This window comes from Oncorhynchus nerka, linkage group LG7 (genome assembly GCF_034236695.1).
Source record: "Oncorhynchus nerka isolate Pitt River linkage group LG7, Oner_Uvic_2.0, whole genome shotgun sequence".
NCBI lineage: Eukaryota > Metazoa > Chordata > Actinopteri > Salmoniformes > Salmonidae > Oncorhynchus > Oncorhynchus nerka.
In genome coordinates, this window is record NC_088402.1 from 66,793,063 (window position 1) to 66,865,151 (window position 72,089).

The 72,089-nt window shown below is 43.0% G+C and overlaps 1 protein-coding gene across 1 annotated transcript; it reads left to right on the top strand.

The window, feature by feature from the left end:
• The first annotated feature begins 9,363 nt into the window (after window positions 1–9,363).
• LOC115132238 (ephrin type-A receptor 2-like) lies at window positions 9,364–53,535 on the top strand. The gene is made up of 17 exons (XM_029664670.2): window positions 9,364–9,517; window positions 10,813–10,892; window positions 12,972–13,623; window positions 38,284–38,439; window positions 38,688–39,047; window positions 40,242–40,369; window positions 40,657–40,825; window positions 41,045–41,138; window positions 42,616–42,671; window positions 42,759–42,884; window positions 44,439–44,624; window positions 44,787–44,848; window positions 44,971–45,180; window positions 45,372–45,521; window positions 46,552–46,745; window positions 47,207–47,362; window positions 48,766–53,535. Exons 1-17 carry the CDS (start codon window positions 9,436–9,438, stop codon window positions 48,872–48,874), a joined length of 2,970 nt encoding a protein of 989 aa, XP_029520530.1. The 5' UTR covers window positions 9,364–9,435; the 3' UTR covers window positions 48,875–53,535.
• Window positions 53,536–72,089: the final 18,554 nt, after the last annotated feature.

Sequence of the window (72,089 nt, forward strand, 5' to 3'; positions counted from 1 at the left end):
GTTTCTTACAACCTCATGCTAATCACATTAGCCTATGTTAGCTCAACCGTCCAGCTGGGGGACACTGATCCTGTAGAGGTTTTAATGTTGTTGTGAGTTCCTGATAAGCTTCTGGTATTTACCAATCTTGGGAATATTTACCAATCTTGGTGGTATTCACCAATCTTGGTTCTATTTTCTCCTTTTATTATTTGCAATAATCAGTTAATGAATGATATTTACGGCTATTGCATTTCATTAGTAATGGGCAATGAATGCAAAATGTTATGGAGAGTAACATAGACTGGAGCCTTTCTGTAAACTCCTTAATCTAAGAGCCTTGATATGAACACAGACAATTTGGAGAGAGACAGATGACAGGCTGCTTGTAGTAGCAGAATAATAGTAGAAGCAGGAAGTACAAGGGAGCAAAGGTCATGTGTATAGATATACACACAGTTTATGCAGTAATGCAAAACATCACACAGCCTAATACCACTAATACTGCATTTGGTCTCTGACTCATTCTTTCAACATCTGGCTTTTGGCCCATTGTTCTCAGTACAACATGGCTATGCCTCCATACACTCCTATATGTAAAGTTTAATACCTCCCAGTCCTCTTTTGTCCCTATTACCTGGTCATAAGAGAAAGGTGTCAACCCACGGTACATACTGCATGTATGACACATCCAACACGCTTTCCTTTAAGTGAGTTCACATCTGGAGGCCTTTTTGTCGAAAATGTCAATATTATCATCTAAACATGATAGGACCAGAGAAAGGAATAGGATGAGGTGATAGTTCCTGTAACGCCTGGGGTGTAGTGGGGAAGAAGTCAGGCGCAGGAAGCAGAGAGTTCAGGGTAGCGCTAACTTTTAATGCACCACAACGGTGAACAGACGCCAACCAAACCAAATGCCCCAAACACGGGGGACTTAAATAGTCCAGCAAAAATCCAAACACACGGACATCCGTGACAAACAGACGTGTACACATGTACATCAAAATAATCCCGCACAACCAGCAGGCGGGCCGGCTGGTAAATAAAGCCCAACCAATCAGCCTAAACTAAACACAGGTGAAACCAATAACCAAGAAAAGGGGAAAAAAGGGATCCGTGGCAGCTAGTAGGCCGGTGACGACGACCGCCGAGCGCCACCCGAACAGGAAGGGGAGCCACCTACGGTAGGAGTCGTGACAGTTCCACTTTCTCCAGTCAATACCCCAATACAATGCCACAGGAGGGATTGCGAACTCTAAAGGGTTATGGTACATGTTGTAGAATAGACTCTTAGGTTGGGACAGGAAGGGAGCGCTCCAGGTATTGGTCTTTACCAGGTGACTCAGAGTAAACATAAATACATAAAAACTTGTTATCATCTGGTTTCATCAACTCCTTTCCTCCCAGGCTGAAATCTGGGGCCATATGTATCAAGCATCTCAGAGTAGAATAGATAATTTATTGTTCTTTGGTTAGGCATCTTTACTTTATAAAAATTGGGTACTTTTTCCACAACCGACTACAACAACTATCAACACTACAACTTTGTGTCATTCTTACTTTCTGTAACGGTCTTACGTGTACACACACACACACACACACACACACACACACACACACACACACACACACACACACACACACACACACACGCGCGCACACATACATTTACATTTACATTTAAGTCATTTAGCAGACGCTCTTATCCAGAGCGACTTACAAATTGGTGCATTCACCTTATGACCTCCAGTGGAACAGTAGTGCATCTAAATCTTTTCAGGGGGAGATTTAGATGCACTACTGCGCACACACGGACACAGAGGGACACAGGGTCAGACGCAGTGCAGCGCCCCTGGATGGAGAGCTATTGGAGGGGAGTAGGAGTCCATGTAATCTTATTCATTGTGATCTAAAAGGCTGAACTGATCCTAGATCAGCATTCCTATTCTGAGACACTTTGTGAATAAGGCCCCTGAAACACAAGTAACAAGCAGATATGTATTACATGATTTCTCATCACCTCTCTTAAGTTATTTTTTTCTTCTACTGTTACGTCACAGTCGGTTTTGGATGGTAATGAAATTAAATGTGGCTTTGGAGGAACTTGTGGAAGTGATGTCGATTGTGCTCGTTTCACTTTCAGGGTTTAAATAAAATAGTGTTTTTGTGGTTTTTCAATTCTGTGGATACAGTACAGCCCCCTTCTATTTTGGCTATATCCGTTCCAGAGTTGAAATCCAATATGCCAGTGACAATGAATGAGTGGTGAGAGATTGTATCTGATGGTGACGCAGGATTAAAGTCACCTCAGGTTATTTTTCATTTTGTAATTCCTTAAGGGGTTTTGTGCAGGGCTCATCAGAAAAAGGGTGGGGTGGGATGGTAGTTAAGGGGTTAGGAAGGGTCACCAACATTTACTGGATCGTTGCACCCATGTATTTGTTTATTGCTGGTTGAAAAGTTCCCTTTTTTCTTTCTGCGTCATCAATTTGTGGTGACCACTGTGGTATCAAGCACAATTGCAAGTTTAATTGTCTTCTCATATCGCAAGACAGCCAAAGTGTGATTTGATATCACCGTCGCAAGATGCTAGGAATTTACTGTAGAAAGTCAGGTGTTTAGTGAATTGACATCGGGGAGGATACAAAAAAACTTGATGTTATTTCATAAAATCAACTCCTCTCAAACTGCTTCCATTCTGATTTACAGTACACTACAGATTTACAGTACATTTACAGTACACTGTGGATTAACCGTGGTTTAGGCAGTTATCATGGACTGGTTTATTGTCTGTTTTTTACATAAAAATGTGATTTACGGCACAATCGTTACAGACTCACTGGGACACAGTGTTCCGACTAAGATCTTTGGACTCCATAACAGCTTAATCCAACATCCACAACACCACTGGACATGTCTCCTGGGAGGCAACTTGTCTGGTCTTGACACAGCAATACCAAAATATCCATTTGAAATTATGTGTTACTTAACTGTGACTCTTCTTGTGGGTTTCACTGAATCACTGCCGTCTCAAACCCATACACTTCACATGCCAACCTTTTCACAGAATTTCATCATTCTGTCTTGTCTTTGAGAAAAGACATACAGGTTTCTCTGCGGTTTGGAACTGGGAGCTGTTGAAAGAGAGCAGACAAGCAGGAACAAGCTTTCTGAGACGTGCTAGAGGAGTGACCAGCTTTGATATGAGCTGCCATTCCAAAGACAGCTGTCATACACACTACTTTCTTCCCCCAGCACTGTCTAACTACCTAAGTCCCAGTGAGGCTTAATTAGCTTAGCACCCACATGGCTAGCACCCACGACACCTGTTTGTATGTTCACGCCCCTTTCGCCTCAATGGAAGTTACAGCTGTATTTGTTCACCTAATAGTTGAAATGTACTCTCTGTTTTCACTTGCAGAGCAGCATGAAAAATTGAGTGTGTGTGTGTGTGTGAATTGATACCTCCTCATCTGCAGGTTCTAGCCACACACACTTACCATGTCCTCCTTTGTAACCCTAGCCTTATTTGGCACTATGTTATATACAATACAGTACACAAGCCGTGTTATGATGAGAAGATGACATGGTTGAAAGACATACAGTATAAACACATCACTTAGCTCAAACAAAAAGGCTCTGAAATATTTTCCCTCTGAGCATTGTCTCATGTTTAATAATAGTCTTACCAAGTAATGATGTAAGCTAAAATGTTCACCAACCCTGTTTCTCCTCGTCTACATAAGCTCTGCACATAAGACAAATTGCTGGAGAGCAAAAGTACCACTCTACAACACTACAACCAGTGGTGTAAAGTACTTAAGTAAAAATACTTAGTAGTTATTTTGGGCATCTGTACTTTACTTTATTATTAATATTTTTGGCAACTTTTACTTTTACTCCACTACATTCCCTAAGAAAATAATGTACTTTTTACTCCTTATATTTTCCCTGACATCCATAAGTACTCATTACATTTTGAATGCTTGATAGGAAAATTGTCTAATTCACACACTTATCAAGAGAGCATCCCTAGTCATCCCTACTGCCTCTGATATGGCAGACTCACTAAACACAAATGCTTAGTTTGTAAATTATGTCTGAGTATTGAACTGTGCCCTTGGCTATCCGTAAATTTAAAAAACAAGAAAATTGTGTCGTCTTATTTGCTTAATTTAAGACATTTTAATTGATTTATACTTTTACTTTTGATACTTAAGTACATTTAAAAACCAAATACTTTTAGACTTTTACTCAAGTAGTATTTTACTAGGTGACTTTTACTTTTACTGGAGTCCTTTTCTTTTATGGCATCTTTACTTTATGAAAATTGGGTACTTTTTCCACAACTGACTACAACAACTATCAACACTACAACTTTGTGTCATTCTTACTTTCAGTAACAGTCTTACGTGTATGCACACACACACGCACACGCACACATAGCCATCTGAACACATTATTGACACAACACCCCTTCTTTGCCAGGAAGTGGGGGCCGGTAGCATATGGAGAAGGATCAGACGTGCCTCACATGCCTACTTCAGCAAACTGCAGACCACTCACTATAGGCCTACAGGGGCAACTACAAGGACAGGTGTTGACTACCATCATGACATCACTGCTCAGCATCATCAACCATTCAGCCTAGAAACAACCCTAAAGAACCTGGCACTGTAAAAACTAATACATCTTTCTTTTTTTCCATTTTATTTTAGTTCATTCTTTATGTCTCTCTCTCTTTTGGTCTTTCTCTTCTTCTTTCCCTGTCTCGCTCTCTCTCTGTCTCACTCTCTTTCTCTCACCCAGACACACAAACAAATGCGCACGCACACTCGCACCCACGCACACGCACACGCACACGCACACGCACACACACACAAAAAAAGGTAATATGGAAAGGAATCCACAGGTTGCTATCAATGAACACCATTCACCCTAAGCCCTCCGGAGTCCATCTCACACATTCTGGATGTGCTTTCTCAAGGGCACTCCCTTCAAGGCATTGTCAAGAATGTCCTCTGACCCCAGTAGTGTCATCCAAAATGTGCTGTTTTATAGCTAATCTCATGCTATTCTACACATTTTGCATTGAGGCTGAGAGAATTTAGCATTTTTAAGATCATTTCCTGCTATTCAATTATTATTTTTTCCACATTAAATTACTAGAGGGGCTATGTCATAAACCCTCAAAGTTCCCAAATGTGGTGAAAATGGCAGACATATTGTTCAAGGTGAAATCCAAAACAGTCTATTTGGAATGAATGGCAATAATCATAATCCTGATTTTACTTATGCAGAAAAATAAAACAAAGGCATGTGATATATCAGAAATTGTGTAATAGAATTATTGTCAACCTATTATATGATAGAACATCAGTACTTGTTGCATTTACAACTGGTCTACGTCCCGTCGCTTATGCGTCCAGAGCCTTGACAGGTGCAGAGAGAAGGTATGCACAAATAGAGAAAGAACTACTGGCGAGCACATACGCGTGCGAATGGTTTCATCAACAGGTCTAAGGACAAGACTTTGAAGTCCACAAAAACGACCACCAACCATTGGTGTCAATCATGTCTAAGCCACTGAATAATTGTCCAATGAGAATCCAGAGAATGTTTATCAGACTGCAAAAGTATGATGTGAAGATGATCTATACCCGAGAAAGTTAATGTTCGCCGCTGACACTCTTTCTCGAGCAGTCGACAAAAAAGAGAGCTTCGACACACAGAAAAACACTGAGATTCAGTGTTCCTATCCATCCTATCCCAGGCCAACACCGGGATAGGATGGCCCGCACAGAAAAACAACTGTCCAAGGAGAATACAGGATTACTGGATGTGCAGAGCAGAGCTCACCATTGTGGATGACGTTGTGTTCAAAGGCAACAAGATTGTCATTCCCATGACACTTTGCAAAGAAATGCTACAGAAAATACATGAGGGCCACTTTGGTGAGGAAAAATGCACAAAAAGTAATGTACTGGCCAAAAATGAACCAGGAAATCAGCCAGAACACTGCTTCATGTGAACTGTGTTTGACCTACAGGCCAAAGCAGCAAGCAGAGCTGCTAATGCCTCATCCAGTACCCAACAGACCCTACTACAAAGTTGGAGTTGATCTTTTTGACTGCAAGGGCAAAGGTCACGTTGTTACCGGCTACTACTCAAACTACCCTGAAGTAGCAACACTGCCAACTACCTCCAGCAAAGCTGTAATCACCTACCTGAAATCAGTCTTTGCAAGACACGGGGTTGCGTCTGAAGTGTACTCGGACAATGGCTCGCAGTTCTCAAGTTCCAAATTCCGAACGTCCGCTAACGACTGGGGATTCTGACACAACACCTCCAGCCCCAACTACCCAAGGTCCAACGGCTTATCAGAGAGTTCTGTCAAAATTGTCAAAGGTCTGCACCTCTGCAGAACGGACTATCACTTGCACAAATGTTGATGGGACGTCCCATCAGAATGAATCTACCCATCCATGGGAACTTGCTAACACCCAGAGGTGCTCACAAAGTCAAACTCGTGAAGGAAAAACAGAAACAAAGACAAAAACAGCGACACGACAAAAGTGCATATACTTTCTAGCTGAAGTATATGTTCATTAAAAGTAGTTAAACCTACACACCGGTTTGTCATTATACAAGGAACAAACATAACATTTCCCAACTCTGGTCCTCGAGTACCCCCAATAGTACACAGTTTAATTGTAGCCATTGACAAACACACCTCATTCAACTCATTGAGGGCTTGATGATTAGTTGACAAGTTGAATCAGGTGTGCTTGTCCAGGGTTACAATAAAAATGTGTACTGTTGGTGGTACTGGAGGACCAGGGTTTGGAAACACTGTAGAATAGTATATCACTGAGAGGATATTGTTCAATCTTACTCACCCTATCAGCCTTTAGATACCCCACAGACAGTTAGCTCAACATTTTTACTTTGGTCTCATTGTATTAAAATAATACTTGTCTACTTAGGAACTGAATAGCTGTAAGTCTGACAGGCAATGGGGAACAATGTCAGATACAGAGCCAAAAACAGGTATCGCATAGCCCCGTTATTCTAAAATGTATTAAATTGTACGTTTTTAGACCCCTTTACTTTTTGCACATTTTGTTACGTTACAGCCTTATTCTAAAACTAATTAAATTGCTTTTCCCCCTCATCAATCTACACACAATATCCTAAATGACAAAGCTAAAACTGAGGGTTCCCAGTGTTGAGGATCAGTGTAGCAGATGTGTTGTTGCCTACTCTTGCCACCGGGGGCGGTCCATCAGGAAGTCCAGGATCCAGTTGCAGAGGGAGGTGTTTAGTCCCAGGGTCCTTAGCTTAGTGACTGGGCACTATGGTGTTGAACGCTGAGCTATAGTCAATGAACAGCATTCTCACATAGGTGTTCCTTTTTTCCAGGTGGGAAAGGGCAGTGTGGAGTGCGATTGAGATTGCGTCATCTGTGGATCTGCTGGGGTGGTATGCGAATTAGAATTGGTCTACGGTATCCGGGAGGATTCTGTTGATGTGAGCCATGACCAGCCTTTCAAAGCACTTCATGGCTAACAACGTGACGCTACGGGGTGGTAATAATTTAGGCAGGTTACCTTCGCTTTCTTGGGCACAGGGACTATGGTCGTCTGCTTGAAACATATTGGTATTACAGTCAGAGAGAGGTTGAAAATGTCAGTGAAGACTCTTGCCTGTTGGTCCGCGCATGCTTTGAGTACACGTCCTGGTAATCCATCTGGCCCAGAGGCTTTGTGAATGTTGACCTGTTTAAAGGTCTTGCTCACATTGGCTACCGAGAGCATTATCACACAGTCGTCCAGAACCTCTGGTGCTCTCATGCATGCTTCAGTGTTGCTTGCCTCGAAGCCAGGAAGTGGGGGCCGGTAGCCTGGTAGGCTCGTGTCACTGGGCAGCTCGCGACTGGGTTTTCCTTTGTAGTCTGTAATAGTTTTAAAGCCCTGCCACATCCGACGAGCGTCAGAGCCGCTGTAGTAGGATTCAATCTTAATCCTGTATTGACACTTTGCTGTACATTAGAAGTTTTGGAAATGTATGTGAGGATTTGATCATTACTGTTCTGCTATAGATACGTTTCAATACAGATCCAAAAGTTGCTTGTACGCGACTGAGAAAAACTGTAATGGAGAAATGCAATCGTCTAAGAGGGATACACTGTGACTCTCACTCGCCCCTCTCCCCCTCTCCTCCCTTCATCTCTCTCTACCCCTTGCTTACTCCCTCCCCCTCTCTTCTCTCTCTCTCTCTCTCTCTCTCTCTCTCTCTCTCTCTTTCTCTCTGTCTTAAATATATATCTAAAGAGAGAGAGAGCGGAGTGATTTTAGGTTCAAAGCTCACTAATGTGGCATTTCATAAGGCTCAATTCATTCTCCCTGGTGTGAGGGGCTTTGTGAAACCAGAGCCTCAGGGTACGGGGAGGCGGCATGGGGAGTGTGGATTCACACATGGCTGGGAGAGAGGGAGAAGCCCAATCTTTTCCCGCAGAGTTGGACCCACAGGTGTCTAGGAACATAAAGTCAATAAAATGTTCCTAGACAGGTGTGACTCTTGCAAAATCAATGACACACTGTATTGTAATCATCTATTGCGAAGACAGCATTGAAAGGTACATATCTACCCAGAAAATCTAACAGGTTGACAAAGTATACAGGAGTTTTTTAGTGAAACCATGGTTTAAAAAACTACAAGATACTGGTAAAAAGAAATCCATATTAAATGCATAGTATTCTCACACATATCACACACATAATCATAGTTACACTGTACAATAAATAATGAAAGTAGACAGAGCTTGACTCTCAAATTCCTTTGCAAAGGAGTTGCTAGGTGATGGATTCTTTAATCCTCTATATTCATACATACCAGCACACCCTCCCACACCCCATAATCCATACTCCAACCTCTCTATCTCTCCCCCTGAGAATACAGATTATGTTCTACTTCACTAATATTGATCAAGGGGATGGTATTTCAAATTCTAAAGACCATATGTAAAATTATTTGCCATTTCTCTTGACTTTGTGGAGTAATTGTGTTTGTGTCACATTGCTTCAGATTCTAGAATATGAATAGGAAAACAATCTTGTTTATTTACTTTTGTCATGAGTTTCACGCAGTATTCTTCTTATTTTGTACACAGAGAAAGAAACATTAAAAAGTAAATAGGCCACATTTTTTATATATCTGCTTTGCTTGTGGCTCAGGCAAATTATTGAGGCCATCAAACCGTAATGCCAATGCCACTTCCCTGTTTGCCACACCCCCTCCCTATAAGGAATTGATGACATTCCAACAGGCGGGGGTTGATGACCTCCTCATTTGCGAATGACGCTTCCGCGAGCCCAGCGTTCAGTTGAGCAACTAATGTGAGTGTTGAAGTATCCCAACCTAGCCTAGAAATAAAGAAGAACACTTTCCCAAATGGATCCCCGTGGAATTAAGCTCTTGTTGTTTTCCTATGTATTTATTAGCTTTATATTTATTACACTGCAAACTAAAGAAGGTAAGCGAAGTACTACTTTTACAAATATAATTTCTCCTCTTGCAACAAGTCTATCCTCCTATGCCCAGGTTGTGGGACCACGAGGAAGTTGAACATATAAAGCGCAGCGCAAAAGAACACACTGATACAATAACGCAACTTGTAGACATTTTTGGTTTTTGTTGTTGCATTTTGACCACAAGGTTTAAAAAAATATATATACATTCGATTATCAGCTGTCTATCCCTGATCACTTTATCAACATGAGGTTGGAATTTTGAATTTACAGATTGTCTCTAGATCAATAAGGTTGCAGTATGACATTGTATGAACATATTAAATATAGCACAGACTCTTAGACACAAAAAAAACGATGCTACTTTGCCATAGTTGTCCTACACTGAAATAAAAATTATCAGATACTTTTTCTAAAAAAAAATATTAAGTGGAGATTTCTTTCGATATTTTTTCAAAGGGAATTTAAAAACAATTTCACACTTGTCAGTGCAAGGTAGCCTAACAACTACATATGGGAGACATGGATAATTATCTGCATGGCTGGGCTGAACATTCATGTCTGTTACTACTTAGTGCACGTTGAATGATAGAATATACTAACTTTATCATCTATTTCATCAAGTTAATGATTACACCCTAAGCTTCCTTTTTATTTTTAAGTCACTGAGATAGGCCTATGTTTAAGTCTCAATTTAGGAAGTGTAAGGGAATACAAAGTTAAATGGAGCAAATATTAAGAGTGGCAATTATAATACTAAGAAGCAAATAAACTTCAAAGTGTACTTGTCCCTGCTCTCTCTGTTACAGCAATCACATTAAGACAAGATTACATCAAGAATAGTCTGATGGGTGACAATATTAGTTTATCGCTTGTGAATTATATATTATCACTTGTGTATGATGTCCAGCATAAGAAACAATGCCCTTTGCGACTTTTTCGAATCATAGTCGCACACCTCATGTAGCCTAGCCCATATGTTTTAATAAGCTTTGTATCACCGTTAAAGTGGCCAAATACCATCTTAAAATGAAGCACATCAATCTGCTTTACATGGGGTGTAGAGCCTAACTGGCATATATTAGCAGCGCACGAGTTTCAAGTTTGGGGAAGATACCATAAAAATGCACCCTTTTATAATAATAGTATTTATTACATTGCATTTGCGGTCACTTTTGATAATGGTGTTTTCTGCTAATGGAACATTTGCGCTTATAGCCTACTACCATGTGCGCATTGCTGCGCTTCACTAAGTAAAGTGGTTGAATTAGACTTAATTTGGACTTTTTCCCTTGTGCAGAGGTGCTGTTGGATATGAGGGCATCAGGGAGTGAGCTAGGCTGGCTGACCGGGCCATATGAACAAGGAGACAAGCAAGGGGTAAGTATCCATCCACTCTTTCCTATGCCCTGTTCCTGTACTCTTCTCTTTGGGGAAGTAGGGCTGGAGTAGCACATAAAATGCCATGTCTGAATGTCTCACCTTCACACTACTTTCACAACTCTTATTAGCCAGTATCTGCCTTTACAACTTGGTGCTCAAGTACAAATGTTAGTCATTGTAATGTCAAGTTAAATATGTGAAAGGGTCATATTATTCTAATGGGGGTTGGGTTTTAGTGCGTATCATGTCTGGACTCTCCAAGGGAGAGACAGACTGGAGAGAATGGCAGTTATAGCAAGCGTGGTAGAGAATACTTGTGGTTTTAAGTCCCTCGTTTCAGAATTGTATGTAAGGGTGCAATTAACTTAAGTTTGGAGCATATGGTACCTTTTGGGGGAAATTTGATGTAGCGAGTTATCTGTCGTTTCCCATAAGTAGAAAATGGGTTGTCTTTCATCACAGTAAAACTGATTGTTGTTTTTTTTCTTATCGTTTGCTTTTGTGTCATGCGTGCTTGGACCCAATTTTGTGTCATTAACATTTGAGTGGTCATTCAGTTGCATGCAAATAATTACAAGTTGGTCTATTTGATGGGTTGATGACTCAAAGGCACATTTGGGCATGCTGAACATACATAATCCTATCTTAAAATTCCTCAAAATAGTGTCTTCAATTGTGTACTAACAGTTATGTTGAATTTCACCTGGCACAATCTTGCTGAAGTTCAACTACTGTATAGACCAGGAAGATAAAGTTAATTGAAAGCCTGAATAGTTGTTATTTTACAATATTTTATGTTTTTATAGCACTTAATTGTAGACCAAATTGACACGTATCAAGATAATTATGATATCATGTATTATAATTCAAAATGTTTCTACCACGTTTGAATCACCCAAAACATTTTGCAATAGTTTTATGGAGCTGCTTGCTCTCGTGTTGCATGCCTCCGTTTATATGTGATGCCACATAGTCAGCCAACAAAGCACATTCTTTTAATAAATAGCATAGTGGTAACATGCAGAGAACAAACCACAGGCTCAGCCACCCGTGGGGCCAAATGTATTTGAGCATCCACTATTACGCTGAAGCATGTTAGAAGTAGGGCTGTTGCGGTGACCGTATTACCGCCACACCGGCGGTCACGAGTCATGAAGGCAGTCAAATTCCACATGACCATTTAGTCATGGTAATTAGGCTTCTCTAAATTAAGCATATAGGAGTACCTATTTCTTTGTTAACCGCTCAACACAGAATAGCCGCATGTGCGCACTCCCTCAAATCGCTTGGAGAAAATTTTTTTTTTATACAGGATTATAAACAAATCTTGTCTGCTAAATGAAGTAGTCTAGCCCACAGCCATTTGGCATAACCACATCAGGACCTAACATAAGGACAACTCGGAGTATGCTATTCTTTTCTTCTGAAATGAACTACATTTCTTCATATCATGCTTCTTTATACCGGTCTAAAATAAATAAAGGATTTATTGTGAAGGTGTAGGCTAGATTACATGGATTTATTCAACTTTTTTGTGTGGAAGCCAGGAGATGCTAAATGTGTTTGTTAATTAACGGTCAATTACCGTGAGACCGACAGGTATTTGTTTGACAATCCCCGGCTGATGAAATTTCGTGACCACCACAGCCCTAGTTGGAAGACTTCTCACTAAAATGTCTAACTGCTGTGGCAGCAAGAGTTGGATACATGGATCAACATCTTGCTTAAGATGCCTCATTGTTGACAGGCCTCAGGGGTATTTCAATAGTATTGTAAAAATCAGTGGGCTTCATTCCTTCGCTAAGACCTCTGGACTTTTCTCGCCACTTATGTCTTGATATTTTCCTTCGGGGTCTCGCTCCCTCACTCACTTTCCCTTTGCCTCCAGGGTTAAAATTACAGGGGTGCTAGTCACTCCTATAACAAATCAAGGCACCCCCATTAGGATTTAAGATGCCAACATGGGCAGTAGGGAACCCCCAATAAGCATTGAACATTTGAACATTGCTCAAAATGTATCCCCCAGAGTAAGTGTTTGACTGAATCCCTGATAGTCTGTCTGTGTGGTTGTTTCAGTGGGAGGTGGTCCAGAGGAGTCTCAACGGCTCACAGTTCTATACCTACTCAGTGTGTAATGTTGGCGAGCGTGAGCAGGACAACTGGCTGCGCACCACCTTCATCCAGCGCCGCCCGTCAGCCTCTAGAGTCTTCGTGGAGCTGCAGTTCATCGTGCGTGACTGCAACTCGTTCGACGGCTCATCGCTTACCTGCAAGGAGACCTTCAACCTGTTCTCCTCTGAGTCGGACGCTGATATCGGCACCAACTTCCGCAAGGGCCAGTTCAAGAAGGTGGCAACCATCGCACCCGACGAGATCACCAGCCGCAATGAGCTGCACATCAACACAGAGACGCGGGTGGTGGAGAGCCTCAGCAGGAAAGGGTTCTACCTTGCCTTCCAAGACATCGGGGCCTGTGTGGCGCTGCTCTCTGTCAGGGTCTACTACAAGACCTGCCCGGCCACTGTCAAAAGCCTGGCAGCCTTCCCCGAAACAGTGGCAGGGGGGGGGGAGAACCAGGCCCTGAGGGAGGTGGCGGGGGCCTGCATAGAGAATGCGGTGAGCGAGGAGACGCCCCGCATCTACTGCACGGTGGATGGAGAGTGGGTGGTGCCCGTCGGACAGTGCCAATGCAGGCCCGGCTACGAGGCCGTCAACGGCACATGCCGAGGTAAGGTGTATGTTCCTTTGTTGGCTGGTGGTCTGAGAATCTTTCCCCTTTCGCATCATGGATTCTAATGCTGTGTATGTGTGTGGGGGCTTGTGAGTGTGAGTTATGTTTTTTAATTTGTGTTGGCTATAAAAAATGCAAATATTTAAAAGGCAATTCCACAGTAACACAATGATGCTGAGACTCCCATTTTTCACTTTAACATTTAAAAAAATAATTTCCACAGAATTGTACAAACCACATTTACTTAAAGAACAGCGCAAATGCAAAGTTTGGTAACAGAATGACGGAACAAACAGCACAAACAGTCATTCTATTCCCAAACTTTGCATCTGCACTGTTCTTCATGTAAATGCATTTATGCTACATTTTTAGTGGAAATTGTTAAATGTCATCATTGTGCATAGTTAGCTGGTTTGTTTAACTTTGCAATCAAATCTGATTCTCGGCATCATTCCATAACTGAAAAGTGTTTGAGGTCACCCACTCTTGTTAGTAGCCATTTTTATCAGGACCTTTGGCCCTTGTAAGCTAGTATCCTGCTAATTTATTGTCATTCATTCATTCTCTTATCTTAAATACTCATATATAGCCTTACCTGGGCTTTGTAGTCATGTTGCCACCATGTTGCATTCAAGTCCTCATCAGAGGCCCTCTAGTCTACATCTCCTCAGTCCTGCCAAAATGACAGATGTTGCTCAAAGACTGGAGAGGCAGAAGTCACTCTGAAACTACTGGTGGTGTATTGACTTATGCAAGGTAAGAGGAGGGTAGAGAGGTGGAGGAGAGAAAGCCACTCTGGTTATCAATTCAATTTCAATTCAATTTCAGTTCTCTGGCTTTCTTCGTTACATGCATCAGATAAATTGTCATTCCTTAAGTCATTGGGCATTCCTTCTCTCCCTCTCTCTCTCATATCTGCTGTAAGATAATAGGTTTCACAATGTGAGTGTTTTTGTGTGTGACTGCAGCAGGGTGAGAGAGAGAGAGAGAGCATGTTGGCATGCTCAGGCCTGTTAGGAGCTGTTCCGCGATGTGGCAAACTCCCATCACTGGAACATTAAGCATGTTGCTACACCACTGATTTTGGGAGACACACACACACACACACAATCTGTTTCCCCTCCATTTGTAGTGTGTGTGTGTGTGAGATAAAAATAAAAAAATTAAGTGAAGAATGGAATGTAAAGGTAGGAGAACAATGAGGTGCAGTGTTGAGCTGTAGGCACTGGCTCCTCTCACCCTCCCCTTCCCATTCTCCACTGCATTCCTCTTTCATTTACTCCCAGATTACTGCAGGTCTGAGGAATTCCCTATGGAAAACTCCTGGCCTGTGTCCCAAATAGAACCCTATTCCCTATATAATGCACTACTTTTGACCACAGCCCTATACATAGGGAATCAGATGCATTTTGGGACGCACTCCTGCTCCCACCTTACAGAAAAAATGGATTGAGGCTGAATACAGGTTGAATACAGAAAGCTACCGTGTAAGGTGAAAGTAAATGAGCTTGGCATTAGGAGTGGAAACATACACAGATAAAACTGTGCATACAGTACATCAAATGCACACGCAAAGACATACACACACACAAACACACACACACACACACACACCCTCTTCCCCCCCATGCAGTGTGCTCCAGTTGACTCACTGTTGACATTGACAGTTTTCTTCCTTAAAGGGTAGGTAGCATAAATGTAATCACATGTAACATATGGATTAGCATTAGAATGCGCATCAAAAGTCCCAATGCAAAGTTACACTTCACTTTTCTATTTTTCGAGTTATTACATAAAACTGATCAGAATGCTGAAGTTATGCTGGAAAAACATTTGCGTGGTGTGACGTAATATGGATAACCTGGCAAGCCAGACTATTCCCTATAATATAAACTCCAACAGAAATAATTTCTAATTAAACAAATCGTTTGCACTCACATTTTCTGCCTATTTGCAAGCTACTACTTTATGAATGTATTGTTACATATCAGCTTGCAAGGTTGCTAGCCAACTAGCCTACTTACGTTAGGCCTACCAGCCTGCTAACATTACGTTAGCACTGCGTCTGTCGGCCAGTTGCTATCGACACCTAGCTTACAGCTATATTAAAGTAAATCAAGGTGTCCTAAATGCATAACGCCATCTAACCAATTATCAAATAATGTTACCAGTACATGCCGTTATCTTAGCTAGCAAGCAAGCCATCCTGCTAAAGTTTATTTTAGCCTGCTAGCTAGCCAACCACCACATTCAACATAGCTGAGTAGTAAGCCAGACAACAACTAGTCTAGCACAGGCTGGAACCCACAGAACACAACAACAAAAATTGCCGTCAGATATAAAGTAGAGAGAGCAGAGACTTACCAATTGACGCTAAATTAGCTACCTAAGTTAAAGAGCCAATGAGGGGCCTTCAGAGGGAGAGGCCGTTTCACCAGCCGAGGGAGAGTCAGCTAATCCACATTGAATTTAACCGGTTTATCTCCATCACTGCAGACTCTCGCGATGTACCAGTAGGTCGGTAGGAAATAGAGGTTACAGGCTTCACGCTCGGCACAGCACCTGGTTTCAGTCAGTCTCATTCCAAAACCGAATAAACCGGTCCCGCTTCAAAGCTAGCTTCTCATTTCTGAGTTGTAACTCCGTCCTTGTGGATATTATGGCAATATGTGGGTATTACTGCACTAGCTACGAATGACGGAAAACTACTACAAAATATGGTTTCTTTGTAGATTTTCACCAGCACCAACACTTGGTTTGGAATGTAATTACATGCTAGCATAGCGAGTAGCTAACGTTAGCCAGCTGGAACTAGCTAGGTAGCACCGGTTCTCCATATGATGTTGAGAAATAGTGCATTGTGGGTAGTTCTGAAGCTATCCGGAAATAAGTTAAGAAATATGTAAAAATTCTCAACCCACTGTGTGTACACTAAACAAAAATATAAACGCAAAATGCAACAATTTCAAAGATTTTACTGAGTTACAATTCATATAAGGATATTTGTCAATTGAAATGAATTAATTAGGCCCTAATATATGGATTTCACATGACAGGGAATACCTTAAAATAAAAACAGTTTATCTGGTGTGGCCATCATTTGCGTCATGCAGCCTGACACATCTTCTTCGCATAAAGTTGATCAGGCTGTTGATTGTGCCCTGTTGAATGTTGTCCCACTCCTCTTCAATGGATTTGTGAAGTTGTTTGGTATTGGCAGGAACTAGAACACGCTGTCGTACACGTCGATCCCGAGCATCCCCAACATGCTCAGTGGGTGACATGTCTGCTGAGTATGGAGGCTATAGAAGAACTGGGACGTTTTCAGCTTCCAGGAATTGTGTACAGGTCTTTGCGACATGGGGCTGTGCATTATCGTACTGAAACATATGGTGATGGTGGCGGATGTATGGCACAACAATGGGCCTCTGGATCACTTCACGGTATCTCTGTGCAATCAAATGGCATTCGATAAAATGCAATTGTGTTTGTTGTCCATAGCTTATGCCTGCCTATACCATAACCCATCGCCACCATGGGGCACTCTGTTCACGTTGACATCAGCAAATCGCTTTCCCCCACAAAGCCATATGCCCTGTACAGTTAAAACTGGGATTCATCCGTGAAGAGCACACTTGTCTGGCATACCAGTGGCCATCGAAGGTGAGCATTTGCCCACTGAAGTCAGTTACGATGATATAAACTGCAGTCAGGTCAACACCCTGGTCAGGATGACGAGCACGCAGATGAGTTTCCCTGTGATGGTTTCTGACAGTTTTTGGTTGTGCAAACCCACAGTTTCATCAGCTGTCCAGGTGGCTGGTCTCAGATGATCCCGCAGGTGAAGAAGCCAGATGTGGAGGTCCTGGTCTGGCATGGTTAAACCTGGTCAGTGGTTGTGAGGCCAGTTGGACATACTGCCAAATTCTTTAAAATGACAGTGGCTTATAGTAGATAATTGAATGTTAATTTATCTGGCAACAGCTCTGATGGACATTCCTGCAGTCAGCATGCCAATTGCAAACTCCCTCAACTTGAGAAATCTGTGGCATTGTGTTGTGACAAAACTGCACATTTTCGAGTTGCCTTTTATTGTCCCCAGTACAAGGTGCACCCGTGTAATGGTAATGCTGTTCAATTAGCTCACTAACAGGGATGTAAATACATTTGTGCACAAAATTAAGAAATACGCTTTTTGTGGATATGGAATATTTCTGGGATCTTTTAATTTCAGCTCATGAACCATGAGACCAACACTTTACGCGATACGTTTATATTTTTGTTCAGTATAGTTATAGGTTACCAGATCGTGACTACAACTAAGTCTTTGACCACACTGTGTTGAGTAAAAACACATGCTTCCTACCCTCTAAGAATGCCTTTCTTTACACATAATCTTTGCTGGCAGAAAGGAACACAAACTTTGTGTTACCACACAAAGACACAGATTTGACCTGGCTGCTCCTTGGATTGTGTCGAGCTGACCGTGCCCACACCCTGTCACCCACATTAAAGCCATATGCACACTCATCCCAGAGCTGGGCAAATATGTCTTAAGGCCAACTTGACCTGCGTTCCAAATGGCATCCTATTCCCTATGAACTGCACTACTTTTGACCAGGGACATTTGAGACGCACACTCAGTATCTAAATGCTCTTGTTTACACACAGTCTGAATGTTGTTGAGCTCTTTTTTTTGTCTGTGGGAAAAATCCTGAGGGAACCAGTAAATTAGTTCTGTTAAGGTTATTTTCTCCCAAAGGAGGATTTCCCTTTTCCAGTAATCTAGGCCTAGTTTTCCTCTCCCCTAAACTGATGTCGGTGACTAAGTTGAAGCTGCATGACTGTGCCTGCCGTGTGGTGAATGACTTTATGGGTAGTAATTGACTTGGGTGTGTGTGCTTTATGTGCAGTAACTACTGGTTCTGCCTGCGTCTTTGTCTTCCTGCCCTCATTTCTTTTGCTCGTTCTATTTTCTTTTTTCTCTTTATTGCTCCCAGGCTCTACCCCCCCCCCCCCTTTCTAATCTCCATTTTCCAACTCTCCTGTAAGTTTTATGATCAAAAGTAACTAATCAAAATTACTGACTATTCCCTCATGGAACCAGCTACAAGACAACATTTTTTCTATTGCTCTCTGGATGATGAAGATATTATTATGGTTGGTCTGTGTGCATCTACTGAATGTGACACCATTTGAATCGCAACATCCCGTTTCACGACCCACGACCCAGATGTGACTATTTAGACTTTGTGCTGTTCTGTGTATGCCAGTAAATAAAACAAGTCTTTTTTGCTTATTTGACGACTCTCTCCAAAAATAATAAACAGACGCTACATTTGAAAAGTATCCCTGATCTGTGTACCGTAGTTTGGTAGGGATACACATACTGTACATCACAGGAGGCTGCTGAGGGCAGAATCAAATCACATTTTTATTGGTCACATACACATTTAGCAGATGTTATTGCAGGTGTAGCGAAATGCTTGTGTTCCTAGCTCCAACAGTGCAGTAGTATTGAAAAACGATTCACAACAATACACACATGTAAAAGAACAGAATTAAGAAATATATGAATATTAGATTGCGCAATGTTGGAGTGGCTTTGACTAAAATACAGTATATACATATAAGATGTGAAAACATTATTTAAACAATATTAAAGTGGCCAGTGATTCCAAGTCTATGTATATAGGGCAGCAGGGTTGTGGAAGCCGGCTAGTGATGGCTATTTAACAGTCTGATGGCCCAAAGACGGAAGCTGTTTTTCAGTCTCTCGGTCCCAGCTTTGATGCACCTGTACTGACCACGCCTTCTGGATGATAGTTGGTGTGAACAGGCCGTGGCTTGGGTAGTTGATGTCCTTGATGATCTTTTTGACCTACCTGTGACGTCGGCGTCCTGGAGGGCAGGTAGTTTGCCCCCGGTGATGCATTGAGCAGACCGCACAGGAGAGACCTGCGGTTGCGGGCGGTGCAGTTTGCCTTACCAGGCAGTGATACAGCCCAACATTATACTCTCAATTGTGCATCTGTAATAGTTTGTTGGTCTTAGGGGCCAAGCCAAATTTAGTTGGAGAGGTGCTGTTGCTCCTCCTTCACCACACTGTGTGGGTGGACCATTACAACAAGCCTACAAGTCCTCAGTCCAGCCTCTCTCAGCCTATAGCGGATAGTCTGAGCACTGATGGAGGGATTGTGCGTTCCTGGTGTAATTCGGGCAGTTGTTGTTGCCATCCTGTACCTGTCCCGCAGGTGTGATGTTCGGATGTACCGATCCTGTGCAGGTGTTGTTACACGTGGTCTGCCACTGCGAGGACCATCAGCTGTCCGTCCTGTCTCCCTGTAGCGCTGTCTTAGGTGTCTCACAGTATGGACATTGCAATTTATTGCCCTGGCCACATCTGCAGTCCTCATGCCTCCTTGCAGCATGCCTAAGTCACGTTCACGCAGATGAGCACGGACCCTGGGCATCTTTCTTATGGTGTTTTTCAGAGTCAGTAGAAAGGCCTCTTTGGTGTCCTAAGTTTTCATAAGTGTGACCTTAATTGCCTACCGTCTGTAAGCTGTTAGGGTCTTAACAACTGTTCCACAGGTGCATGTTCTTTAATTGTTTATGGGTTATTGAATAAGCATGGGACAGTGTTTAATCCCTTTATAATTAAGATCTATGACGTTATTTGGATTTTTACAAATTATCTTTGAAAGACAGGGTCCTGAAAAAGGGCTGTTTCTTTTTTTGCCTAGTTTACGTATTCCTCTTGTCCAAATGGAATAGGGCAGTGTGCAGTGTGATGGCGATTGCATCGTCTGTGGATCTATTGGGGCGGTAAGTGAAGTGGATCTAAGGTATCAAGGAAGGTAGAGGTGATATGATCCTTAACTAGCCTCTCAAAGCACTTCATGAAAGTTATATTTTTGGTAGTAATGCTGGGGATATCCAAAAGTAATTTCCAGTTGTATGTAATAACACAAAAATCTTTCTGGCCTAATAATGTAAGAAATACTGCTGCTTAGGAGCTAGAAGTAGAGCTGCCATATCTGTTGGCACCGTCTCATATCGGCTCATAATAATGGCCGGAATAGAGTAAATGTAATGGCATCAAACACCTGGAAACCATGTATTTCATACTATTCCGCTCCAATCATTAACACAAGCCCATTCTCCCCAATTAAGGTGCCACCAACCTGCTGTGCTGTACATGCAGCAAAAACAGTTGCCGTTCTTCACATATTGGACAAGAAACGTCCACATTTTGTCCAGATAAAATGTCAACTGAAATGTAAAAACGTTTTAATGTTCTGAATATGTCTACTGGGATCACAGCATTGATATGACACAGGTGATAGTGAATACTTGACAAAAAGAGAGGATTCACCCCAGTTTACTCCCTAGAGAGTCATTATGAAGAGCGGAACAATTGTTATTTTGGTGCAACATATCAGCAGTGCAGTCTGGTGCTGGAACCAACTTGTTTATTGTAATCAGAAAGAAACATCTCTGGGACTGGTTTGTGACGTTTTGTTCTTTATCAGATGGGGTGTATAGGCCTACAGTGTTACATATACTATTTTCCACTCCATGGAATCCATAGCTTAAGAGGAGTCATCATTATGGATACTGTGGATTTACTTGGCCTATGATTGCATTGTGTTGATAGTCAAAGAAATCCTCATTAAGGGCTATTTTTGGACTTTCAGCAGATGTTCATATCAGTCTTTCTTTCTTAACCTTTGAAAATGGGTTTCAGGAGATTGACTGTGATTACATTGAATGTGTTTCTGTGATCTTGTGCCAAGTTGATATCGACCTCTCAAACTGAGGTTCAGAGCGTGGGCTAGATAATGGAGCGACTCTGAGTAAATTGCCTCATCAGTGTCATGCGCTATCATGGTGAAGCTCCATTTGGAATAAATATAGGACCCGTTATTATTCCTAAAAAAATTCACGGCATAGTGGCCAATATTTATCTAAATTGTGAATTATAAATATGTTTCACTGATGCTGTTGAATTAGTGCATTTGAATTGATGGCGCAAGTTTAGCCTTTGCTTTTACATGAATTCAATAGGCCTATAAGGTGTGGTTACAATGTCACATGTCAAATCCTATTGATTTTAGGATCCAGCGGTACAGTTAAAGGGGTAATCAGCAGTTAAAACTAACAGCATAGTCCCCAACCCCTGTTTCGGCAACACGGCAACATGTCAACTTTGCTCATGAGGCATTTATAAGCTTATAGTCTTCAATGGGGACATATCATTAATTCCAAAAATGGATGTAGCAACTGCAGATTGCCCCATTTTTAAAATATTTCCTAATTAAATGAGAAGGGTTAGTGTTAGAAACTCATAGGCAGTACATAATATGGCATAATAGCATTTGCTAGTCATGATAATGAGTAAAGATGGCTCTTCTCTGTGCATATGTAGGCCATAGATTGATATAGGTCTATTTTTTCATATTGCTGACAGTACAACAGTAGAGTAACTAAAAAGGCAGCTCCGCCACTTAACATTTGGGTTGTTATTATGAAGTATTTAGTGATGTCCTACATAGTTTTAGTGTAATTTTATGATTTCATGTCTTACTGTTTAGTGATGAGCAAAACCGGAAATTGCTTCTGACATTTTCAAGTAGGATCCCTGATTTTAATCAAATAAATGATTATCTTGACTGTTATTTCAGCGATCTATATAACCCGTCTGTAGTTTTCGGGTTCATATTGAACTGCTACAGTGCATTTGGAAAGTATTCAGACCGCTTGACTTTTTCTATATTTTCTTATGTTACAGCCTTATTCTAAAATGGATTAAATATTTTTTTTCTCTCTTTAATCTACCCAAACTACCCCATAATGACAAAGCAAAAACTGTTTTTTTGTTTGTTTTTTATTTGCAAATGTATAAAAAATAAACAGATAAAATGTACATATGTCAGTACTTTGTTAAAGCACCTTTGGCAGTGATTACAGCCTCAAGTCTTCTTGGGTATGACGCTACAAGCTTGGCACACCTGTATTTGGGGAATTTCTTCCATTCTTCTCTGCAGATCCTCTCAAGCTTTGTCAGGTTGGATGGGGAGCGTCGCTGCACAGCTATTTTCAGGTCTCTCCAGAGATGTTAGATCGGGTTCAAGTCCGGGCTCTGGTTGGGCCACTCAAGGACATTGAGACTTGTCCCGAAGCCACTCCTGTGTTGTCTTGGCTGTGTGCTTAAGGTTGTTGTCTTGTTGGTAGGTGAATTTTTGCCCCTGTCTGAGGTTCTGAGTGCTCTGGAGAAGGTTTTCATCAAGTATCTCTGTTTACTTTGCTCCGTTCATATTTCCCTCGATCCTGACTAGTCTCCCAGTCCCTGCAGCTGAAAAACATCCCCATAGCATGATGCTTCTACCACCGTGCTTCACCGTAGGGATGGTGCCAGGTTTCCTCCAGACGTGACGCTTGGCATTCAGGCCAAAGAGTTCAATCTTGGTTTCATCAGACCAGAGAATCTTGTTTCTCATGGTCTGAGAGTTCTTTAGATGCCTTTTGGCAGCTCTAGGAAATCTTGGTGGTTCCTAACTTCTTCCATTCAAGAATGATGGCAGCCACTGTGTTCTTGGTGACCTTCAATGGTGCAGAATTGTTTTGTTACCCTTCCCCAGGTCTGTGCCTCAACACAGTCCTGTCTCGGAGCTCTACGGACAATTCCTTCGACCTCATGGCTTGGTTTTTGCTCTGATATGCACTGTCAACTGTGGGACCTTTTTATATAGGCAGGGGTGTGCCTTTCCAAATTATGTACAATCAATTGAATTTACCACAGGTGGACTCCAAGTTGTAGCAACATCTCAAGGATGATCAATGGAAACAGGATGCACCTGATCTCCATTTTGAGTCTCATATCAAAGGGTCTGAAGCTTCTGTAAATAAGGTTTTTCTGTTATTTTTTTTTTTTAAACATTTGCAAACATTTCTAAAAACCTGTTTTCACTTTGTCATTATGGGGTATTTTGTGTAGATTGATTACAATTTTTATTTTTGCCATGTTAGATTAAGGCTGTAAAGTAACAAAATGTGGGGGAAAAGTCAAGGGGTCTGAATACTTTCCGAAGGCACTGTAAGTGATGTTCTTGGTCCCAATCGATCAACACAAGCCTTTGCGGCCCATTAAACTGAACATGATAAGTACCTCATATCATTTAGCGCTGTTTTTGTTTTAAACTCAAATTTGCTTGGTTTCGCTTTGTCGTTATGGGGTATTGTTTGTAGATTGAGGAAAATGTTTTATTTAATCCATTTTGGAAGAAGGCTGTAAAAAAAATGTGGAAAGGGGGAGGGGTCTGAATACTTTCCGAATGCACTGTATATGGTGCTCTGGTTGTCTTCCTCTAACATCTGTAAAAAAAAACATATTTTCAATGGACGCTCAATAACCTATAGAATGATATTTATAGTTGGCTTATTCCATTTTTTTCTGTTCAAGACTCACGCTCCCATGATTCCATTCTTTGAAAACACTCCCACCATCACCGCCAAAGTTGCAGCTCCGGCAGCCATTGTTCCCTTCCAAATAGCCTATATTTATGTATATTATATTATACTTTTTATTAGTTCCAATAGGTCTACAGTGTTGTGGCTTGGACAATTGTTAAGGCTGTTATTGTTTAACACTTTTTAATTTTTCAGATGCAGCAGGGTTAGCTACTTAGCTAGCTAGCATTGCTAATGTTAGCACCAAAGATAAGGGTTTCAATCATGAAAGACTAGGATTTTGTAGTGATTTCATAATAAATGTTGAGTTCTAACAGGACTATATGTTAAGATCGTCGCGAAGATTAAACTGCTGTTATTGTTGCAAACACTATTTCGGATGTAGCACTAGCGTGCTAGCAAACCATCAGACTAACTTATAGTTAGCATAATGTGTAATGCAATGGATTGGTGACAATGACATTTGGATATATTTGGCAAGATATTCATGCAAGCATTATATTATTACAACCCAAAAGTAATGTGAAATGCACTCAAGTTATGACATAAGCTTTGTCTAGGCTTGCTAGCCATAAGATAACTGCAGACTGGGTGGAGCATTGCATCCTGGGAGGTGAAATGGACTCTGGGAATTGGACTATACTGTAGATGAGGACAATGTAGAAGTAAAGAAAAATGAGGTATCGTGCAGTATGACTGACAAAAACGCTAACTTAAATGTCTATCAAATCTTACAGTAGTGCATATATACCAACAGCATAATAACTGGTTATAAAGTGGTGGAATTGTCCTTTAAACAAAACAAAGAACAATAAACATTTGGTGTCTGTGTTGAATTTGTATGAGTCAAAGACATTTGTCCCATTATTCTACCAGTATCCAGCCATATAAGTACTCCCAGGTGCCACATAGCTCCATTTCCAGGGCAGGTTTTGGGTGCATATTTCCTCTGTATGGCATTCCTGTGCAACGTGGTGGTGGTGGGGCCGTGGAGATTTGTGTATTGTGCTGCTGGTGTGTGAGCTCAGCCCCCCCCCTCCGGACAGGACGGGCTCCAGCGGAAACCGGACGCCACCTAATCCGCAGCCACTCTCCATTGTTTTCCATTGTTGCCCGCAGTCACTCCTTTTTCACCCCACCGATTATAAGTAATTTTGTTTATTGGTTCATTTGGCCTCTCTTAACAGGAAGTAGACATGTTGTTGGAATTCAGCATGTACTGCCACCTGGATGTCTAGCCTGGACTTTAAGGAAAGACAAAGGAAGTGTGTCCTAGATGACCGTGGTGGCTGTTTGGGCAGTGTAGTTGAAGGACGGGTCACGGGACATCTATTTAGTGTTAGACCTCTGTTGGTTTGTGTGATGGTTGTTTTAATGGCATTGTTAGTTTACAAGCATTTCGCTACACCCGCAGTAACATCTGCTAATCACGTGTATGTAACCAATAAAATGTGATTTGATGGCTTCTTTCTTCCTATTTGTACCTCTCTCTCCCATTTGCACTACTCGCTGTTCTGTGAGCAGCCCGAGGGAGGAGGAGTGTGAAGAGAAAGGGATTAGGGAATGTATTGTGTTTGTTAAAAACCAGATGCAAGCCTAAGTGGAATTGTAAAACAGATGTAATTCCCTTACATCTGCTCCATTGGTCAGCTAATCCTTTTTACTATTTCCCCACACCTTAACCCGCACACCCCACACCTTGACCCCCACCATCCCCCTCCTCTCTCTGTGACCCCCCCAGGCTTCATGTTACTACCATACCTCCCCCATCAGAGAGACACTTTGTTCTACTCAACTACTCCTCCACCACCCCCTAATACACCAATGAGACGTTGTCCTGCTCATGCAGCATTAGTGGCAACACCTAGAAATTACAGAGATGCAAAACAACTGAAAATGGGAGCCAAAAATACATTTTAGTCAATAAGCACGCTTCTCATCTGAAAAAGTTCGGAACAGTTCGTGCATATATTATGATGACATTTTGTACAGTTTTTGTTGGTTTTACATTTACATTTACATTTAAGTCATTTAGCAGACGCTCTTATCCAGAGCGACTTACAAATTGGTGCTTTCACCTTATGACATCCAGTGGAACAGCCACTTTACAATAGTGCATCTAAGTCTTTTAGGGGGGTGAGAAGGATTACTTTATCCTATCCTAGGTATTCCTTAACCTGTTGCTTCTACTCGGGACGCTTGCGTCCCAACTAGAGCTCTGGAAATGCAAATGCGCTACGCTAAATGCTAATAGTATTAGTTAAAACTCAAAAGTTCATTAAAATACACATGCAGGGTATCGAATTAAAGCTACACTCGTTGTGAATCCAGGCAACAAGTCAGATTTTTAAAATGCTTTTCGGCGAAAGCATGAGAAGCTATTATCTGATAGTATGCAACACCCCAAAAGACCCACAGGGGACGTAAACAAAATAATTAGCATTTCGGCGTTACACAAACCGCACAATAAAATAGAAAACATTCATTACCTTTCACCATCTTCTTTGTTGGCACTCCTAGATGTCCCATAAACACTATTTGGGTCTTTATTTCGATTAAATCGGTCCATATAAAGCCTAGATATCGTTATATGTAGACTGTGTGATAAACGAAAAAAACATTGTTTCAAAACGTAACGTCATTTTTTAAAATTCAAAAAGTCGACGATAAACTTTCACAAAACACTTCGAAATACGTTTGTAATGCAACTTTAGGTATTAGTAAACGTTAATAAGCGATAAAATTCATCAGGAGGCGATGTAAAGATCATTAGCTGTCCGTCTGGAAAAATGTCCGGCTAGAAACTCAACGAAAATATCCGATCCTAGACCAGAGGAGATACGGTGTCCTGCATGTGTTTGACCAAGAAAAAACTCGAAGGGAAATGACAAGACTCTAGACACCGTGTGGAAGCTGTAGGTACTGCAACCTCAGTCAATTAATTGTGGTTCACCTTTATCAATGGGATCAAGTAGCGCATGGATATATTTTCCCATTTTCAGTGATCAGTTTTTCCTGTGCTTTTCGATGTAAATGCCGTGCTGGTAAAGCCACAGCAGTGATTTAACCAGTTTTTTAAACGTCTGAGTGTTTTTTCTATCCACACAGACTAAGCAAATGCATATACTATATTCCTGGCATGAGTAGCAGGGCGCTGAAATGTTGCGCGATTTTTAACAGAATGTTCAAAAAAGTAGAGGGTCGACTTAAGAGGTTAAAGGGGTGGGGTTTCAGGTGTCTCCGGAAGGTGGTGATTGACTCCGCTGTCCTGGCGTCGTGAGGGAGTTTGTTCCACCATTGGGGGCCAGAGCAGCGAACAGTTTTGACTGGGCTGAGCGGGAACTGTACTTCCTCAGTGGTAGGGAGGCGAGCAGGCCAGAGGTGGATGAACGCAGTGCCCTTGTTTGGGTGTAGGGCCTGATCAGAGCCTGGAGGTACTGAGGTGCCGTTCCCCTCACAGCTCCGTAGGCAAGCACCATGGTCTTGTAGCGGATGCGAGCTTCAACTGGAAGCCAGTGGAGAGAGCGGAGGAGCGGGGTGACGTGAGAGAACTTGGGAAGGTTGAACACCAGACGGGCTGCGGCGTTCTGGATGAGTTGTAGGGGTTTAATGGCACAGGCAGGGAGCCCAGCCAACAGCGAGTTGCAGTAATCCAGACGGGAGATGACAAGTGCCTGGATTAGGACCTGCGCCGCTCCTGTGTGAGGCAGGGTCGTACTCTGCGGATGTTGTAGAGCATGAACCTACAGGAACGGGCCACCGCCTTGATGTTAGTTGAGAACGACAGGGTGTTGTCCAGGATCACGCCAAGGTTCTTAGCGCTCTGGGAGGAGGACACGATGGAGTTGTTAACCGTGATGGCGAGATCATGGAACGGGCAGTCCTTCCCGGGAGGAAGAGCAGCTCCGTCTTGCCGAGGTTCAGCTTGAGGTGGTGATCCGTCATCCACACTGATATGTCTGCCAGACATGCAGAGATGCGATTCGCCACCTGGTCATCAGAGGGGGAAAGGAGAAGATTAATTGTGTGTCGTCTGCATAGCAATGATAGGAGAGACCATGTGAGGTTATGACAGAGCCAAGTGACTTGGTGTATAGCGAGAATAGGAGAGGGCCTAGAACAGAGCCCTGGGGACACCAGTGGTGAGAGCGCGTGGTGAGGAGACAGATTCTCGCCACGCCACCTGGTAGGAGCGACCTGTCAGGTAGGACGCAATCCAAGCATGGGCCGCGCCGGGAGATGCCCAACTCGGAGAGGGTGGAGAGGAGGATCTGATGGTTCACAGTATCGAAGGCAGCCGATAGGTCTAGAAGGATGAGAGCAGAGGAGAGAGAGTTAGCTTTAGCAGTGGGAGTGCCTCCGTGATACAGAGAAGAGCAGTCTCAGTTGAATGACTAGTCTTGAAACCTGACTGATTTGGATCAAGAAGGTCATTCTGAGAGAGATAGCGGGAGAGCTGGCCAAGGACGGCACGTTCAAGAGTTTTGGAGAGAAAAGAAAGAAGGGATACTGGTCTGTAGTTGTTGACATCGGAGGGATCGAGTGTAGGTTTTTTCAGAAGGGGTGCAACTCTCGCTCTCTTGAAGACGGGAGGGACGTAGCCAGCTGTCAGGGATGAGTTGATGAGCGAGGTGAGGTAAGGGAGAAGGTCACCGGAAATGGTCTGGAGAAGAGAGGAGGGGATAGGGTCAAGCGGGCAGGTTGTTGGGCGGCCGGCCGTCACAAGACGCGAGATGTCATCTGGAGACAGAGGGGAGAAAGAGGTCAGAGCACAGGGTAGGGCAGTGTGAGCAGAACTTAGCGGTGTCGTTTGACTTAGCAAACGAGGATCGGATGTCGTCGACCTTCTTTTCAAAATGGTTGACGAAGTCATCTGCAGAGAGGGAGGAGGGGGGAGGAGGATTCAGGAGGGAGGAGAAGGTGGCAAAGAGCTTCCTAGGGTTAGAGGCAGATGCTTGGAATTTAGAGTGGTAGAAAGTGGCTTTAGCAGCAGAGACAGAGGAGGAAAATGTAGAGAGGAGGGAGTGAAAGGATGCCAGGTCCGCAGGGAGGCGAGTTTTCCTCCATTTCCGCTCGGCTGCCCGGAGCCCTGTTCTGTGAGCTCGCAATGAGTCGTCGAGCCACGGAGCGGGAGGGGAGGACCGAGCCGGCCTGGAGGATAGGGGACATAGAGAGTCAAAGGATGCAGAAAGGGAGGAGAGGAGGGTTGAGGAGGCAGAATCAGGAGATAGGTTGGAGAAGGTTTGAGCAGAGGGAAGAGATGATAGGATGGAAGAGGAGAGAGTAGCGGGGAGAGAGAGCGAAGGTTGGGACGGCGCGATACCATCCGAGTAGGGGCAGTGGGGAAGTGTTGGATGAGAGCGAGAGGGAAAAGGATACAAGGTAGTGGTCGGAGACTTGGAGGGGAGTTGCAATGAGGTTAGTGGAAGAACAGCATCTAGTAAAGATGAGGTCGAGCGTATTGCCTGCCTTGTGAGTAGGGGGAAGGTGAGAGGGTGAGGTCAAAAGAGGAGAGGAGTGGAAAGAAGGAGGCAGAGAGGAATGAGTCAAAGGTAGACGGGGGAGGTTAAAGTCGCCCAGAACTGTGAGAGGTGAGCCGTCCTCAGGAAAGGAGCTTATCAAGGCATCAAGCTCATTGATGAACTCTCCGAGGGAACCTGGAGGGCGATAAATGATAAGGATGTTAAGCTTGAAAGGGCTGGTAACTGTGACAGCATGGAATTCAAAGGAGGCGATAGACAGATGGGTAAGGGGAGAAAGAGAGAATGACCACTTGGGAGAGATGAGGATCCCGGTGCCACCACCCCGCTGACCAGAAGCTCTCTGGGTGTGCGAGAACACGTGGGCGGACGAAGAGAGAGCAGTAGGAGTAGCGGTGTTGTCTGTGGTGATCCATGTTTCCGTCAGTGCCAAGAAGTCGAGGGACTGGAGGGAGGCATAGGCTGAGATGAACTCTGCCTTGTTGGCCGCAGATCGGCAGTTCCAGAGGCTACCGGAGACCTGGAACTCCACGTGGGTCGTGCGCGCTGGGACCACCAGATTAGGTGGCCGCGCCACGCGTGTGGAGCGTTTGTATGGTCTGTGCAGAGAGGAGAGAACAGGGATAGACAGACACATAGTTGACAGGCTAGAGAAGAGGCTACGCTAATGCAAAGGAGATTGGAATGACAAGTGGACTACACGTCTCGAATGTTCAGAAAGTTAAGCTTACGTAGCAAGAATCTAATTGACTAAAATGATTAAAATGATACAGTACTGCTGAGGTAGGCTAGCTGGCAGAGGCTGCGTTGTTGACTTTGTAGGCTAGCTGGCAGTGGCTGCGTTGTTGACACTACACTAATCAAGTCGTTCCGTTGAGTGTAAAGTTTCTACAATGCTGCTATTCGGGGGCTAGCTGGCTAGCTAGCAGTGTTGATTACGTTGCGTTAAAAGAACGACAATAGCTGGCTAGCTAACCTAGAAAATCGCTCTAGACTACACAATTATCTTTGAAACAAAGACGGCTATGTAGCTAGCTATGTAGCTAGCTACGATCAAACAAATCACACCGTTGGGACTGTAATGAAATGAAATGAAAATGTGATACTACCTGTGGAGCGAAGCGGAATGCGACCGGAATGCGAAAGTTCTATTCAGTAGACGTTGGCTAGCTGTTGGCTAGCTAGGAGTGACTCCTACGTTAAGGACGACAAATAGCTGGCTAGCTAACCTCGGTAAATTAAGATAATCACTCTAAGACTACACACTCTAAACTACACAATTATCTTGGATACGAAGACAGCAAAGACAACTATGTAGCTAGCTAACACTACACTAATCAAGTCGTTCAGTTGAGTGTGATAGTTACTACAGTGCTACGGTAGACGGTGAACGTTTGCTAGCTGGCTAGCTGCTGGGCAGATAGGAGGACGACGAAATACGATAATTACGCAATTATCTTTGATACAAAGACGGCTATGTAGCTAGCTAAGAAGAAATTGCTAAGATTAGACAAATCAAACCGTTGTACTATAATGAAATGTAATGAAAAGTTATACAACCTGCAGACCGAAGCAGACCGAAGCGCGGATGCGACCGCTCGCTCCAACCCGGAAGTAACACGCTTTCAGCAAGTTTATTTTTTTAGCTGTTTGTGCACATAAAAAAATTCTGAAGCTGAAGTCTACGCCCCTTCGTCGGAGATTGGTTAACAGTAGGGATTCTTCAATGAAGTGTTAGTGTTCAACGATAGACGACTCATTTTCACGTGCACATTTTTTACTTGAAATACTGCACTTAATGTCTTAGTTAGATGTAGAATTGTGCGACTAAGATCTTGGAAGAAATGTATGCCCGATTTCTTTATTTTTGATTAATTCAGACTATTTTGAGGAAGTATATACAGGCTTAATTTTTTAATTGAACCTTTTATTTAACTAGCTAAGTCAGTTTAGAAGTTTTTATTTACAATGACGGCCTACCAAAAGGCAAAAGGCTTCCTTGTTGGTTATTACTGCATTGTCGGAACTAGAAGCACAAGCATTTCGCTACACTCGCATTAACATCTGCTAACCATGTGTATGTGACAAATAAAATTGGATTTGATTTGGATTAAAAATTTAATTAAAATGTAGGACAAAACACACATCACGTCAAGAGACACCACAACACTACATAAACAGCATGGTAGCAACACAACATGGCAGCAGCACAACATGGTACAAACATTATTGGGCACAGACTACAGCACAAAGGGAAAGAAGGTAGAGACAACAATACATCACACGAAGCCAGAGGTGTGGACTCGAGTCACATGACTTGGACTCGAGTCACAAATATGATGACTTGCAACTCGACTTTGACTTTAATACCAATGACTCGTGACTTAACTTGGACTTGAGCCTTTTGCACGACCTGACTTGATACCCTCCCCAAGCCCAAATATAAAAAATGATGCTATTAAAAAAAGTGTGCAGCGCATCAACTCTTCATTTAACGGATTACAGTTTGAATCGGACAGCAGCCAATCAAATTGTGCCAGCTGAGAAAAAGATGTGTGTGGCAGTGCAGAGGAACGTCAGCGGGTGAATTCAGATGGAGCTCTTAGAAAGATGATACCCAAAATTATTATTTTCGGATATAAAGACGGATTGCAGCTTGCAAGACATGCAGGGAAAAAATTACAGACGGAGGCGGAACAATTTCCAACTTTGTTCGACGTTTGAAGCTGCACAAAGAACGGTAAGTCGTGGCTAATATAGCCGACAGCTATATAATTTATAACATTACTAGTATAGCATGTAGGCTAACATAACGTTAAATCAATGAGCCTCCACACAGTCAATTAGTGTGGGAACGTGATCATTGCACCCAAGATTGAGCTACAACTGGCAAGGCAGTTGGTAGCCTAAATCCTGCCTGATGTTACTGCTGTTCCTAAAACCATTGACATACGTTAGCCTACTGTAACCACACAGAGTGTGTGTGTTAAGGTTGGGAGATTGTGTACAAGCCTACATCGCCCGATTGCGCCCCATAGCGGTCCTCGATAGTTGATCACTAATGGGGGGGCTTTCTCATGGCTACCCATGTATTTCCATGGAAATATAACGTTTATTTGGAAAGTAATAAATATATAGATTTTTAAAAGCATTCATGATTTGCGTAAATGTAATATACTAACTATTACTCTTGTTAAAAATATTAAATGGTATTACATTTGGTGAAGAGCACATTATGACTTGTTTAGGACTCAAAACTCAAAGTTTTGGACTTGAGACTTGACTCTGAATTGCCTGTCTTGACTTGGGACTTGAGACTTACTTGTGACTTGTAAAACAATGACTTTGTCCCACCTCTGCACGAAGCAGCCGCAACTGTCAGTAAGAGTGTCCGTGATTGCTATGGCTCTCAAGATGGACAAACCGTACTATTGCCGGTCTTTTAAGGGTGTATGCGAGCTTGTTCACCTAGCCGATTTCAGTTAGGCGCCAGCCGACCCAAAGCATGCGGTAGCCTTTAGCCATTTCCCCTCTCTCACTTCTTCCCCTCTCTCTCTCCTTTGCTCACTCCTGTGTTTGTTTTAGTTGGCTATTGACTCCCGGTAGTCAAGGACAGTTTAACTCACTACTACCCTGAGGCAGACATGACCCTCATGTGCTTTAAAAGCTAAAGAGCCCAGGACTTGAATTCAGCTTTTTTTCTTCTTCTCTAGAGCACCCCCACTTAACTCAAGTCCTTGGGGGATTTTCTGTTGTCCAACCACTGAGTACCCATTCAATCATCCATCGGTCCGTGCATTCATCACGGTCTCCATCTCCATCCATCTTAACTCCGGCTGACAAACCAGCCAACTCCACTTCCAGAATCCACCAGGTCCCGCCAGTCACTCACTATAAATAAACGCCCAGGCTCTTTAGACACAGGACCTCTCAAATGACAACAGGGCCTACCTCCCAGGGGACCCCGAAGGGCAAAAAAGACATTCTCACTTAAGTTTCTCAGCGGTCTGGCTCTTAAAGAGCTTAACAGACTTTTATTTAGTTGAGAAATGCACTGTGTTTTTACTCCCAGTTATGTTCTCTTTGAAAACAACAATGTAGCTCTCTCCCATATTCTTTCGCTGGACTCTATTTGTGGCTGTGACCACCTTCCCTCGCATGCTTTGATTGGCTGCTGGATGAAGGAAGCTCAGCGTCAGCCTCATGCTTCCTGTTGTGTCCAGCAAAGATTAAGCCCCCTCCTCCCCTCTCTCTAGCTCCCTTTAGAACATTATTTTACCCTTCTTCAGTTTCTATTCTTCTTAAACTCAGAAACTGGTGGTCACTGACTCCTGGTCATCACGTATATTGGATTCATTTCCTGTGATGAAAGGCAGTAAATGGGCCTGAACCCTATGGTTCACCGTTGGGTGGTGTATTCTGGAATGACTGTTGCCAATCGCAACATAAAGTCAAAAGAAGAATAAGCCTGGGAGGAGAGATGACTAGAAATGATTCGGTTGACCATTTTATGTGTGGATTAATTGGCAGAGTAGAGATTGTGCATTTCAGGTAAAATAACTCAATGTTTATATCCCAGGACAAATTAGCTAGCAACAGCAAGCTAGCTAAATAGGACAAATTAGCTAGCAAGTGCAAACTAGCTAGCTAAATTGCCATAAATGCTTTTCGACCTGTCCTCAAATTAATATAATTGGTTCAGAGTTTGTTTTGATATTTTTGATACAAAATGCATTTATGCACGATGACGCACGCGTGCAGCCGGTATGGGTTCCGTGTTAATGTATTTGTATTTATTAAGGATCCCAATTAGCTGTTGTCAAGGCAGCAGCTGCTCTTCCTAGGGTACAGCAACATTAAGGCAGTTATATACAATTTAAAATATGTTACATTTCATAACACTTTTCACAGGCCACTACTCTACTACCAGATATCTACAATACAAAATCCATGTGTACCTGTGTGTAGAGTGCGTGCCTTGTGTGTCTGCCTTACACCATCATCCCAGAAACCCTAGACCCACTCCAATTTGCATACTGCCCCAACAGATCCACATATGATACAGTCTCTATTGCACTCCACACTGCCCTTTCCCACCTGGACAAAAAGGAATACCTATGTGAGAATGCTATTCATTGACAACAGCTCAGCGTTCAACACCATAGTGCCCTTAAAGCTCATCAATAAGCTAAGGACCCTGGGACTAAACACCTCCCTCTGCAACTGGATCCTGAACTTCCTGACAGGCAGCCCCAGGTGGTAAGGGTAGGTAACAACACATCCGCCACGCTGATCCTCAACACAGGGGCCCCTCAGGGGTGCGTGCTCAGCCCCTCCTGTACTCCCTGTTCAGTCATGACTGCACGGCCAGGCACAACTCCAACACCATCATTAAATTTGCCGATGACACAACAGTGGTAGGCCTGATCACCGACAACAACGAGACAGACTATAGGGAGGAGGTCAGAGACCTGGCCGTGTGGTGCCAGGACAATAACCTCTCCCTCAACATAATCAAAACAAAGAGATGATTGTGGACTACAGGAAAAAGAGGACCGAGCACTCCCCCATTCTCATTGACGGGGCTGCAGTGGAGCAGGTTGAGAGCTTCAAGTTCCTTGGTGTTCACATCACCAACAAACTAACATGGTCCAAGCACACCATGACAGTTGTGAAGCGGGCACGACAAAATCTATTCTCCCTCAGGAGACTGAAAAGATTTGGCATGGGTCGTCAGATCCTCAAATGGTTCTACAGCTGCATCATCAAGAGCATCCGGACTGGTTACATCACTGCCTGGTATGGCAACTGCTCGGCATTTGACCGCAAGGCCCTACAGATGGTATTGCGTACGGCCCAGTACATCACTGGGGCCAAACCTCCTGCCATCCAGGACCTCTATACCAGGCGGTGTCAGAGGAAGGCCCTAAAAATGGTCAAAGACTCCAGCCACCCTAGTCATAGACATTTCTCTCTGCTACCACACGGCAAGCGGTACCAGAGCGCCAAGTCTAGGTCCAAGAGGCTTCTAAACAGCTTCTACCCCGAAGCCATAAGACTCCTGAGCATCTAGTCAAATGGCTACCCAGACTATTTGCATTGCCTCCCCCCCTCCCGTCTCCACACCACTGCCACTCTCTGTTGTCATCTTTGCATAGTCACTTTAATTAACTCTACCTACATGTACATACTACTTCAACTAACCGGTGCCCCCACACATTGACTCTTTACCAGCACCCCCCTGTATATATTGTTATTTTTTACTGCTGCTCTTAAATAACTTGTTACTTTTCGCATATTCTTATCCATATTTCTTGAAACTGCACTGTTGGTAGGGGCTTGTAAGTAAGCATTTCACTTTAAGTTCTACACCTGTTGTATTCGGCGCATGTGCCTAGTAAAATTTGATTTTTGATTTCATTTCTGTGTGTCTGTGCCTGTGTGTCTCTCTTCACAGTCCCCGCTTTTCCATAAGGAGTATTTGTATAAAAATGTTTTAATCTGATTTTACTGTTCACATCAGTTACCTGATGTTCCATGTAGCCATGGCTTTATTTAGTACTGTACGCCTCCCATAGTCTGCTCTTGACTTGGGGATTGTGAAGAGACCTTTGGTGACACATCTTGTGGGGCATCTATGGGTGTCTGAGCTGTGTGCTATGTGTTTAAACAAACAGCTCAGTGCATTCAGCATGTCAACATTTCTTAGAAAAACAAGTAGTGATGAAGTCATTCTTTCCTCCACTTTGAGCCATTCCGAGATTTACGTGAATATTATTGTTAGCTCTTCATGTACATTGCTGTAATCTCCCCGCAGCCATCACCAGATGCATCGCAGCCGTTCTCATTCCCCCACCATTGCTGCCGCACAGAAATAGCCTAGTCCCCTCTATTTTTGCAATGTGACATTTCTACTATTTGCAACAAGTGTTTATTAAAAAATTTTTGAATGGCTTGACATTCTTCTGCCTGCTGGTTGCTTGTGAAAGAATATGCTAATGAGTTAGCTGGGAGCCTTTTGGTGAGGCTTGAAGGGAAGGGACAGAGGTATTTGTTGATTACCAGTGGGGAGGTCAGAGAAGACGGAGGCCTATGGATTGGGATTCGAGATGGCAGCTGTTTCGTTTGCCCACTCGCAATAGGATTCGATACCCTTCTTTCTTTCTATCCCTCTGCTGCTCTTCTGTTTCTCTGTCCCGCCATGTCTTTTCGACCTTCGAGATCTTGTTAATGAGTAGTCATGAATGTTATAGAATCAGCTGGCAGAGAAAGAGAGGAAAGGGGATGTGAAAGAATGAGTAACAATCCAAAATATTTTCATGCTTCGATTTTTCTCTCAACTAAGAATGCACTACTGTCATTCATGTTCGCCATGTCATCCTACTGCCGACAAATGGCAACTGCAACTTGTAGGCCTCAATGAGGCAAAAGACGAATGGAGCGAAGGGAACGTCTCATAGTTACTTGAATAAATGAAATGTGGGTGATTTTCTTTCAGGAGAGTGTGAGGTTACTTGCGTGTTCCAAGTAAACTTCAGCGAAGGCGGTAACTGATCAAAGCTGATATTTCTCTGAGAATAGACATCGGTGTCCTTCTTGACTTGCCCCTGGTGTTACCTTTTGGATGGAGACACTGGAACCATATATCATTGATTCTTTACATATTTCACCTTCTTTCTCAGGTCATTCCTCCATTGCCTGTAATCAATTTCTCTCGCCCCCCCCTAATGTCTGATAAAGCAATGAAGTCAACCTAGGAAAAGAGAGCTGGCTGAAGAAAGGATGCTATTTGAGATAATTGGAATACAGACCCATATTGCAGGGCCTGGAAATAGAAGAACCAAAGCAAACAGTGTGTGTGTGTGAGAGAGGGCAGGGGAAACAGGTGAAGAGAACAGTAATCCTTCCTCTGAAGTCAGATTTGCTCGCCGTGTGTGTGTAGTCATGTAATGGGATAGAGCACGGACATGACCAGAAGCCATTGGAATGTTTTTGGAGCATTTAAGGGCGGCCTTCTCATTTTCACTTTCCTCCATGAGACCCTCAGAGATTTCACGCCGTCTTACTCTGATTCCAACTACTGTTGGTGCACAGCTTGAGCTTACCTGTATCTCTCCCACTCTATTCTCCCATGTGTGAAATCAGCAGACATCTTATCTAAGCGATACAGTTTCATATTTGCACAGGGGTCTTTTTAAAAGATGGCTCAAGTATGCACATAATGGTTTCACTTATTCATTTTCTCTCTTTCTGATTTCTTTTCCCACTTGATTCTGGCTTGCACTCCTCTGTTTTCTCTCCTCTTCTCGTGGAGTATTGATGGCTGACTTACTGTCCTGGAAATGTGGGAAGACTGGTTGTATTGGTTTAGAGAGAGAGCGAGAAAAGGTGGATGGTTTAAAGAGTAGTAGTATGGCTGTTGTTTCTGCACCAAACACCCACTCAGATGTAGGAAAACACTGTAATAATCATCTACATAAACACTTGTTTTTTCATCCAAATGGCACCCTATTCCCTTTATAGTGCATTACTTTTCATCAGGGTTCATAGGGATTTGGTCAAAAGCAGTACACACCATATAAGGAGTAAAGTGCAATTTGGGATACACACCATGTTTTCCTTGCCATGTTTTAATTTCCCGTTTCTTAAGTAGTTCCCTTCAGTTCCTAATGAAAGTCTCCCCTGTGTGTGTTTGTGTTTTCAGAGTGTCAGCCAGGCTTCTTCAAAGCCTTCGTGCCCAGCGACACGTGCAAACTATGTCCTGCTAACACCCAGCTGCTGGGTTCCGGGGCGCTGCTCTGCCCATGTGCAGAAGGCTTCTACCGCGCTCCCGACGACCCGGCAACAGGGCCCTGCTCAGGTTAGGAGGAGGAAGGTGTCCATTTTAGGAAAATGACTTTAATGTGCACTGTCACCATTGGTGGATCCCACACTGACAACTAATGAGAGTTTTTATTGCGCTCATAGTGCTCTCTTAACCAAAATAATGGCATAATGACACTAAATAGAAAATCACAGAATGCTACAGTGGTTGACATAATGATGACATTAATCATACATCGTGAACTAACATACTATGTATCCATTTTCCTGCTCCTGTTGCCTTAGGCCTGCCCTCAGCTCCGCAAGAACTGGTCGCCACGACCACCCAGCTGGCCGCGGGCAAGCTGCATCTGTCATGGAGCCCGCCGGAGGACACGGGCGGCCGTAGTGACATCACCTACAGTGTGGAGTGTAGATGCTGTGATGGTGCCACGTGCCAGCCGTGCGGGGAGAAGGTGCGCCTCGAGCCAGCCAGCTTGGGCCTGATGCACACCTGGGTGGCGGTGAGCGAGCTGGAGCCCCACCTCAACTACACTTTCACCGTGGAGGCCCACAGCGGAGTGTCGCTGTTTGCCAGCCAGTTGGCACCACGCTCCAACAGGCCCCCGTCCACAAGCACATTGACCACTGCCCTGCACTACACAGGTGAGTCACCATCAGTGTTGGGATTTATTACCTGAAAAAGTCATACATTACGTATTACCCATTACATTTACTTTACAGTATTACTTTGTGTTACTTTTATGAATCCAGGTGAAAGCTATGATCCCTTATTGTTGTCACCTGTTAAACCCACTTCAATCAGTGTAGATGAAGGGTAGGAGACAGGTTAAAGAAGGATTTTTAAGACAATTGACACATGGATTGCCATTCAGAGGGTGAATGGGCAAGACAAAATATTTAAGTGCCTTTTGAATAGTTTATGGTAGTAGGTGCCAGGCACACCATTTTGAGAACTGCAATGTTGCTGTGTTTTTCACGCTCAAGAGTTTCCCATGTCGATCAAGAATGGTCTACCACCAAAAGGACATCCAGACAACTTGACACTACTGTGAGAAGCATTGGAGTCAACATGGGCCAGCATCCCTGTGGAACCCTTTCGACACCTTGTAAAGTTCATGCCCTGACGAATGAAGTCTGTTTTGAGGGCAAAAGGGGGTGCAACTCAATATTAGGAAGGTGTTTCAAATTCTTGTACCCTCGGTGTAAGCAAAACATCTGTACAGATTTCCAATCTTTTCATTCAAAATATTTATCTCGAGCCGCCAGCTCTGTTTATAGACCGCACGTACACTGACCCATAGAGATGTATAGAGGGCCCACTTGCCACAAGACGGGAAAGCCCTCTATGGGCAAAGATCAGAGGTGCGTCCTCTATAAATTTGTATGGACAACAGCTGTCATGCTTTTACTCAAAACAGCCTTTCTCCGCTCGCTCGAGAACTAAATGAGGAAACGAGACAAGTTCGGATCATGGGTTTTGACAAAAATAACTGTAATAATATTACCCAATTTGTATAAAAAAAGTACCGTTACTTTACGCCGTTACTCATAAAGTAATCTGATTGCCAAAACACGGTACTTTTGTAACACTTTACCCTCAACACTGGCTACCGTACTTAGGAGTAATGGTAGTAGAAGTAGTAGAAACCTTTTAATTATGCATGATCAAATGGGATCTGAAATGTAGTTATGGCTTTTCATACAAGCATGATAACTAAATACTCTCACACATATTGCAATGAAAGCATTTCAAAAGCTCTTGGTTGGTTGAACCTGTGAAGGATATTGCACAACGTCTCGATATTGTTGACATCTCCCCTCCTTCCTTCTCCTTAGACCCCCCCAAGGTGACGTCCATGCGTCTGGTCGAGCGAAGCCCCACCAGCCTTTCCCTGTCCTGGGCTGTAGCCCCCCACAGGCCCCTGCCCCGGCCCACCCGCTACGAACTCAGCTACCGCAAGAAGGTACAGTACCACCCAAGCCACCACTAGCGGGTGCATATTTTTGCACTGTTCTATTGTATGTCTTTTGTTACATAAGGACTTAAAAATGTAATGTTGTGATAGTGCACAAAGGAAAGAAAGAGTAAGAGAAAGAAAATGAGCGGGGTTTCATGGAGGATAAACGCCACATAAAGGGAGCAATATTGCATAACAAAATTATTATTATTTTGAGTCCTTACTGAAACCCAGTGAATCAATCATGACTTATCTCATCTTTCAATTCTCTCCCCCCTCTCCAACTCTTCCAGGATGACAATCTGGATGTGACCACGTACACTGTTCTGATTCTGGAGAAGAGCTCTGTGCAGATCAGTGAATTGTCCCCAGCCACGGCCTACCTATTCAGGGTCAAGGCCCTGAGCCCCGAGGGCAGCCCTGGAGGATCCATGGAGGATGAATTTGAGACCCTGCCTGATAGTAAGGACGATGGCCATATGAGGCTAATAAGGAGAAGGGAGAATGATAGGATGCTATTTGAGATGATTGGGACATCGCCCCATACTACAGGGCCTCGAAATGAAAGAACCAGTGTGTGTGTGTTTTTTTTTTTTGTTGTCGGGGAGTGTGTGTGTTTTTTTTGTTTTTTTGTCAGTGTGTTACCATTGTGTCTCAGGGTTTGTTGTTGATGTGCCACAGTGCCCCAGAGCAACACGGCGGTCATTTTCGGAGCGGCAGTTGGCGGAGCGGCCATGTTGTTCATTGTGGTGGTCGTCCTGCTCGTACACAAACGGTTAGCAGCAACCTCCTTTCCCCCCCTCTGCCCCTCGCCCTTTGCTTCTCTCCACTTTTGTTAAGCACCTCCATAACACTCACCCCTTCACTGGTTTCCTTTCTCATTCTTCTTTACTTTTGCCCTTCTCCCCCCTTCCTTTTGCTACTATCTTTATCTGTTTTTCAGCACTCACTAGGGGAGAATTGGCATTGAGTGCAGCTTGTCATTGCTCAATGAGTATACTCTAACAAGTAAAATCAAATCATCAAATCAAATGTATTTATATAGCCCTTCGTACATCAGCTGATATCTCAAAGTGCTGTACAGAAACCCAGCCTAAAACCCCAAACAGCAAGCAATGCAGGTGTAGAAGCACGGTGGCTAGGAAAAACTCCCTAGAAAGGCCAAAACCTAGGAAGAAACCTAGAGAGGAACCAGGCTATGTGGGGTGGCCAGTCCTCTTCTGGCTGTGCCGGGTGGAGATTATAACAGAACATGGCCAAGATGTTCAAATGTTCATAAATGACCAGCATGGTCGAATAATAATAAGGCAGAACAGTTGAAACTGGAGCAGCAGCACAGTCAGGTGGACTGGGGACAGCAAGGAGTCATCGTGTCAGGTAGTCCTGGGGCACGGTTCTAGGGCTCAGGTCAGTTGAAACTGGAGCAGCAGCACAGTCAGGTGGACTGGGGACAGCAAGGAGTCATCATGTCAGGTAGTCCTGGGGCATGGTCCTAGGGCTCAGGTCCTCCGAGAGAGAGAAAGAAAGAGAGAATTAGAGAGAGCATATGTGGGGTGGCCAGTCCTCTTCTGGCTGTGCCGGGTGGAGATTATAACAGAACATGGCCAAGATGTTCAAATGTTCATAAATGACCAGCATGGTCGAATAATAATAAGGCAGAACAGTTGAAACTGGAGCAGCAGCATGGCCAGGTGGACTGGGGACAGCAAGGAGTCATCATGTCAGGTAGTCCTGGGGCATGGTCCTAGGGCTCAGGTCCTCCGAGAGAGAGAAAGAAAGAGAGAAGGAGAGAATTAGAGAACGCACACTTAGATTCACACAGGACACCGAATAGGACAGGAGAAGTACTCCAGATATAACAAACTGACCCTAGCCCCCTGACACAAACTACTGCAGCATAAATACTGGAGGTAGTGAAAAACAAGTAGTGGCTTTGAATGGAAGCGGGCCCAAGTGGCACATTGTTTTGGAATAAGAGCTGGTCGGCTCTTCTTGTGGCATACTGTAGCAAATCCTTCAGCACAGCAGCACACCGCTATCTGTCTGTCGATCCGTCCATCTGTCTTTGACACGGCTTAGGAAACACAGACAGGCTCCAGTCTTTATCCAAGCTTTCCCTCGGTGAATCGAGGCGGCACACACCAATGACTAGGCGTCTTTTGAAACTAGCTGGACATGGAAGGATAAAAAGAAAAACAGATCATTCGATTTTGGATGATAATTACTGATGATATTTCTTTTCTGTTATTCAGGAGAAGGAACTCCCATACAAGACAAGAACCAGAAGATACTTACTTCTCTAGCTCAGGTAGACAAAAGAAAATAAGTACCCCTCTCTCTCTACGTATTTTTATCTTTCTTTCACAAATGCCCATCTATTCGTATTCTTCTCCAGAGCAACTGAAGCCGCTAAAGACCTATGTGGATCCGCACACGTACGAGGACCCCAACACAGCCATCCTCAAGTTTGCCAGCGAGATCCATCCCAGCCACGTGACCAAGCAGAAAGTCATTGGAGCTGGTGAGTTCAGAACTAAGTTAAAACAATGTACTTAAGGGCTAAGGATGAAGGAGTTGAAGGCATCCCCTAAGTCCCAGTTTATATATTTTTTTGGTGTGTTAAGGCTACAACTTGAGCTCTTGAGTTACAGTGGGTAGACCATTCAGATTGGTATTGATGGATTGCGTCTTCGACTTGCATGTTTAGACATAATTCAGTGTGGCAACTCTGCTTGGCTTCGGGGACCAGTGCTTTATCTCCAAATCCACATTAAATAATAATAAGATAAACAAAAGTAACTGGAGCAGAAAACTGAGTATTTGAGAGGCTATAACCCCTTGAGCCCAAACTCTTATTCGGCAAATAATAGTTTTATTGCAGTGTGACAACATCTGCCATTCTGTTCTTTGAACCCCCAACCCCCACCTCCCCTTCTCCTCCCCAACCGTGCTCTGTCCTCTGTGACAGCTGATTCCCATGCTCCCACACAGGCCGCAAGCCTCCACCAATGAGAGATTAGAATGTTTAATGTAACCGTTGTTTAACTAGGCAAGTCAATTAAGAACAAATTCTTATTTACAATGGCGGCCTATCCCAGCCAAACCCAGACGACGCTGGGCCAATTGTGTGCCGCCCTATGGGACTCCCAATCATGGAGAGAAACACATATTTCTTACACAATCCCACAATAACACACCTCTGTGAAAGGCCCGGAGCAAAACAGCTTGTTTACTTTCTCCTTACACAATTTCCATAACCCTCGAGAGACACTAAAGGTAGGGCTGGGCGATATGACCTAAAAATCATATCTATTTTTTAAATTTTTTTTTTTTACTTATGGGCGATTCACAATATCATTTTTTTGTTGTATGTTTGAACAAAGTGAATTGAATTGGTATTGAACACATCCCTTCACTCTGTCTCCAACTGTTTGAGGAGGATGCTAGCCTGTTCACTTTGTTCAGATCTTTGGCTAAAATGCTGCTAGCGGTATGCGATACTGCAATGCCACGCTCAACAAACTGAGCATGAATTTTTCAGAATCAATGTTCGTTGAGACTCCTGTTTTAGTAGTGTCTGTTCTGCATGCAATTTGAGGAGTTGAGACTTAAAAGGGTATTGTTGGAAAGGTTAACTTCTCTATTACAGTAAAATAATGTGTCCGTGTGTTTGTGTCCATATGATTGATTCAGTTGGACCAAACCTTAAATGCAAATAGTGAGTTGAAACCGCTTGTCCGAGAGGATGAAGTGATCTCTCATCTTTGTTGGTGTGAGTGGCAGGGGTTGTGTGTGTGTGTGTGTGTGTGTGTGTGTGTGTGTGTGTGTGTGTGTGTGAGAGAATGGGAAGGTGCACAGAAAGAGCAAAGGAGACGAGACCAAAAAGACAACATGAGAACAAGTGAACATAAATGCAAAAAAAAAATAAAGGGATTCTGCACAAAAACATTTGAACTAATTGAATTTTGATATCGCCCAGCCCTAACTACAAGCCACAACCATATAAAGGATAGGGCTTGAAATATTGCTCAATCTTGTCTTTGGGTTTTAAAACTGTTTTCTTCTGCGCCTCTAGGGGAATTTGGAGAGGTGTTTCGCGGTATTCTGAAAGCGCCAGGGCGGAAGGAAGTGGTGGTGGCCATTAAGACGCTGAAGCCGGGATACTCGGAGAAGCAGAGGCAAGACTTCCTTTCAGAGGCAAGCATCATGGGACAGTTCTCCCACCAGAACATTATTCGCCTGGAGGGAGTCGTCACCAAATGTAAGAAGGCTCTGTTAGTCTACTGGGCGCTACCTGTACCTAGAACAGTATGCTCCTGTCAAACATTCACTTACCCCGTCTATATATCAATTCCATCTGTATACATTTCCTGCCTGTTTTGGGCAGTAGTTAACATTTATTTATTCCCTTTTTTGATTCCAGTCAAACATGCCATGATTGTGACTGAGTATATGGAGAACGGAGCACTGGACAAGTACCTAAAGGTGAGTACAGTACATCGTATGCAAGTTACCTATATAAGTGAAGGACAATGAGTTACCACAGAAACTTCACATGATGTCTCTCTAACAGTATGTGTGTGCAACCATATGTGTTTCCTCCTCAGGATCACGATGGCGAGTTGCCCTCCTTCCAGCTGGTGGGCATGATGCGTGGCATCGCCGCAGGCATGAAGTATCTTTCCGACATGAGCTACGTTCATCGGGATCTGGCTGCCCGCAACATCCTGGTCAACAATAACTTGGAGTGTAAGGTGTCTGACTTCGGCCTGTCCCGAGTGCTGGAGGACGACCCTGAGGGCACCTACACCACCAGTGTGAGTTATCATTGGACGTTAGAATGGTTGGCTTTACTTAGCCCTTGCTTATGCATTTGCCTTGTAAACACTGTATTTTAGTGTAAACTGCTCACAGAGGACTTTAATTTAATAAAATGTAATTGAATTGAGCAAAACTGTATTTTTTGGGCTTTGACCTGAGTGTTGTCCACTTGTTTCCCCTCCAACAGGGTGGTAAGATCCCCATCCGCTGGACAGCCCCAGAGGCCATTGCCTACAGGAAGTTCACCTCGGCCAGCGACGTGTGGAGCTTCGGCATTGTCATGTGGGAGGTCATGGCCTTTGGCGAGCGGCCCTACTGGGACATGAGCAATTGCGAGGTATGCTACAATTCTAATACTAACCAGGAGTTGGAACCAGTTCAGGGAACAGAACCGAAAACCGTAAAATAACAAACATTTTCAAGGAACAGAAATGAATGTGATCCATACTGTACCGGTACAGAACCGTTACTTTTAAAGCATGGGAACCAGTTAATAACGTTCTTTAATGTTCCAGGCATTTTGCTCTAGTCCCACAAAAAATGAAACAAAGTGCCTATGCAAAGCCCTCACTCTGTCACTCAGAAGCTTATTCCAGGATCTGCCTGCAAGCTGAAAATCCTTGTGCGTGTTTAGGCTACCAGGCTACCTGCCCTCCAACGTCTGAAGCATAGGCTACTGTACTGACGTTACCATAGGCTATTGTACTGACATTACAAGCGTGATTCAGAAGATGGGATAGAGATTTAACTTTTTCAATATACAAGAAGTGCAAAAGGGTAAGACGTGTTTTTAGTTCTGGTGCCGCTCTGCACACACAGCTAGCTAGCTAGCTAGCTCAAGCTTGTTAGCTAGCTAGCTCAAAGGACATTCAACATTCCTCCATAGAAGCTGCTCCTCCTAGGTATAATTCTGTGGACCTAATTCAGATAATGCGTGTCATAACAAGATGCCCAGTGCTTCAAGCCTCCTGAACTCTCTCTTGCGCTCATCTCACCCGCAAAATTTCTGTCGCATCCTGCGCCATAGGCTACACTGTCGATCAAACATGTAAACAACTAGCTTGCCTGCTCTATCTGCACTGATTGGTGAAGTAATTTAATGCGATAGATGTAAAAAAAAAAAAAAAACTGATTTCACAGGTTAAAAAAGAACAGAAAGAAATTATATAAACCAGTATTTGGGGGGGGGGGGGTTCGAACCGAGTCAGAACATTTATTTTGCTGGTTGGAAGAGTTGGGGGGAAAAAATGTGGTTCTGTTCAGAACGAATGATTGTAAAATAATTGTGGTGCTAATTACCATAACATCTCATTGAGCCTCGTTTCAAGTCTGAGATCTCAAAGTAACCTCTAGCCTCTGATTGTCAGGTAATGAAGGCCATCAACGAGGCGTTCAGGCTGCCGGCGCCCATGGACTGCCCATCAACCGTCTACCAGCTCATGTTGCAGTGCTGGCTGCAGGAACGCTCCAAGAGGCCCCGTTTCCCGGACATTGTCAGCCTGCTGGACAAGCTGCTCAGGAGCCCTGAGTCCCTGAAGGCAATCGCAGATTTCGACCCCCGGTAAGAGTTTTTTCATCTCTAGAAGGGAATTAAACAGCAAAACAGAGTGGAGTGTAAAAAAAAATGCAGATTTTGTTAAATTCTTGGTAGGATAGTGTGGCAGCATAATGTGTGTCTGAACATGTTTTAAACACATTTACATGTTGGTCATTTAGAGAAATATAGGAGCAATTAGGGTTAAATGCCGTGCTTAAGGGAACGTCAACATATTTTTCACCTCAGGGTTTCGAACCAGCGACCTTTCGGTTACTGGCCCAACGCTCTTAACTGCTAGGCTACCTGCCGCCACACAAAAAACAAAGAGCTGTCAGGTTCCTTCCTTAATCAGTTTCTCCATAGCTGCACCAAATGCTTTTTATCTCACCGTTTCCTCGCAGGGTTATTACAGCCTTTTCCTTGTCTTCATTGTCGGCCGGCTGTTGATGATTATTCCTTGCTCTTCTCTACTTTCCCTACTCCAGCGTATCCATCCGCCTGCCCAGCACCAGTGGTTCGGATGGCTCACCCTTCAGGTCGGTGTCCGAGTGGCTGGAGTCCATCAAGATGAGCCAGTACAGTGAGAACTTCACCTGTGCCGGAGTGTTCACCATGGACCAGGTGCTGCAGATGAAGAACGAGTGAGTCGTGTTTTTTTAAGCGTTTATTTTTATTTTTGTTGCTAGATGAGATGTTCACCATAAAAAATATCTAATCTGAGAAACTATTGATTGCAAATAATCTAAGATTGGTTGAGAGTGTTGGAACAGAATAGTACAAATATATGTATAGAGTATCTGCACAATGGAGAACAACTGGTTCCCAAACTGGGCCCTTTCTTAGTTTTCCAAAACATGTTATGGATATGACTTCTGCAGAGTATTTTGGGTTTTTGTTCTTGAAAAAGTTGCTTTCAAAGCCAGAGAACAGTTTACGCACAATATAAGCTCTGGCATTTCTACAACTCGAGAAAACAAGTGAGATGGAAGAAATTATAGAGCAAAAGAAAGACAGGGCTCATTTGTGGTGGCCTGGTGGTGGCTTGTGGTTTGCCCCCTCTCTTCCTCCCTCTGTCCTTTTTACAGTTCTTTGCCTCCTTTGCCCACACCAGCAGCCCAGGGCAGCACTTCTGCAGCAGATCGTGGCTGTGTAGGGCAAAGGCCAATGTGACTTATGCATCATAAAAGGAAAGGAGAAAGAGAAGAAGAGAGAACAGCCACTAGAGTAGAAGGGGCAATGTGGAGATAAGGGAAATTAAGGCACATGTAGTGTAGAACAGTTGTGGATGAGGAGAGGACTTTAGGGCAACACACACCCCAAAAAGATATTCAGACGAAAGCACTGTCCCAAAATATCATATCAGTCTTCCAATAATTACAGTATCTGGGAGTTAGTTAGTCTTCAGACAAAACACATGAAAATGAGCGCTGTGTGGAAACAGGGGAAACGTCTTTGAAGTGTGTGTCATATATTCCCTGGTGAGATTTTCGGTCCCATGCTCGATCTCTTGTCATCTGGTTGCACTCGACCTAGCCAGGAACTATTTACGACACTCCCTCTGCTCGCCAGAGAAGTGATTGATGGGCGAGATGGGAAATCCTCATTAACTAATTAAAAATGTAATTAAACCTGGTAATGAGTGACTTAGATGTGGGACACCTTTGCCAGATTCTAGCACGTGTGGACATGTGAGGGGTTTGCCCTTTCTTGAAAATGTGAAATTGTCCTTCCATCCTCCCAGCTAGTCTCTAGAGGTTATTCTCAATAGGTTGCTATCTTTGCTTTGCTAGTGCCTAGTGTCCGCAGGTTTTAGTTTTTTCCTTTCAATTAATACCTAGGCAACCAAGTGAGGGAAGTTTCTTACTAATTAATGACCTTAATTCATCAATCAAGTACAAGGGTGAAGCAAAAACCCACAGACACTTGGCCCTCCGCGGAATGAGTTTGACACGTGACATGAAAGGAATCTGAACCAAGTCAAGACGTGAATTCCCCCGTTGCTATCCAATGACTCTCTCAATCTCTCTCGTCTTCTTTTTCAAAGGGATATCAAGAACATTGGCGTAAGACTGCCCGGCCACCTGAAGAGAATTGCATATAGCATCCTGGGCTTGAAAGACCAGACCAGCACCCTGAGTGTATTTGCAGTGTGACTCAATACTAGTGGTACAGGAATTTGAATCGGCACTAAAGCGGGCAACACTCTGACTGAATATTGAACTCTGTGTTGGACTGGACTGGAGCAGAGCTGCGGGAACGGCTTTGGACAGGCAGAACCAAACTGAACACGTCGTAGGAACATGGTCCAGTCAAAAGAGACTGACATATTGTACATTCTTGGAGATTTGTAACAGACTTGTTAAGTGATTGCTAATATTTTTGAATTTATACAGCAATAGATGTATTAATTAGACTGTGTATATTATACTGTATATATTTTTTATTATCCATCTCCATTGTACAGATACAGTTCATTGCTCAATCTTTGTTTTATATGTTTTTGGGATGCATGCTTCCATCTCTAGCACCCAATATTGAGAAGAGAAAATGAAAAAAGTGACACAACCACTTATACTTAGTTCAACTAATATGATTCTTTGTGTGACGTGGACTGCTGTGCCCTTTTCGGAATGAGTCTGGTGTTGCCGATGCCATTGCAATTCACTGAGTGAAATGCATTCTGGTCGGCGTAATCTCTTGCTAAACTAATGAAAATGGACTCGAAGCAGAGAGTGGACCTGAAAGGGGCTGGCCATAAGTTAACATGGGGCACTGGTATATGCCAGTCTTGAGGTTATTGTCTTAAAGTCCAGGTTGGGCTGTTGTTGGCTACTGTTATGCCTTATGTGGGCTTAATTCAGATGTTAAACTATCATATGAATTTGAGTTTATATAAAAACAGTGTGAAAAGATATGAGGTACTCATCATGTTCAGTTTAACATGCTGTAAAGGCTTGTATTGATTGATTGCAACAAAGAACATCACTTACAGCGCCTTCGGAAAGTATTCAGACCCCTTGACTTTTTCCACATTTTGTTACTTTACAGCCTTATTCTAAAATGGATCAAATATCATTTTCCTCAACAATCTACACATAATACCCCATAATGACAAAACGAAAACCCTTTGGAAACAGGATGCACCGGAGTTCAATTTCGAATCTCATAAGACCCTGCCTTTCTAAAGTCTTTGAAAGCCAAGTTAACAGATTACCGACCATTTCGAATCTCACCGTACCTTCTCCGCTATGCAATCTGGTTTCAGAGCTGGTCATGGGTGCACCTCAGCCACGCTCAAGGTCCTAAATGATATCATAACCGCCATCGATAAGAGACATTACTGTGCAGCCGTATTCATCGACCTGGCCAAGGTTTCTCAAATGACTGCCTCGCTTGGTTCACCAACTACTTCTCCAATAGAGTTCAGTATGTCAAATCGGAGGGCCTGTTGTCCGGACCTCTGGCAGTCTCTATGGGAGTGCCACAGGGTTCAATTCTCGGGCCGACTCTCTTCTCTGTAAACCTCAATGATGTCGCTCACGCTGCTGGTGATTCTTTGATCCACCTCTACGCAGACGGCACGATTCTGTATACCTCTGCCCTTTTTTGGACACTGCGTTAACTAACCTCCAGATGAGCTTCAATGCCATACAAATCTCCTTCGGTGGCCTCCAACTGCCCTTAAATGCAAGTAAAACTAAATGCATGCTCTTCAACCGTTTGCTGCCCGCACCTGCCCGCCCGTCCAGCATCACTACTCTGGGCGGTTCTGAATTAGAATATGTGGACAACTACAAATGCCTAGGTGTCTGGTTAGTTTGTAAACTCTCCTTCCAGACTCACATTAAATATTTCCAATCCAAAATTAAATCTAGAATTGGCTTCCTATTTTGCAACAAAGCATCCTTCACTCATGCTGCCAAACATACCCTCGTAAAACTGACCATCCTACCGATCCTCGACTTCGGCGATGTCATTTACAAAATAGTCTCCAATACTCTACTCAACATATTAGATACAGTCTATCACAGTGCCATCTGTTTTGTCACCAAAGCCCCATATACTACCCACCACTGTGACCTGTATGCTCTCGTTGGCTGGCCCTCGCTTCATACTCGTTGCCAAACCCACTGGCTCCAGGTCATCAACAAATCTCTGCTAGGTAAAGCCCTGCATTATCTCCGCTCACTGGTCACCATAGCAGCACCCACCCTTAGCACCCACCCTTAGCACGCGCTCCAGCAGGTATATCTCACTGGTGACCCAGTGAGTACAGAGATTCTTGATGAAAACCTGCTCCAGAGGACTCAGGACCCCAGACTGGGGTGAAGGTTCACCTTCCAGCAGGACAACAACCCTAAGCACACTGCCAAGTCAACGCAGGAGTGGCTTCGGGGCAAGTCTCCGAATGTCTATGAGTGGCCCAGCCAGAGCTAGAACTTGAAACCGATCAAAACATCTCTGGAGAGACCTGAAAATAGCTGTGCAGCATCGCTCCCCATCCAACCTGACAGATCTTGAGAGGATCTGCAGAGAGGAATGAGAGAAACTCTCCAAATACAGGTGTGCCAAGCTTGTAGAGTCAAACCTAAGAAGACTCAAGGCTGTATTCGCTGCCAAAGGTGCTTCAACAAAATAAATGTGGTATTTTTTTATATTTTTTTTATACATTTGAAATAAATTATATTTGCTTTGTCATTATGGGGTATTGTGCTTAGATTAATGATGAAAAAAACGATTTAATCAATTTTAGAAAAAGTTTGTTACGTAACAAAAAGGGGAAAAAGTCAAGGGGTTTGAATACTGTCCGAATGCACTGTATATTGTGTAGCACTTAAATGAGTAACAATTGGGTTAAGTTGTTGTCATTATGCCATAGGAAGATCACATTTGAAATAAAATTATGCAGAAAGAATTATATTAATAATGATCAATTTAATTTGGAAAGGTATTGTCGAGCTTCAAGTCAGGAATACATTGAGTGTGTGCCTTTTTTTCAAAGTTAGTTGAAAATACAAATGCCTAAAAAAGTAGCATTTCGGAGGGTTAGAAATGCTTTGTGAGATTTCAGACAGTGTAATGTGTAGTTTGATATGCAATTTCAAAGTGACAGTAAAGTAGTATTTAAAAAATAAAAAATAAAATAAAAAAACTATTCTACGTAGGTATTTCTATTCTTATTCCGATTGCATTATCCAGATTTCTTATATGGTGTTCAGCAACAACATTTTTGTGGGATGAAACTATTTGCTTTGACAATGCAGATATACTAGTAAGCTTGGTGTATTATTTTTCCTCTGATTGCATTCCAATGATAGTGGCTGTTTCTGTTAATGCCAAGAAAGTATACATTTCCTTCCATCTTTATTGACCAGCTCATGCATATCCACATTTTTTCCCCCAGATCTGCTTGTGCTCGTCAACTCACATCAAACAATGACATCAATGGAGTTGGCAAGAGCACAAACAGGTCTGGGACTAGTCTATATCCAAAAGACGGTGTTCATAATGTACCCCAATGCTCTTAAAAGAAGACTGAAAATCTGTTTACTCTCTCTTCACGACTTGAAATTTTTTATGTAACATTTTGGACTGTCTAATTTCATGAAAATATGATGGTCCTTGTTTCATATGTCTTGTGAACATTATTAGATTACTAAATTTCCATTTGTAAAAGGGATTTTTTTCCTGGTTTATTGACTTACATTTTTGTCTTTTGTATAATTTGCCTTTTTAAAGCCCCCAATACAGCTGTTTTATCTCAATATCAAATCATTAACTGTGGTTTTCAATTAAATATATATATATTTTTTTTAAAGAAGAAAAAAATGTATTCTTAACAAAGAGCAATATCTCAACCAAGAATTTTGATAAGAATGTCTGGGAGTGGTGAGGGGAAAACTAGCTGTTAATGGCAGAGAGATTTGGAATTCTTATTGGTCTATTAACTAGTTAACTGCCTTGTGATGTCACCAGGCAGGCCAAAACTCCATCCCACCAAAACAGGCAAAAATGTCAGGCGGTCTTTTCAAACAGCTCTTACGCTAAATGGGCATTATCATTTTCAATGTCATAGTATTATTCCAACCACATAGTGTGGAAATTTACACTGAGGATACCAAACATTAGGAACACCCTCCTAATATTGAGTTGAACCCCCTTTTGCACTTCAGAACAGCCTCAATTCGTCGGGGCATGGACTCTACAAGGTGTTGAAAGCGTTCCACAGGTTTGATGGCCCATGTTGACTCCAATGCTTCCCACAGTTGTGTCAAGTTGGCTGGATGTCCTTTGGGTGGTGGACCATTCTTGATACACAGGAAACTATTGAGTGTGAAAAACCCAGCGTTGTTGCCATTTTGACAAACCGGTGCACCTGGCACCTACTACCATACCCCGTTCAAAGCCACTTAAATCTTTTGTCTTGCCCATGCACCTTCTGAATGGCACACATACACAATCCATGTCTCAAGGCTTAAAAATGATTCTTTACCTGTCTCGTCCCCTTTATCTAGATTTAACAAGGGACATCAATAAGGGATCATTGTTCACCTGGTCAGTCTATGACATGGAAGGAGCAGGTGTTCTTAATGTTTTGTCCGTGTATATTTAAAAAAAAAACAGGTAGATTACATTTTTGACTACTGGTTCTTTAAGCAGACAAATTTGCAGTTTCTTGATTAAAAAGTAAACTCTATTTTATACTTTATTTAAGTCTATTTTTGTACTTTTATTTATTGTCATTTTTACACTGAGCTGGGATTTATTTGTAATTGAAGGTTGTTTTTCAGTCTTAATAAACTATTGCCTTTCATTCATATTTGGTACTTATTAGGATACCATTAGCTGCTGCAAAAGCATCGGCTACTCTTCCTTTGGTCCACATGAAGCATGACATAATACATAGTACAGAACATTACTAGTCGAGGACTGAAATACATTAATTTAAAATATCACACAGCCTACGTATCAGTACATACAGTGCATTCGGAAAGTATTCAGACCCCTTCACTTTTTCCACATTTTGTTACATTACAGCCTTATTCTAAAATTGATGAATAGTTTTCCTCATAAATGTACACACAATATCCCATAATGACAAAGCAAAACAGGTTTTTAGAAATCTTTGCAAATGCATTAAAAATAAACTGATATCACATTTACTTAAGTATTTAGACCCTTTACTTAGTCTTTTGTTGAAGCACCTTTGGCAGCCTCGAGTCTTCTTGGGTTTTCTCATTATTTTCTGCAGATCCTTTCCAGCTCTGTCAGGTTGAATGGGGAGCATCGCTGCACAGCTATTTTCAGGTCTCTCCAGAGATGTTCTATCGGGTTCAAGTCTAGGCTCTGGCTGGGCCACTCAAGGACATTGAGACCTAAGCCATCCCCTCGTTGTCTTGGCTGTTTGCTTAAGGTCATCCTGTTGGAAGGTAAACTTTCGCCCCAGTTAGAGGTCCTGAGTGCTCTAGAGCAGGTTTTCATAAAGGATCTCTCCATCTGTACTTTGCTTCGCTCATCTTTCCCTCGATCCTGACTAGTGTCTCAGTCCCTGCCGCTGGAAAACATCATCCCAGCATGATGCTGCCACCATGCTTTACCGAAGGGATGGTATTGGCCAGGTAATGAGCGGTGCCTGGTTTCCTCCAGACATGACACTTGGGTTTCAGGCCAAAGTGTTCAATATTGGTTTCATCAGACCAGAGAATTGTATTTCTCATAGTTCTGAGAGTCCTTTAGGTGCTTTTTGGAAAACTCCAAGCGGGCTGTCATGTGATTTTTTTTACTGAGGAGGGGCTTCCGTCTGGCCACTACCATAAAGGCCTGATTGGTGGAGTTCTGCAGAGATGGTTGTCCTTCTGTTAGGTTATTCCATGTCCACAGAGGAACTCTGGAGTTCTGTCAGAGTGACCATCGGGTTCTTGGTCACCTCCCTGACCAAGGCCCTTCTCCCCCAATTGCTCAGTTTGGCGTGGCGGCCAGTTCTAGCAAGAGTCTTGGTGGTTCCAAACTTCTTCCATTTAAGAATGATGGAGGCCACTGTGTTCTTGGGGATCTTCAATGCTGCAGACTTTTTTTTGTATACCCTTCCCCAGATCTGTGCCTCGACACAATCCTGTGCTCTATGGACAATTTCTTCCACCTCATGGCTTGGTTTTAGCTCTAACATGCACTGTCAACTGTGGGACCTTATATAGACAGGTGTGTGCCTTTACCAATCATATCCAATCAATTGAATTTACCACAGGTGGACTCCAAGTTGTAGAAACATCTTAAGGATGATCAATGGAAACAGGATGCACCTGAGCTTAATTTGGTGTCTCATAGCAAAAGGTTCTCAATACTTTTATGTAAATAAGGTATTTCTGTTTTTCATTTCTAGTACATTTTGCAACATTTTATAAAAACCTGTTTTTGCTTTGTTGTTATGGGTTATTGTGTGTAGGTTGATGAGGATTTTAAAAAACTTGATCCATTTTAAAATAAGGCTGTAACGTAACAAAATGTGGAAAAAGTCAAGGGGTCTGAATACCTCCTGAATGCACTGTACACACTATCTAAACCTAATACATAGTACAGTGCAAATTACAATACAATATATAATTTAATACATTTATGTTGACTGATTGACACTCCAAAACACCACTTACCTTAACTTAAGCCTGAAATTTGATTTAATTTTGCATTGTCCACTTGGTGATGTAGTTTACACACAGTACTGAGTACTTTTCTGTATCAAAGTTTATTTTTATGTTTTATAGGTTACAGGGGAAGGGATTTTTAAATTAAACCTGGATGTAATTTTAATATGGCTGTTCATATTATATTTACACACATTTTGAGTCACAAACATGTGTTTCCTTATATTAAAGAGTTGTGTATTACATACACTTAATTCCAGTTTTGATAGATATGAATGCAGTTCCTGTGTCAACATACAGTAATTTAAATCATTTGAGTTGGAAAGGGCATTAGATTCTCATAGAAAAAAAACGAACAACCCCTGAAATTGTGCTCCTGTGTGGCACAGCGGTCTAAGGCACTGCATCTCAATGTAAGAGGCATCACTACAGTATACAGGCTGTATCTGGCTGTGATTGGGTGGCTCACAATTTGGGCCAGTGTCGTCCAGGTTTGGCAGGGGTAGGCCATCATTGTAAATAAAAATGTATTCTTAACTGACTTGCCTAGATAAATAAAGGTTAAATAAAATACATTTAAATATATATACGTATATATAAAAACAATGATATAAAAAGTTATACTTTATGATTTTGTTTGTTTCAAAAGAGATGATATCTTGATCTGCAATGAATTGACTTTTCCCTTGGGAAGTCACCAACGTGTAGTATCAGAACTTCTCCCATGAACTTTAAGCTTATGTTAAACTTCATATAATAAGACCAGTCATCATCCATTTACTCAACTGGTAACACTGGCTTTTCGAGATTTAAAATCTGCAATGAGTCATGGTCAACATGCAGATGACAATGAAAACCGCTGTACAATGTATTCTAGCAAGCCCAGACCTGCCCTTTCCTTTAAATTGCACTTGGTGTTGACCAAGCCTCTCCTAATCTCATTCAGGTTGACCTTGTATTGAAAGTCACTTGGGTCTGACACTATATATTTTAAATGTATCAGCTGGGATTGATTGATGCAGGTAACAAAGCATGTAATGCATTCTATAGATAAGACGAACATACAAGAAAGGGAATGTAAATATTTAGATAGACTTTAGTCTAGCTGGGAAAATGGGCAAACAAAGAACTAACAAGGAAATAGTACAGGTAGACAGAGAGTGGGCACAGTGATAGTCATGTAAGCATGACTGTCCTTGACTTAGTCTCGGCCTGCAGTGTGTAATCTACGACACTTTGAGGTGAATGTGACACCTAGAAATAGTCACGGCTTTGTGTGAACAGAAAAGAAAGAAAGTCTTCCACCCTTCCAGAATGTCTCATATGAAGTGGAACCTTTTGTCTATGTTCCCAGAGGGAAAAACAAGAGCAGAACCATAACAAGCTATTTCTTTGCTAAATGTTTGTATTCATGTTTGTGTGGTAATCCATGTCAGAACATATGTAAGCCAACAGTTGTTGTATGTCTTGTCAGTTTATTTGTATATACAGTCATTTCATTTTGCACACCTTTGGTGTGTGTTCGAGCTGGTGTGTGCTTATGTAACAGACGTCACACTGCTTGCTGAGTGAGTACCACTTCCAGCGTCACCGAAAAGTTAACAATTCAGCAGCGCAAGTGGAGACACTTCAGGCTGAGGAGTAAGTTTCACACATTCCCATGTGCTACACATGCATGCAGTTGTGCACTCACACGTCATACGTGGCTTAGCTGCAGTCCACAATAGCACATGCAGTGATTGTGTTGAAGGCTGTGAGTCAATGCCTGTGTCTGGGACACATGGTAAAAATAAAGTCTGCCCTGTGGATTCTTCTGTTTGTGGGCTGGCTGTGGCTTTTACTCCTCCTTTTTGTGGCTTTGAAGATGTCTCTGTTCTTCTATAAAAGAGAGGGGGAAAGAAACGATCATGCCACTGTTCACATATGACTTCTCTCGTCCATTCCTTTTTTTGTTCTAGGTAGGCTTGCAAAGGAAGGGTATATTAACTTTTGAAGTTTACCAGTAAAATACCAGAATTTGTATAATTTTCAAGTCTTTTGGGGAGTTTTATCACATGACATGTAGTGGCCTTTTTGGTACTGTGTCTGTCATTATCTATGGCTCTCTGTGTGGCCTTATCATATGTACAATGTATTAAATAAAATTGAACAACAAAGCAATAAAACATTATCCTGAATTTAAACCACCAACTTAGTTAATACCATTGGTGTTTAATATGAGGGTTTCAGCATGAAATATCCTTTATATTTTACTATATCAATATGTCTTTGATGTCAATGTTTTTGTGCCAAACTGGTGGCAGTTGTGAAATAAGTCAGTAGTTGGAAATAGTTCATTAAAAATAATGCCATTGTTGATGATATGCTTTTTTTCATTAATTAGGCCATTTTCTCTTGAATCATAGCGTCTATCCACTAGAAACTCATGGACAATATTGACACATACAAACAATTAATACTATATATGAATACATTTTTATTTCATGTTTTCAAGTAAAAATGACAAAAGTTAACATAGATTGCCATAGATTACCTGTTAATTACCAAAATTACAGAATTCTCGGTAGTTTTGCAAACCTAGTTCTGGGTAGCTCTCATTTTTATGTGTGGATTTAAAACCGACAACACTGTGGAATTTACATTCATGCTAATTTTAGAGATGGGTTCCTGACCAAAAAACACATCCTCCAATTTGGTCTATATTGGTCTTCCTTCGTCTTTCAGTTTTCTTTTTTTCCACCTTACTCTCAGGCTTTTAAAAAATGATTCTCTTCCTAAGTCGTTTCCCCATTTTCCTGCTTTCATTGCGTTGTCATCTATAAAGTCCTCTCAGATATAAAATATTGCAGTGTAATGATGTTGACAAGGTTTTATTTGGTATAATCACGAAATACTCTCACACATATTGCAGTGGAAGCATTTCAAAAGCTCTTGGCTGGTTGAACTTGGGAAGGATATTGCACAAAGTCTCGGTATTAGACCCCCCCCCCCCCCGTTCATGAGATTCTCAGCTTCCGCAATAATTACTTTTACCTATTTTATTGAATACTGTTTGATTACCGTTTATATAATGCCTCCAGAAAGAATTCATACCGATTTACTTATTCCAATTCCACATTGTGTTATTACAGCCTGAATTAAAAATGGATTAAAACAAAATAAATCTACACACAATACCCTGTAAAGACAAAGGGAAAATATTTAAGACATTTTTGCAAATGTACAGCTGAAGTCGGAAGTTTACACACACCTTAGCAAAATACATTTAAACCCAGTTTCACAATTCCTGACATTTAATCCAAGTAAAAATTCCCGGTCTTCGGTCAGTTAGGATCACCACTTTATTTTAACAATGTGAAATGTCAGAATAATAATAGAGAGTGATTTCTTTCAGCTTTTATTTCTTTCATCACATTCCCAGTGGGTCAGAAGTTTACATACACTCAATTAATATTTGTTAGTATTGCCTTTAAATTGTTTAACTTGGGTCAAACATTTCGGGTAGCCTTCCACAAACTTCCCAGAATAAGTTGTGTGAATTTTGTCCCATTCCTCAAGGCAGAGCTGGTGTAACTGAGTCAGGTTTGTAGGTCTCCTTGCTCGCACACACTTTTTCAGTTCTGCCCACAAATTCTTTATAGGATTTAGGTCAGGGCTTTGTGATAGCCACTCCAATACCTTGACTTTGTTGTCCTTAAGCCATTTTGCCACAACTGTTGAAGTATGCTTGGGGTCATTGTCCATTTGGAAGACCCATTTGCAACCAAGCTTTAACTTCCTGACTGATGTCTTGAGACGTTGCTTCAATATATCCACATAATTTTCATTCCTCATGATGCCATCTATTTTGTGAAGTGCACCAGTCCCTCCTGCAGCAAAGCACCCCCACAACATGATGCTGCCACCCCCGTGCTTCACAGTTGGGATGGTGTTCTTCAGCTTGAAAGCCTTCCCATTTTTCCTCCAAACATAACGATGGTAATTACGACCAAACAGTTGTATTTTTGTTTCATCAGACCAGAGGACAATTCTCCAAAAAGTACGATCTTTGTCCCCATGTGCAGTTGCAAACTGTAGTCTGCCTTTTTTATGGCGGTTTTGGAGCAGTTTCTTCTTCCTTGCTGAGCGGCCTTTCAGGTTATGTTGATATAGGACTCGTTTTACTGTGGATATAGATACTTTTGTACCGGTTTCCTCCAATATCTTCACAAAGTCCTTTGCTGTTGTTCTGGGATTGATTTGCACTTTTTGCACCAAAGTACGTTCATCTCTAGGAGACAGACCGCGTGTCCTTCCTGAGCGGTATGACGGCTGCGTGGTGCCATGGCGTTGATACTTGCTTACTATTGTTTGTACAGATGAACGTGGTACCTTCAGACATTTGGAAATTGCTCCCAAGGATGAACCATACTTGTGGAGGTCTACAATTTTTTGGGCTGATTTCTTTTGATTTTCCCATGATGTCAAGCATAGAGGCACTGAGTTTGAAGGTAGGCCTTGGAATACATCCACAGGTACACCTCCAATTGACTCAAATGATGTCAATTAGCCTATCAGAATCTTCTAAAGTCATGACATAATTTTCTTGTATTTTCCAAGCTGTTTAAAGGCACAGTCAACTTAGTGTATGTAAACTTCTGACCCACTGGAATTGTGATTAAGTGAAATAATCTGTCAGGAAACAAATGTTGGAAAAATTACTTGTGTCATGCACAAAGTAGATGTCCTAACCGATTTGCCAAAACTATAGTTGGTTAACAAGAAATTTGTGGAGTGGTTGAAAAACAAGTTTAATGACTCCAACCTAAGTGTATGTAAACTTCCGACTTAAATTGTATATACATTAAGTATTCACACCCCTTTGCTATGACACTCCAAATTGAACTCGGGTGCATCCAATAATCTTTGATTATCCTTGAGATATTCACTACAACTTGATTGGAGTCCACCTGTGGTCAATTCAATTGTTTGGACTTGATTTGGAATGAAACACACCTGTCTATATAAGGTCCCACACTTGACAGTGCATGTTACAGCAGAAATTAAGGAACTGTCCATAGATCTCCGAAATAAAATTGTGATGGTAGCATCATGCTACTGGGATGCTGGTAAGGATAGATGGAACAATGAATGGAGTCAAATACATGCAAATCCTTGATGAGAACCTGCTTCAGAGTGCAACCGACCTTAGACTGGGGGGCAAATATTTACGTTCCAACAGAACAATGCCCAAATCCAGATGTGCAAAGCTGATAAAGACATACCCAAGATGACTCAAAGCTGTAATTCCTGCCAAAAGTGCTTCTACAAAATATTGACTCAGGAGAGAATACTTAAGTAAATTAGATATTGCTGTACTATTTTCAATAAAATATCAAAAATGTCAAACAATGGGTGAGAATGTGTATTTATTTAATACATTTTAAATTTGGGCTGTAACACAAAGTGTAGTAAGTCAAGGGGTATGAATATTTTGTCTTGTGTGGATTCTCATGGGTGCTTCTTAACAGTAAGAATTTGCATCTGCAAAAGCTTTGAGTTTAACTACACACAGTCTGGGTGGTATAGTTGTACATGTGGGCCCCAGGTTTGGTATAAATAATTCTAAATTTGGATGATGCGTTAAGCCACAATAATATTCGCTCCAGTGCTGCTCCCTCCTCTGGATATACGAACCCTCAGGGTTAAACACATTTCACAGAAAACAAAACCGAGAAGCTCATCATTCAATTGCTCTTGGCCCACACAGCAAGACATGTCTTTCCCAACTTTATTGTCCTTTTAGCCAATCTGCTATTCATCCACTGCTATGTTTCCTTGTGTCTACATGTTTTGTGGGCCAGTAATCGTTGGTGCACAACGTGAACCCCAGCAGATAATTAGTCCTTAAACCAATTAGGAGGCAGATGGAGGAGGCTTTGTCTTGCCCTGAGGCCTGGCCCTGTTATCCAGCTCAGGACTAGGCCATGGCCGAGGTGGTCTCCCCAGCTCTGGCATCGTTTTAAGAACCAAGTGACATTACTTCATCCCAGTTCTGGATTAATACAATTTCCTGTCAGTGTGGCCTTGGAAAGACCTTGCCAACTTAGCTGCAGGCAAGGCACCATAGTCCAAAAGCCACGTTTTTGAGAACAAGGTGGCCATCGTGACGTGTGGAGCTTAAAGTGCTACCTGTGGTTTTGGAGAGAAAGGGGAGAGAACGAGATTGGGAGTGGCAGGGGAAAAAGAGTAGTGAATTCTGCAGACATTGGTTTTCAACATTTTCTGTCCATCCTGCAATCCTTGAGTCAATGTTTTGATTTCATTGTGCTGGGAACAGTAGGAGGCCTAGAACTGCGAGACACAAGGCATTGTGCATGTTTAGGCAGCATCGAGTCAGATGGGATAAAACTCTCCCGTAGCAATCCATGTTGGGAAAGCTACAGACACCTCCCTGTGAAGTATCATATGGTTACTGTGGTGGACACGTATTTGTACACTTTGTTCTTTCAGACAAATGTTTCCCAGTAGTCATATTGTTGTGCTTGGCCTATGTAGGTGAACTCTGAAAAGAGCGCAGTTGGGATTTTAGCAAATGTTAGAAACTCAGGTCTTAATGGACAGTTTTGAATGATGGATTTTCATCATTTAGAAACAACTTATGGCACTTTTTATTACAACTAAATAGTTAATCTTTAACTCAAACATTGACTCAATTGAAATAAATTGCTTATTTACAAGAAATCCCATTTTCTCCAGAGCTTTCACTTCCAAATCTGAAAGCGGGTCAAATCCATCAATGCAATTGTTGGTCGTTATTACTCTGCAAATTAGTCCGCAGTCTGATCAAGCAAATTCCAATGTCATTCTCCACTGATTGCTCTTGTAATCAGGTTCATAGGTTTAATTGATTATCATTCGTGATCTATTTTTCTCCAAGGAAAGTAACAATGCCCTTACACAAACAATTACAAACCTTGCCAATACCTGTGAAACATTCAGAATCTATGCTCTAATGAAGTTATTATCGCCAACAAAGTCTCTAAAAACAGTACACTGTCTAATAATGGTCTCATAACATGAGTCCCTTGTTTACAGTATAATCACAAGGCGTAGAACCACCTCTTTGTGGTAGTTTTTATAGTATTGTGAAGTGTTGGAACAAGCTCCACATCAGACACCAAATGAAACAAAAAGCCTGCTATAAACATCAGTATTCTACAAAGACATTCTATTGAATCTTTCACATGGTGCTACTCTGCAGATGTCTGTTTATCTGACTTTCCTGAGTTAAAACGACAGTCTCCTAGATTACTGATTTCATTTGTGTTCTTGCCGTCAAACATGTCAACATGCTGGAGACAGAGAGGAAAGTGGAGAGTCAATACAAGCCTCAGTAATAACACTGACAATAGAAAGTTGTTGATTTAGACCCTGGATTTGAGAATAGCTGTTTATCTACACTCCCTAGAAAGAGTTTTACAGAAGGAGGGGGGTCAAGACAGGTTATGGGAGAGAGGGGAGGGGACATGAGGCGAGTTTAGGGCCAAGCTAGTTCACTCCAGGGAAGGCAATGATTGACACTTCTGGGAATACTCTAGAAGACACATTTTCCCAGCGTATGTTTCATGCAGAAACCTTGACATAAAGTTTGGGGGCGTGTGTACATGTGATTGTGTGTGGTTATTTCATTTTAATTATGGAAATGCTGCACTTGTAACTGAACACCAGTAGAGGTCAGCCTCCTCCTACATACTCTTCTTTCTCTTACATTCAGATCATACATGCTCCCATACTCTGATTTCAACTTAGCCATATCAATTAAATTCAAAGTGCTTTATTGGCATGGGAAACATAGATAATAAACAATCAGAAATGAACTGTAAACATTACACTCACAAGTTTCAAAACAGACATTTCAAATGTTATTATTGGCTATGTATTGTCTTGTAACAATGTGCAAATAAACTCAGAAAAAAAATAAACGTCCTCTCACTGTCAACTGCGTTTATTTTCAGCAAACTTAACATGTAAATATTTGTATGAACATAAGATTCAACAACTGAGACATAAACTGAACAAGTTCCACAGACATGTGACTAGAAAGAAATAGAATAATGTGTCCCTGAAGAAAGGGTGGTCCAAATCAAAAGTAACAGTCAGTATCTGGTGTGGCCACCAGGTGCATTAAGTACTGCAGTGCATCTCCTCCTCATGGACTGCACCAGATTTGCCAGTTCTTGCTGTGAGATGTTACTCCACTCTTCCACCAAGGCACCTGCAAGTTCACTGACATTTCGGGGGGAATGGCCCTAGCCCTCACCCTCCGATCCAACAGGTCCCAGACGTGCTCAATGGGATTGAGATCCGGGCTCTTCGCTGGCCATGGCAGAACACTGGCATTCCTGTCTTGCAGGAAATCATGCACAGACTGAGCAGTATGGCTGGTGGCATTGTCATGCTGGAAGGTCATGTCAGTATGAGCCTGCAGGAAGGATGAGCCTGCATGAGGGAGGAGGATGTCTTCCCTGTAACGTACAGTGTTGAGATTGCCTGCAACGACAACAAGCTCAGTCTGATGATGCTGTGACACATCGCCCCAGACCATGACGGACCCTCCACCTCCAAATCGATCCCGCTCCCGAGTACAGGCCTCGTTGTAACGCTCATTCCTTCGACGATAAATGCAAATCCGACCATCACCCCTGGTGAGACAAAACCATGACTCGTCAGTGAAGAGCACTTTTTGCCAGTCATGTCTGATCCAGCGACGGTGGGTTTGTGCCCATAGGCGAAGTTGTTGCCGGTGATGTCTTGTGAGGACCTGCCTTACAACAGGCCTACAAGCCCTCAGTCCAGCCTCTCTCAGCCTATTGCGGAGAGTCTGAGCACTGATGGATTGTGCGTTCCAGTTGTTGTTGCCATCCTGTACCTGTCCCGCAGGTGTGATGTTCTGATATACGGATCCTGTGCAGGTGTTGTTACATGTGGTCTGTCACTGTGAGGACAATCAGCTGTCCGTCCTGTCTTCCTGTAGCACTGTCTTAGGTGTCTCACAGTACGGACATTGCAATTTATTGCCCTGGCCACATCTGCAGTCCTCATGCCTCCTTGCAGCATGCCTAAAGCACATTCACGCAGATGAGCAGGGACCCTGGGCATCTTTCTTTTGGTGTTTTTCAGAGTCAGTAGAAAGGCCTCTTTAGTGTCCTAAGTTTTCATAAGTGTGACCTTAATTGCCTACTGTCTGTAAGCTGTTAGTGTCTTAATGACCGTTCCACAGGTGCATGTTCATTAATTGTTTATGTTTAATTGAACAAGCATGGGACACAGTGTTTAAACCCTTTACAAAGAAGATCTGTGAAGTTATTTGGATTTTTACAAATTATCTTTGAAAGACAGGGTCCGGAAAAATTGACATTTCCTTTTTTGCTGAGTTTAGTTGAAGTACAAAAGGGAAAATGAATAGACTGATAAATATAGCTTGTATTTGTGCTTCACTGGTTGCCCTTTTCTTGTGGCAACAGGTCACAAATCTTGCTCCTGTGATGGCATAAATATGGGAGTTTATCTTAATTTGATTTGGTTTCAAATTCTTTGTGGGTCTGTCTAATCTGACTGAAATATGTCTCTGTTAGGAAGTGCAGCTCAGTTTTCACCTCATTTTGTGGTCAGTGGGCAGTCTTCTCTCAGGAGCCAGGTCTGCCTACGGTGGACTCTCAATTACAAGGCCAAGCATTCCTTACTTTTAGGTCAGTCACAGTGGTCAGGTATTCTGCCACTGTCTGCTCTCTGTTTAGGGCCAAATACCATTCCAGTTTGCTTTGTTTTTTGGTTAGTTCTTTCCAATGTGTCAAGTAATTTCATTTTTGTTTTCTTATGATTTGGTAGGGTCTAATTGTGTTGCTGTCCTGGTACTCTGTGGGGTCTGTTTGTGTTTGTGAAAAGAGCTCCAGGACCAACTTGCTGAAGGGACTCTTCTCTTCTCATTTCTCTGTAGGTGATGGCTTTGTTATGGAAGGTTTGACATTTGACTTAGAATTCTAGCAGGGTGAGGCCAGGTGCTGAAAACTGTTCTAGTGCCCTCGCCAATTCATTGATATACTGTATATGTTGAAGAGGGTGGGGCTTAAGAGGTAGCCATGTCTCACCCCATAGCCCTGAGGAAGGAAATCAGTGTACATGAATATTATGCTGTATGTTTTTTCCCCCCAACACCGCTTTCCATCAATTTATATAGCAGATCCCAAATTGAGACAAAAGATTTTTTGAAATCAACAAAGCATGAGAATACTTTGCTTTTGTTTTGTTTGTCAATTAGGGTGTGCAGAGTGAATATGTGGTCTGTCTTACGGCAATTTGGTAAAAAGCCAATTTGACATTTGCCCAGGATGTTGTTTTCACTGAGGAAATGTAGAAGTGTGCTGTTTATGATAATACAGAGGATTTTTACAAAGGTTGCTATTGACACAGATCTCACGATAGTTATTGGGGTCAAATGTGTCTCCACTTCTGTTGATTGGTTCCACATATTGGGGAAGATGCCAGAGCTGAGGATGATAAAGTATAGCCAATTGGAATTTGTGGTCCGAATATTTTATAATTTAATGTAAGATACTATCAACACCACAGGTCTTTTTAAATTGGAGGCTTTGTATTTTGTCCTGTAGTTTATTCAATGTAATTGGAGAATCCAGTGGGTTCTAAGTCTTTAATAGCTGATTCCAAGATTTGTAGTTGTTCATGCATATGTTTTTGATGTTTATTTGTTATAGGGCCAAAAATATTGGAGAAGTGGTTTATCCATACATCTCCATTTTGGATAGACAGCTATTTGTTTCGTTTGTTTAGTGTGTTCCAAATCTCCTTCAAAGCGTCACTACTTTAAAGGATATATTTTCAGGATCTTTTCAGTTAGCTGATCCTGGGTTTGCAGGAGATTTTGAGTAATTACTCAATTCATCACAACTAATCTAATCCTCCATCTTCAAATACATGTCATCACACATTCACCTCCTTACCGGATGAGCACACAGCAACGCATAGAGTAAGGGATTGTCATGGGAACAGGATTTTCCCAATGATGAGGATTCAACTGTTTCAGGGGAGAGAGCTCCAGCATGGAGCTCTAGTTAAAACATTACTAGTGTTGGGGTCATTTTGATGTGTTGAAAGACAAAAGTAATGTCGACCGATACACACAAATGCTTGCTGTGTGTGCGCACACCTGAGTTGTGACAGTCCGAGTTGGCAAACACAATGACACTACATTTCCATTCAGCAGCTTACACTGTGTCAGAATGAATGTATTTATAGACGGCTGCTATGTCATGTTCATAGGAGTGTTTAACATAGTTAACTGTTGCCAGCCATTTTATCCCCAGAAAGTAATGTATACATAATGTATGGCATGTGCGTCATGTTGGTCTTGTGTTAATTTTGCTCACTACATTTTACAGCTATGCAATATTTAGAGGCAGACTTGTCAGGATCTACAAGATTAGCCTTGTTTAGAGGCACCATTTAACTAAAGACTCATCTGGCAGTTAAGGCTACCGTCATGGTTGGATGTGTATGATAGCCAGTGGTGGAAAAAGTACTCAATTGTCATACTTGAGGAAAAGTAAAGATACCTTAATAGAAAATTACTAAAGTGAAAGTCACCAAGTAAAATACTACTTAAGTAAAAGTATCTGGTTTTAAATGTACTTAGGTATAGTGGTGTAAAGTACTCAATCATACTTGAGTAAAAGTTACATTAAATTCCTTATATTAGGCAGTGGTGGGTGTACTTCAGTATCAAAAGTAAGAAACGTGAGAGCCATAAATCCAAAAAGCAAAACAGCCAGACCTACGGATGCAAGAAGATTAAAAAAAGTGGATTCTCAAATAGGCAACATTTCAAAATACATCTTACAGATAAAATATAAAATTATGCCTTAATAATGAAGGAATATAGCCAGTAAACATACACACTTAATCACTTTGCTTTAGAAAAAACATCCTATAATAGAACCCTATGCATAAAAAAAGTATAATTTGAGCTCATCAAAAGTACATACCTCACTGTAGGAATATGACGACATCATCACTAATGGAACTCTATTAGAAATCAGTGTGTCAGGTCATGCCATTGTAACAAGGACACCTATAACTTGTGAATTTTAAGGCATCCGTGTCCTTGGGCTTGTTCGCATTAAGCTGTCATTACTTGAAGTTGAGGAATTTATGGTTCATCTTCAGTAAAAGCTGGTTTTCAAAGTTTCTGGAGTCCAGCCTTGCTCTCCTGGGGCTGAAAACAAATCCTGCAATGTTGAACAGCCTTTCACAGGCAGCTGATGCAGTTAAATGTGTGTTTAACCTCAGAGACAGCTTATAGACTGCCGGGAAGGACTTGAGCAATGCCATATGATCAGCTGAACAGGTTAGGTATCCGTCCAGCTGTTTGGTGCTTTCTTGTGTTTGAGATGTATCCATGGCATCCTCATCTGATGAACTGGTGCCATCACCTAGCTGCAGCAAGAGTTCTTCAAGGTGGTCCTTGATGTAGTCCATTCCTGGAATACAAGGGTGATGACAATAGAAATCATGCAGTTGGGAGCCTACATTAATCCATCCCCCATCTATACAAACCAAGCAAGAAGGCGAAGGCGAGTTCAGCTGGATTGAACCTATGAACAACAAAAACAGTTGAAGTTCACGTACACCTTAGCCAAATATATTTAAACTTAAGTTCACAATTCCTGACATTTAATCATAGTAAAAATTCCCTGCTTTAGGTCAGTTAGGATCACCACTTTATTTTAAGAATGTGAAATGTCCGAATAATAGAGAGAATGATTTATTTCAGCTTTTATTTCTTTCATCACATTCCCAGTGGGTCAGAAGTTTACATCACTCAATTAGTATTTGGTAGCATTGCCTTTAAAATTGTTTAATGTGGGTCAAACGTTTCATGTAGCCTTCCACAAGCTTCCTAGAATAAGTTGGGTGAATTTTGGCCCATTCCTCCTGACAGAGCTGGTGTAACTGAGTAGGATTTGTAGGCCTCGTTGCTCACGCACGCTTTTTCAGTTCTGCCCACAAATTCTATAGGATTTAGGTCAGGGCTTTGTCCATTTGGAAGACCCATTTGCAACCAAGCTTTAACTTCCTGACTGAGGTCTTGAGATGTTGCTTCAATATATCCACATCATTTTCCTACCTCATGATGCCATCTGTTTTGTGAAGTGCACCAGTCCCTCCTGCAGCAAAGCACCCACACAACATGATGCTGCCACCCCCATGCTTCACGGTTGGGATGGTGTTCGTCGGCTTGAAAGCCTCCCCCCTTTTCCTCCAAACATAACGATGGTCATTATGGCCAAATAGTTCCATTTTTGTTTCATCAGACCAGAGGACATTTCTCCAAAAAGTACGATCTTTGTCCCCATGTGCAGTTGCAAACCATAGTCTGACTTTTTAATGGAGGTTTTGGAGCAGTGGCTTCTTCCTTGCTGAGCGGCCTTTCAGGTTATGACGATATAGGACTCATTTTACTGTGGATATAGACACATTTGTACCTGTTTCCTCCAGCATCTTCACAAGGTCCTTTGCTGTTGTTCTGGCATTGATTTGTACTTTTCGCACCAAAGTACGGTCATCTCTTGGAGACAGAATCCTTCCTGAGCGGTATGATGGCTGCGTGGTCCCATGGTGTTTATACTTACGTACTATTGTTTGTACAGGTGAACGTGGTACCTTTGGAAATTGCATCCAAGGATGAACCAGACTTGTGGAGGTCTACAATTTTTTTCTGAGGTCTTGGCTGATTTCTTTTGATTTTCACATGATGTCAAGCAAAGAGGCACTGAGTCTGAAGGTAGGCCTTGAAATACATCCACAGGTACGCCTCCAATTGACTCAAATTATGTCAATTAGCCTATCAGAAGCTTCTAAATGTAACGGTTTTCTATTGGTGAAGGAGAGTCGGACCAAAATGCAGCGTGTAGATTGCGATCCATGTTTAATGAAAAAACACACGTAAACACGAATCAATACAAAAAACAATAAACGTAACGAAAACCGAAACAGCCTAAACTGGTGCAAACTAACAGTAGCTAGTTACAAGGACACTAAGGACAATCACCCACAATACAACCAAAGAATATGGCTGCCTAAATATGGTTCCCAATCAGAGACAACGATAACCACCTGCCTCTGATTGAGAACCACTCCAGACAGCCATAGACTTTCCTAGAACACCCTACTAAGCTACAATCCCACTAACATACACACCAAAACCCCCAGACAAAACACACCACAATACAAAAACTCCATGCCACACCCTGGCCTGACCCAATACATAAAGATAAACACAAAATACTTAGACCAGGGCGTGACAGAACCCCCCCCCCTAAGGTGCGGACTCCCGAACGCACCTCAAAACAAATAGGGAGGGTCCGGGTGGGCGTCTGTCCATGGTGGCGGTTCCGGTGCGGGACGTGGACCCCACTCAATAAATGTCTTAGTCCCCTCTCCTCGCGTCCCTGGATAGTCCACCCTCGCCGCCGACCATGGCCTAGTAGTCCTCACCCAGAACCCCACTGGACTGAGGAGCAGATCGGGACTGAAGGACAGCTCGGGACTGAGGCAGCTCGGGAGTGAGAGAAAGCTCGGGAGTGAGAGAAAGCTCGGGAGTGAGAGAAAGCTCGGGAGTGAGAGAAAGCTCGGGAGTGAGAGAAAGCTCGGGAGTGAGAGAAAGCTCGGGAGTGAGAGGAAGCTCGGGAGTGAGAGGAAGCTCGGGAGTGAGAGGAAGCTCAGGCAGGTAGATAGATCTACCAGATCCTGGCTGGCTGGTGGTCTCAGCAGATCCTGGCTGACTGGCAGATCCTGGCGCTACTGGCAGATCCTGGCCGACTGGCACATCTGGAAGATCCTGGCTGACTGGCAGATCCTGGCTGACTGGCAGATCTGGAAGAGTCTGGCTGACTGGCAGATCTGGAAGATCCTGGCTGACTGGCAGATCCTGGCCGACTGGCGGATCCTGGCTGACTGGTGCTACTGGCAGATCCTGGCCGACTGGCACTTCTGGCGGATCCTGGCTGACTGGCACTTCTGGCGGATCCTGGCTGACTGGCACTTCTGGCGGATCCTGGCTGACTGGCACTTCTGGCGGATCCTGGCAGACTGGTGGATCCTGGCCGACTGGCACTTCTGGCGGATCCTGGCTGACTGGTGGATCTAACTGATCCTGACAGACTGGCGACGCTGGGCAGACTGGCGGCGCTGGGCAGACTGGGAGCACTGGCGGCGCTGGGCAGACTGGCGGCGCTGGGCAGACTGGGCAGACTGGCGGCGCTGGGCAGACTGGCGGCGCTGGGCAGACTGGGAGCACTGGCGACGCTGGGCAGACTGGCGACGCTGGGCAGACTGGCGACGCTGGGCAGACTGGCGACGCTGGGCAGACTGGCGACGCTGGGCAGACTGGTAGCACTGGCGGCGCTGAACAGAGGAGTACTGGTGCCTCTGGAATGAGGGGCTCTGGCGCCTCTGGCATGAGGGGCGGTAGCTCTGACAGCGCCGGACAGGCGGAAAGCTCCGGCAGCGGTGCCGGACAGGCGGGACGCTCCGGCTGCGGCGCCGGACAGGCGGGAGGCTCCGGCAGCGGCGCCGGACAGGCGGGAGGCTCCGGCAGCGGCGCCGGACAGGCGGGAGGCTCCGGCAGCGCTGGACAGGTGGGACACACTGTAGGCCTGATGCGTGGTGCTGGCACTGATGGTAATGAACCGAGGACACGCACAGGAAGCCTGGTGCGGGGAGCTGCTACCGGAGGGCTGGGGTGTGGAGGTGGTACTGGATAGACCGGACCGTGCAGGCGCACTGGAGCTCTTGAGCACCGAGCCTGCCCAACCTTACCTGGCTCGATGCCCACTCTAGCCCGGCCGATACGAGGAGCTGGAATATACCGCACCGGGCTATGCACCCGCACTGGGGACACCGTGCGCACCACTGCATAACAAGGTGCCTGCCCGGTCTCTCTAGCCCCCCGGTAACCACAGGAAGTTAGCGTAGGTCTCCTACCTAGCGTAGCCATACTCCCTGTGAGCACCCCCCCAATAAATTTTTGGGGCTGATTCTCAGGCTTCCTTGCCAACCGTGTTCCCTCATATCGCCGGCTCCTCTCTCCGGCTGCCTCTGCTCTCCTCGCTGCCTCCACCTGTTCCCATGGAAGGCGATCCCTTCCCGCCAGGATCTCCTCCCATGTGTAGCAACCCTTGCCATCCAATATCTCGTCCAATCCTCATTGCGCCGCTGTTGCTGCCTTTGCTGCCTCTCCTGTGGCTCCTGCCTGTTGACACGCTGCTTGGTCCTGTGGTGGGTGATTCTGTAACGGTTTTCTATTGGTGAAGGAGAGTCGGACCAAAATGCAGCGTGTAGATTGCGATCCATGTTTAATGAAAAAACACACGTAAACACGAATCAATACAAAAAAAACAATAAACGTAACGAAAACCGAAACAGCCTAAACTGGTGCAAACTAACAGTAGCTAGTTACAAGGACACTAAGGACAATCACCCACAATACAACCAAAGAATATGGCTGCCTAAATATGGTTCCCAATCAGAGACAACGATAACCACCTGCCTCTGATTGAGAACCACTCCAGACAGCCATAGACTTTTCTAGAACACCCTACTAAGCTACAATCCCACTAACATACACACCAAAACCCCCAGACAAAACACACCACAATACAAAAACTCCATG

What these genes read in the sequence shown, in the direction of transcription:
- LOC115132238 (XM_029664670.2), top strand. Translation starts at nt 9,436, where the DNA reads ATGGATCCCCGTGGAATTAAGCTCTTGTTGTTTTCCTATGTATTTATT. An exon ending in AACTCAGCTACCGCAAGAAG is followed by an intron (nt 40,370 to 40,656) that starts GTACAGTACCAC and finishes CAACTCTTCCAG; the next exon opens with GATGACAATCTGGATGTGAC. An exon ending in GGGACATGAGCAATTGCGAG is followed by an intron (nt 45,522 to 46,551) that starts GTATGCTACAAT and finishes TCTGATTGTCAG; the next exon opens with GTAATGAAGGCCATCAACGA.